Raw genomic sequence first — 72,089 nt, 5'->3', positions numbered from 1 at the left:
GTTCCTGGACGCTGACATTCAGCTTATTCATATTGTAGTTCATAGTGAACGCATTGAAGGAAGAGGGCAAAGAATTTAGGATGGCATCCACTTGCGTGCCAAGATCTAGCCCGGATCCAAGAGCTTCAAGTTCGTTGATGTATCCCATCATCTGAAGACAATGGTCATGAACTTTCTGCCCTTTGGTCATCTGCGCGGTCATGAACAATTTCAGGATCTTCTGTCGAGTAGAATGGTTCTGCTCCTCATACATTGTCCTTAGACTGTCCAATATGTCCTTGGCAAGTTCGATCTGATCGAACTGCCTCTGTATTGAGTTGTCTAATGAGGCAAAGACAAAGCAACGGGCTAGGGAGTTCTTATCCTCCCAATCTTGGTAGTCCCTCCTACGGGCCTCAGAAGCCCTATCACCCGGACGTTCCGGGGCAGGATTTTTCACTACCTTGTCTAACTTTTCAGAAGTTAGGACCAACATAAGATTTCTGTACCAGTCGGCATAGTTTGGGCCCTTAAGCTTGTTATCGTCTAGAAGCTTTGCAAATTGACCGTTTGCCATTTTCTAATAAAACAGCAAAATCATTAGTCCACAACCTTAGTTTGATTCATGTTTACCTACATAGATATGGCTTTTAATCTATGTTCCATTCCCATTTGTTCATCTCTGAGATTTCCCTCCTATCTCAGTGACGGAGACGACGAAATGTCTCTGGAAATGTGGGAAATCACATGGGGTGCGTGAAGCCAACTGTTTCAGCTGCATAACCCCACCACCTTTCTGTGACGGATCATATCCACTCATCAAATGAGTTTCCCTTTGGCCTCTGTCAGACAAGGTTCAGAGCCGTTTTCAGGTAAACCCTTCTGTCCAGTGAGTGCACACCCATCATATTCAGGTTACGCCAAGGTACCGTGAGAGAGTTCCCATTTTCTGGTAAAGCCCCTCCCACATCGGTCTATGACGCCCCTATCATCTTATGAAACACTCCAATAGATCCAACAGCAAATGGATAGCCCAATTTTATGGTGCGTTTCCTCATTACTGATGGACCCATCATTGTGCTAATGACGGAAGGCCTTTAGAGAGTCCATCATATGGATCTCCCTATCACTTGCATTCATATTTGCTGGAGGGAACAAAATTATGGCCTAGTTCTAATTTAGGTCAAACCAAAGTGGCTCCCACTGACTTTCATAAAGTCAGATTTCTGGTGGGCCTTAATCGGCTAGGGGTTCCGTACGCATCCCTTTTCAGGGTTGTGGGGCCCACCAGGCAAAGAGGGGGTCATCCAATGACCTTCAGGAACACCATGGCAATGATGTGCATTCAGCCATGGTGTGCGCAAGAGCCACTAACGAGTCATCATGGGCCAAGTACTTATGGCCCATGGTCGCAGCACATCAAACATCCAAACATCACATGTAAAGGAGGAATTGATCCAATCAATTAATTGCTGTAAAGCCCATTCAACGGCCCATTTAAAAACCAAGTCATTAACGATTAATGTCCACTAGGTGTATGGGCTGAATCGCAGATAGCAGTTCGGCCCATACAGCTTATCTCACAATAATGGGCTTTTGCAGTTTTAACCCTTTAAAACTGGGCTTTACAGGTGGGCCGAATTAATTCCTGTGATTGAACATCAGATTTGGAACAAAAGTGTGAGACAATTGGACTGAGAACAGCCCCTTTCGAAACCCAGATTCGGTCCAAACAGTTTTGGTCCAATCTAGTCCGAAATGGTCCAAAACTGATTTTCAATTCAAGAATTAATTATTGAATGATCTGAAATTAATAGTTTTGATTTCTAGCAAACACAAAACAATTATGGACTGTTCGCACCACCTGCAAAACAGAGGTTAATCACAAGGGTTGCAGTTTCATAAACTGCAAATCGCAGAAAACGATTTCTCCATCTGCAAATCTCCAGCGCCGCCATCTCCTTCCATCTTCTTTAATCAAGAAAAATAACAGAAATCCTATTTCTATTAATTACATTCTTGATCAAATCCTATACATTCAGTCTAAAAATAAAAAAAATTATTTACAGACCGAATTGAATGAAATAAATAAATAGAAAAAAAAAAAAAAGGGTGCGTAGACCATCTGCGCTAAAACTGCACTGCGATCTCCAGGTTTGAACAGTCCATTAAATCAAAATAAATAAAGAACAATTCCAAATAAATTTTGGATTTAATAGAAATTAATTTCAGATCAATCGCCCTTAACAAGAAACAGTTTCTTGAAAAAAAGAAAATAATCTGCGCAAATCTTGAAAGAACACCTTCTATCCATCTGCGCAGGGTCAGATCTGATTTTCTTTTGGTTCAAGATTCGAACCTGTGGCTCTGATACCACTGAAAGAATGGTAGGATCCATCTAATGGACGCCATAAAGGTTGCGGAATGGGTGGGGTGAATTTCAAAAATTTCCTACCTTCTCCCAACTGGGAATCATATTCCCTGAATTTAGAATACAATATTCAAGGATCTACTTGAACCCTAATCAAACCAGATCTGTACCAAAAGATAAATGGGAGGATTATACCTGATCCGGAGAAGCAGTATCTCCCAAAGTTGGTGTTCATGCCCAAAGAATGCTCCAAGATCTGTCCCTGCTGAAGATGACACAGCTGTGGATGGAACAGAACCAGCAGGGTGCGTCCTACACACTGGATCCTTCACAAGAATCCCCTGGATGTACTAAACACTGAATTCTTTCAGTCTTTCTTGCAAGACTGATGTCAAGAACTGGTTTCTTGACTTTCTTTTCTGCAAAGATCAAATCTTGCAATAATGCAGATGGCGGCGGCAGGAGGAGATTTCCAGAAACGAAAAGGCTGAACTGTTTTCTTTTCTGGAGAGAATGAGATCTAATCTCAATTCGCAGGAACCCTTCCTGCTTACCAAAACCTCTTGGATCGAAATCTGATTTCTCTCTCTTGGTTCATTCGAAAATCTCCTCCCTTTCTTCTTGATTAAGAAATCTCCTAATTAGGAGTTATCCCAATCCAAATCAGTATTTGGATAGGGGATAATCTTAATCCCTTTCCCAGATAGAGTTAGCTTACTCCTGATCTTATCAGGAGGTTACCAGATTCAAATCTGATTTGAATTTGGTCTCTAAGAGTGGATAAGGCTAAGAGCCCAATCCTTTTTGCTAACTTCAATCTCAAATTCGCCCCATTGATGGGTGATCATATCAGCCCACCTCGAAATGGGCTTTTTGGCCCATTAAGTATTCAGTGTTTAATTAGTTTCCAATCTGCTGCCCAGTTGGGCTTCTTTGTATGGCGTGGGACCCAAGCATTGATCTACACACCAGCCACATGGGTTCGGCCCAGCCTTTAATACAAGGCCCAGCCGAATTCACTGAAAATCTCAATGAACCCCTTGAGTCCATCGTATGAACCCTATGGGCCCAACACTTACATTAAGTGGTCCCTGGGCCAAGCCATCTTATAAAAACCTAGGGACTGTGGGCAGGTGCAAGATTAGCCCATCAGGTATTATCCTAAATGGTCTTACACTTAACCTCTCAGCCCTTAATGATCAAGCACTGCCCGACAAGAGAGGACCTCTCCCTCGGCTGCAAGGAACAGTGCCGCACTCTCCTCTCACATGGATCCCGGGAATTAAAACCATTTGCAAACATTTTGAAACCGTACATATATATGTAAATATATTAATTTTGCAAAAACAAAATTCCAACGATTGAAATCAACTACCGGCAGTTTGGTTTCCATCAGAGAGAGTGCATTCCCGATCATTACCCTTTGTCCGACAAAGTGGCTGATTCTGTCACTATGACCACCCACTCAGATGAATTCTCAAACTGCCCCAACATACCCAGGTTTTGATCCCCACTAAGGATCTCACTGATTGGCATATCAAAGGCAGCCTGATCCAGCACCTAGTGAAGTGTCATAATCGAGTCTAGGGGTCAGGTGTAACTTTCCAGTTTTGCCCATCTATCTCCAAGGTCCAGGGCAAGACTGGAAATCTGGTCCGGTTCAAGGATTCAAGTAATCCCATGCTGTATGTGCCTCGGGTCTTACCCTGATGGCTGAGACAGGCCATCCCAACACTTGGTGGCACACCAGTATCAGCCTTGGCAGGATAAATCTCCCCAGACTTATCCAACGGCTGTGAACATTTAAAACTAACATGAGTCTCTACAAATGTCCAGTTTTAGGGTTTTACACAGAATTAAACCAAACAACATGAATCAAACATGCACTTTATTTATTTCCACTAAATAACAAAAGTACATCAATATGATTGAAGCTAAGGGCATACAAAACTGTCTAACATTGGGGTCTATACCGGGCATTTCTGCTGCGGACCATGCAAAAATATCTAAATTTTGAAGTAAAAAACTTACCAGTTCGGATCGTAGGGGCTCCTGGATGGAGATGCCGATCTGGAGCGTCCGAGCTGGGTCTGCTGTTGAGGTCAGGACCGCGACTGTTTCTTCCGTGGGCGTGGCTCGTTCTTCGCCTTGCTTCGTGGGTCGTTCTAGTTCAAGGTAATCGGTCACCTTGGTTTTCCCCTTTAGGGCAGCAACGTAGCACTTGCGGGACTCGAGCTGGTCGCCCCGCGCCACTCCCACACCAAAGTCTGTTGGGAACTTCATAGCCAAGTGGTAAGTGGAGACCACCGCCCGTAAGACATGGGTGATCGGCCGACCTACTATGGCATTGTAGGGAGAGGGGGTCGCTACTACTAGAAAGTTGTGTTCGAATCTGACTACACAAGGCCATGTGCCGATCTCTACAGGTACTGTTATTTTCCCAAGGGGCCGGACTTTCTCTCCGCTGAAGCCTACCAAAGGAGTGTCTGCGGGCTTCAGGTCGCTTTTCTGCAACTGGAGCTGGTCAAACGCGGCTTTGAAGAGTATGTCGGCCGAGCTGCCCGAGTCGACGAGTATGCACCTAACCTCGAAGTCGTTGATTCTCAGCTTTATTACGAGCGCGTCGTCGTGGGGGTAATGGACCCCTCGCGCATCGTCTTCTGTGAAGAAAATTGACTCTTCCGTTCTTGGCCGCTTTGGGGGGTTCTGCTCCTCCCGGGCGACATCACGAACCGACGTCCGAGCTGCCGCTGAGGTGCACCCTGCAACGATCGAACCTCCCACTATCATGTGGATGGTTCCGCGAACTGGCCTCTCCTCTGGAGGTTGTCTCTGTGGTTGTTCGGCCGGCCTACTACTGGACTCGGGAACGTCTTTACCGTGCTCCCCTTGCCGACCTGTTCTATTACTATTATTATTGTTATTATTATTTTGTACAAAGTTTCTCAAATATCCGCGACGAATGAGCTCTTCTATCTCGTCGCGGAGGTTTTTACAACTCTCGGTGCTGTGCCCGTGGTCTTTTTGAAAACTGCAATAAAGACTCTTATTTCTTTCACTGGGATTCCCCCTCAGACGGGGCGGCCACTTCATGTACAGGGCATCCTTGATTGCCATCAGGATTTCAGCCCGCTTTGCGTTCAGTGGGGTGTAGTCAACTCGGTCTGGTGCAGGAGCTCGGAACAACTGACCCGGCTTTGCTCCCCGAACTACCTCCTTTTTTCTTCGGATGTCCTCTTGACTGGATGGTTCCCCTTCTCTCTTTCTTTTTTCGGGTGTGCCCTCACCCTTCTGGTTGATCTCCTCTTCAATGGATATGAACTTATCCGCGAGCTTTAGAAACTAGGTTATGGTTGCGGGTTGGTTGACGATCATGTGCCACTTGAACTCTTTGTGCTTTATGCCCTTCTTGGCCGCTGCTAGGCGTACGACGGGGTCCAAGCGCGGTATCTGCATACGACGGGGGATGGTGAATTGTCCGATACAGACAATAGGAGACTAGGGCTGTTCCCTGGAGTTATCCATTTCCGTGCTTCGTCCGACGTTACTAGAAGAAGCCATGAGCGTTGGATTGTTTCAAGGAAGAAGAAGGAACTGATAGAGTTTGGAGGGAAAGGCTTTTTGAAGCGTATCCCACAGACGGCGCCAAATGATACGGCGCGATCCGGGCACTCCTAGCTGGTGGCTGACAGGCTCCTTGCTGGCAACGAGCTGCACCTGAAAAGACGAAAGGAAGGATTCCCGAGGGTTTTCCCGGTGGGAATACTCGGATGCTTAAGTTAGTACTGTGTATGGAAGTAAAGAGGGCAAAATGAAAGCTAAGAGTGGAGGTCGCGCTTATCACTATATTCGAGAGGTTGGAGGTCTCCAGAGAGTTTCTCCTCTGCCCTGGGGGCTTTTATAGGAGCGCTCTTGCGAGGTCGTGCATAATCGCCACTGGGCTCCTGCCGCAGCCGTTACTTGCCAGGTCTGCGCAGGAGATTGTTACAGTGTACTATCCGCTTGGTCGAGTGACACGTCCCAAAGGGGCAGGCACGCCTCCATCTGTCGAGAGACGTGGGCACAAACTGTCGAAAGAATAAGGACTGCGCCGCCAGTCGAGAGACGCAGCGCAGTCTGTTCGGTACGGTCTTGTCAGATGGAAGCTTCCTGAGAGCGTCGCATCACTCAGTCGAAAGTTACCTCGTAGCGAGCTATCCTTGGCGCGAGCTACTTTGCAGCAAGCTCTTTGGGGTACTTCGAGGTGACCCTCATCAAGGTTGGTCTTTGGGGCAGTCTTCTACCCAGGTGCTAGAGCGAGTTGGTTTCCCTAGCTCGCGAGCTGAAATATTCTTGGAGTATTCCCTTATTGGTAGCTCGGGGAACCTGGAGCTCGCGTTGTAGTGAGCCTCTCCTTTACCTTGCCACCGCGTAGCGGGCTGCTTTATGAGCCTATCACTTAGACGTACCGGAATACGATGTTGAGCTGTCGCTTACGCTGAGTCAGCATCCACGTGTCGCCGTTTCATAGGTCGAGTCAAATCATCCTTCATCAGAAGCCCTGTTCGGTTATGTTGCCACCAACCAGAAATCCCCTGAAAGAACCAGGACGTAAACGGATCCAAGTAGCTCCAACTCCATCCAGCCTATGCGCACCTTCATCCTCGACCCACAGAAACCCCAAAACACAGCGATAGTGCTTAGATCTCTTGCCATTTCTCGCCAAGAGATCCTTGATTCCATCCTTGGGGGTTGTGCCCTTAGTGTTGATACCCTTGAAAAGCTTACCAAAATTGCCCAATTAAAGAAGAAGAAGCCTGTCGTTCTCGACGGCTGGTACCAAAACCACTTCTGGTGTTTTTTCTGTGTGGAAATGGAAGAGTTCGGGCACTGATAAAAGTTCTGGATTCCTTGCCATTGTCTATAGATATCGCATGCCTCGTCATTTTGGAAGAATGTTACTGCCTTTTTAGGGAAATTCCATCAACAAACTCCAAGAAGCAAACCAATTATCTACTAATAGACTTTTTCCCATCCCTAATCGTCAGATTGCCGCCCTACAAAGTGCAAGTTAATAAACAAAAGAATAGGGGGGTAATGCTGGTGGAACCCCATTTGCAGAGGTAGAGAATAGTAGCAGCGGTAATCCCCGATCTCTCTTTCTCTCTCTTATTTGCCACTACTGTTTAGGAAGATGAATAGTGCTTTTCTCCCAATTGTTTATAAGGGGGGTTTTTGTCTCACGGTCATAGTATAGGGGAGTCTTTGTTGCAAAACAAAGTACTGGGGGGTCTTTGTAATTTACCCATTAGTTAAATATGCCATGTCTTTTAAATAAATTATTTAAATGTGTATATATATATATATATATATATATAAATAGAGAGAGAGAGAGAGAGAAATAAATCTTCACTTTACTTTTCCTCACAAAATTTTACTTGTTTTCTAATTTTAGTTTTCAATGAAGGGATGGGAGATCCATCATATGGATGGCCGAACCCTGCAAGAAGGTTGGGCAAATTTTCAAAAATTTCTTTCTCTCCAATCCGGGAATCGTATTCCCTAGTTTAGAAAAATGCATTTTCAAAGTTCGTTCTTGAAACAAAAGTAGACCAGATCCGAAACCAAAAGAAGGGAAAGGGAAATACTTGATACGGAATTAAAAGGAACTCCCAACATAGGTGTTCACGCTCAAAGAGTATACCAAATCCGCCTCCACTGAAGATGACATAGCGAATGTTGAGGCAAGATCAACAAGAACTTGGGATTCTTCACCAAGAATCGAGTAGGGTGGTGTGAGCACGACTTATGATTGTTTCTTCACCAAGAAACTATATCAATAACACTTCTTGATCACTTCCAGTTGGTGGAGATCGAACTGGGATGGCGCCAAGAACTTAGGGAGCGAAAATAATGCAAAGAGAATTGTGTTCCTTTTGTGGAATTCGCCCCCTATTTATAATCCCTTTATGATCAGCTTCCTAATCTGATTATGAATGAGATTTCCTAATCTAAATCTTGTATTTAGATTTGGACTCTCAAGTTGATAAGACTTATCTTATCCAACTACTAATCCCAATCAGATTATAAACCCAGAACGACCTAATTTAATTAAACCTTTTAAGCCTAGTTCAAAATGGGCTTAGGTCCATTAAGTCATATTGCTTACTTTACCCATTAAGTGATGGCTAGTTTGGTTCTCTTTGTATGGCGTGGAATCCTAACATTGATCTACACAACAGCCACATGGGTTTAGCCTAGCCTGTTACAAGGCCTGGCCGAATTCACTGTAAGTCACAGTAAACCCCTAAGTCAAACACCATGAGCTCTTAATGGGCCCAACAGTTATACTAAATGGTCCTTGGGTTGAGCCATCTTGTGAAAACCCAAGGACTGTGGGCAGATGCAAGATTTGTTGCTTTTCCAGCAAACAGCACACGATCCTATCGTGAAAACATACCCAGATGTAGACTTTCTATCATCTGGATCCGACTGGAAATCGGCATCAATATACCCCTGGATCTGTAGTGAGCTACCATTGAATACCAGACAAAACTCTTTTGTCCTTCGAAAGTAATTAAGTATGTTTTTCACAGCAGTCCAATGCTCCTACCCTTGGTTGGCCTAAAATCTGCTTACCACACTCACTGCCTGAGTAATGTCAAGACGAGTGCACAGCATGGCATACATGATGCTCCCTACGGCTGAGGCATAGGCAACAAGGAGCAGCGGCAGATTTCCTTCCTCTTGTAATCAGCAGAAACAAGGAGCAACAAGGAGCAATGGCAGTCAACTATTTTGCAGCAGTGGCCGACGATTTTGTAACGGCAGGTTTCCTTCCTCTTGTAATCAGCAGCAACAAGGAGCAGCGGCGACCGACAGTGAGCTTTGAATTTTTTGCTTAATTTTTATTAGAAAAATCAATATGATAAAAATTTTCATATGCAAATTATCATATTGGTTTTCATATGATAAACCAACACCATATTGATTTCCGTATGCAGATTATCATGATTCATGAAAATTGCTTAATTTTTTGATTAATTTTTATTGGAAAACTCAATATGATAAAGCAACACCATCTTGATTGATTTTCATATGCAGACATCATGATTCATGAAAATTGCTTAATTTTTATTGGAAAACTCAATACAATAAAAATTTTTATATGTAGATTATCATATTGGTTTTCATATGATAAACCAACACCATATTGGTTTTCATATGCCGCACTTGGTTTGTAATTTTTTTATTACTTGTGATTGTGATATTTTTATTTTTGAGTATGTAAGTATTATGTTTGATGAATTAAGAATACATGATGTTATGGTAATATCTATGGAATCATTTGTAAATTTTCTTTTCTTGTCATTTTAGTGTTTATAAACAAAAAGTCCAGAAGAAACTTTGAGAGACTTGACCATTTAAAGGGGTTCCTTTCCATTTGTATAGATAAGGAAGTTTATAAAGCAAGTCGTTTTTTTTTTCTTGATAAATATTTGGAAAAGTCTTTGTTTTCAAAATCTGGTCATACAATGAAGGGAAGAAGAAGAAAAGAGAAAGGGAAGAGAGGAGAAGAGAAAGAATAGAGAGTGAGAGAGAGAGAGAGTATTTCCACCAGCAATACTAGTCCAATGACCACTATACAAAGCTGGTGTGGTGTATTAGTGTATCCAGATCTGTAATTGTCCCATTATTAATTGATGACGCAAAGATTCACGCATAGACCAATACTAATCTACTTGTAGTTTGTGTTGCTACAATTCGTTTTTCTCTATTTATACTACAAATACAAATGTAAATTAAGAACAATTAGGAGTGTAATCAAGTCAAGTCAAGCCGAGTATTAGGCTGTTCGCTTGAGTTCAAGTTTGAGCCCAACACAAAAGTACACTTCAAAACTCAACTCAAATTTTATGTGTTTAGATTGAATTTGATTTGAGTTGATACTCACGGACTACTTGAGATTAACTCGGCTTGAGATGATTATAAATAAATTAATATTAAAAATTATAAATAAATCAATATTAATGATATTAAAAATATTAAAAATAAAAATATGTTAAACAATTATAGATAAATTAATATTAAATAAAATATAAATAAAAATATATTATAAAAATCATTTATAAATGCATTTATTTATATTATTTTAATGTGTATTTGTATTTATAAAACAGTATTTTCAGGAAAAGTTTTATAATTAGGAATTAATTAGGACTTGTTAGAAGTTAATATAATATTATATTAACGTATTGCTGGGATAGATGGGTCTCTAAGCGAACTTGGTCCAAGTTAAATTAAAATATTATATTTTGAGTTATGTCTAATTGGCCCAACTGCAATCCAAGTTCCTACTCCAGTGAGAATGATCCATTTAATTTTGTGCTCTATTCTTTGTAATAAAAGCTCAGAAAGTTGTTTTAGTAGGCTTCCCGTTCCAAGGTGACCATAACTTGTAGCATAAATTGGTTTTAAATTTACTTTCGTAATTTTAAAAACAAAATTATTAATAAAATTATTTTTTAATAGTATTTTATTATTTATAAATATAATTAATTTTTATATTTTTAATGATTTTATTAGTTAAATAAAATTTTATTCATTTTACTAATTTTAACCGATCGAACTACAAGACAGGATAGCTCAGAGAACCTAGGGTGGCTCACCAGGCGTGGTCACTTTGTTGCTTAAGTTAGTATCTAGTTGTGTGAGCTAGTAATCTTGAATGCAATAGTGTTAGTTAGCAGTAAATTACGCTTACCTTATGTTAATGGGTTAGATGCCTTTATATAGGCGAGCCGTTGTAGGTCTTACAAAACACCTCCAAGATCTTTGGCCCACTCCGTTAAGAGTCTGTTTCACACTAGGAGGTGGACATCATTCTAGCCAATAAGGCTAATCGAGTCTGTCTGATCCGAGAGGTATGTGGATAAGGCCCAAAGATACGCAACATGATCCCGTGAAGTTCGGTGATAGTTAGGTAGCTTCTGGAAGTAGGTTACGTGTCACCTCGGCAAGTCGGGTTACCACAAGCTGCTCGGTCCTCAGTCTAGGCCGAGGTGCCCGAGGTGACCTGGCCTACTGAGGTGGCACAAAGTGCCAAGTAGATATCCAATTAGAAGATAGCATCCACATGTCCGCTTATGGGCAGGTCGAGCCAAATCACCCCTCATTAGTTTAGACGAGTGAGAAAGAGAGGATGAGAGGAAGAGGAAAATAGAGAAAAGAAAGAAAGAAAGGAGAAGAGAAATGGATGGAGGAGAGAGTAGATCGCCACTTTAAGAGTTGCACCAGTGATCAGGAAAAATAGAGGAGGTACAGGGAAGGAGAAGAAAGGGAAGAAGGGGAAGAAGAGAAAGAGAGAGTGAGAGAGAGAAAGAAAGAAAGAATGGGAGAAGAGATTGTACCAAGGAGAAACCAAATTTCCACCACTAATTCGCCGTGTGAAGAGGTTGAACGAGATTAATAGTGCTGATTCTAAGGGATTCAATTACTTGGAAAAATACCTTTATCTTAAGAAATACATTCATCAGATGAGTTCCAAGGTATCACTTCTCTAAGTAAAAGAAAGAAACAAAAACAAATAGTGAAATAAATCATATACCTTAAGGTTAGGGGTTAGAAGTAGTTAGATCAAATTACAAGAATATCGTTTATATGTGTAGGGGTATTATGACCGGAAGGGCTGGTTTACCCAAAATTTAATGTGGTTTGGGTTAAATAATCAAAACCTAACCCACCCTACACCCGGTTTGGGTTAAAAACAAACATTAAGGTTAGGCATAGAAGTTAAACCAAATTACAAGAATACCCTTTATATGGATAAGGACATTATGATTGATGGGCCAAGTTAACTAAGCATGCACCGAATTTGGATTAAATAATCAAAACTCTAATATGAACCTACGCCCTAATAGGCCTAACCCTAACCTGACAATGCAGGGGTGAATCAAGTCCAATTTACCAATATGGTGTTGGTTTATCGTATGAAAACCAATATGATAATCTACATATGAAAATTTTTATTGTATTGAGTTTTCCAATAAAAATTAAGCAATTTTCATGAATCATGATAGTCTACATATGAAAATCAATCATGATGGTGTTGTTTTATCATATTGAGTTTTCCAATAAAAATTAAGCAATTTTCATGAATCATGATAATCTGCATATGGAAATCAATAAGGTGTTGGTTTATCATATGAAAACCAATATGATAATTTTCATATGAAAATTTTTATCATATTGAGTTTTCTAATAAAAATTAAGCAAAAAAATCAAAGCTCACTATCGGTCGCCGCTACTCCTTGTTGCTGCTGATTACAAAAGGAAACCCACCGCTGCAAAATCGTCGGCCAGTGCTGCAAAATCATTGGCTGTCGTTGCTCCTTGTTGCTCCTTGTTGCTGCTGATTACAAGACGAAGGAAATTCGCCGCTGCTCCTTGTTGCTCACTATCGTAGATGAAGCTCTTTGGAGGAAGGAAATCCATCGTAGTCGTCGGTCATGGCTGCCGCAAGTCATCGGTCGCGCTGTCGGAGTATGAGGTTTGAGAGGAAGGAAGGCTGGAACATGGAATGGTTAGAACAAAAATGAACTTTCATTCTAACCCTAACTCGTATGGCCGAGGGACATGAATGACATTTTTTTGTTTCTTTTTTTTTTTTTTAAATCGAACGAAAATGAATTACGCTACCCAAACTGCTGCCTGCTCAAATGGTTTAGTGGTTCGATCGCCCGGATCAATGATTTTTTGACCTTTTCAATGGTTATTTAATAAATAATGATTTACAGTATAATTGGACCCAAGGGTTGACCAATAACCAATTTTCCAATCCAACCATATGGTCCGGTCCAGTTTTGGAAACCATGCTTGAACTGAAGATGAATGAAGGAGGGAGTGGGTCTCTATTAATGATGTTCTCGTGAACACAGACTGGATCCTGGTTGTTATGGGAGATAGAGGGGCAACCTTCCAAAGACTTGTGAATAAGTTGTTTGTGCCATTAATCGGCAGAAAAGTAGAATGCTATGTAGACGACATGGTTGTCAAAACTCAATTTTCACACGAATTAATACAAGATTTGCATTCTGTTTTTGAAATTTTGCGTAAGTTTAATATGAGGCTGAACCCAAACAAGTGTGCCTTTGGTGTGACCTCGGGCAAGTTCCTAGGATACATCGTTAACCGGCGCAGCATCGAGGCCAACCCGATTAAGATTAAGGCCATCTTAGATATGAGACCACCTCGGAAGTTGAAGGAGGTTCAGAAGTTGAATGGCTGCATAGCCGCTCTGAGCCGCTTCATGTCCAAATCGGCGGACCAATGTCTGCCATTCTTTAAGGCAATTAAGAGCAAAGGGTTTGAGTGGACCCAAGACTACCAGCTCGCGTTTGACGAGCTCAAAAAATACCTCGCTAGTGTACCAATCTTAACCCGGCCCGAGAAGGGCGATGTTTTGGAACTGTACCTCTCGGCGAGCGACGAAGTGGTCAGTTCGGTACTAATAAAGGAAGTAGATCGGGTTCAACAACCCATCTATTATGTTAGTAAAATATTGCAGGGAGCAGAGACGAGATATGCCCTAGTAATTGTAGCTCGGAAGCTCTGCCCGTACTTCTAGGCTCACACTGTTATTGTCCTCACCGACAAACCTCTGAGGCAAGTCTTACTTAAGCCCGAGGTCTCTGGCCGGTCGACGAAGTGGGTCGTTGAACTCAGCAAGTACGACCTCTAGTACAAGCTGCGAATTGCCATTAAGGCCCAAGCCTTAGTAGATTTCATCGCCAAGTGCACATTCAGCTCCGAAGTCCCCAGGCCAGTTGAGCACAAGGCTCCCAGCTCGGCTGAGCCCGAAGCTCCCAGGCCAGTCGAGTCCGAGCCCCATGAGGTAGCAGCCAGTGTGGCATCTCTCCTAGTTCGGCCAAGCATGAGCTGGGATGAGGAACCCTGGATCCTTCACGTAGATGGCTCCTCGAACCAACAGGGCAGCGGAGCCAGAATAGTTCTGCACGACCCAAGTGGCACGAAACTGGAGTATGCGCTACGTTTCGAGTTCGCGGCATCCAACAATGAAGCGGAGTACGAAGCATTGATAGCTGGACTAGCTCTAGCCAGAGAAGTGAAAGCTAAGCACATCGTTATCTGCAACGACTCCCAGCTCGTGGTCAACCAGGTCACCGGAGAGTACGAAGCTCGCGAGCCAACCATGATCGCCTACTTAGCCAAAGTCAGAGAGGCCCTGCTCAACTTCCAGTCACACTTTATCAGGCAAATCCCAAGGTCAGAGAACGCTGAGGCCGACGCTCTGTCCAGATTAGCCAGCGCCAGCAACATCACCATGAGAACCGTGTACATAGAGGACTTGTCTCGGCCTAGTATTCTCCGGGGGGCAGAGGAGGTCACTCCCGTCGTTCAAGTAGAGCCAAGCTGGATTGACCCGCTCGCGAGCTTCTTGCTACACGAGACCCTCCCTGTAGATCGCAATGCAGCCAGAAGGGTGCAGCGCCAGGCAGCAAAATACATCATGATAGACGAACGGCTATACTGGAGATCCTACATGCTCCCCTACTTGCGTTGCTTGTGACCTACTGAAGCCGAGCTCGTACTCTGCGACACTCATGAAGGGTTGTGCGGCGGGCACTTGGGGGGCAGGGCCCTCGCCCAGAAGGCACTCCGACAGGGATATTATTGGCCAACAATGAAGATAGACGCTATTGAGCTCGTTAGAAAATGTGACAAATGCCAGAGACATGCCAATATTCACCACCAACCCGCTGCTGACCTCAAGTATCTCACCAGCCCGTGGCCCTTTGCACAATGGGGCATCGATCTACTCGGGCCATTCCCGCCGAAAGTTCTTAGTAGTAGCAGTCGACTACTTTACCAAGTGGGTAGAAGCCGAACCCCTTGTAACGATCACAGCCCGAAATGTTCAAAACTTCTTTTGGAAGAACATCGTGTGCCGCTTCGGGTTACCTCGGGTATTGACAACGACAAGCAGTTCGAGGACATCAAATTTCAAGACTGGTGCCAAGACATGGGAATCTGATAGAATTTTACTTCAGTCGCACACCCTCAAGCAAACGGCCAGGCAGAAGTCACGAACAGAGCCATCCTCTGAGGACTAAAGGTACGACTGGACCGAGCTAAAGGATTATGGGCAGATGAACTACCCAGTGTTCTATAGGCCTTCCGGACCACGAAAAAGACCACCACGGGAGAAACACCCTTCAATCTCACCTACGGCACCGAAGCAGTGATCCCTGCAGAGATCGAAGTACCTACGTTGTGACTAGAAGTATATAGTGATCAGACAAATGAAGATGAGCTACATACCAACCTCGATCCACTCGACGAAGTAAGGGACCTCGCGTATGTTAGGACTGCAACCTACCAGCAGAGAGTAGCTCGGTACTATAATGCCAGGGTCAAGAAGCGGAACTTCCACGTGGGCGACCTGGTCCTTGGTAAAGTTATGGTACCGGAGCCCGGCGCTAGCAAGCTCGGGTCCAACTAGGAAGGTCCTTACCAAGTGAAACGAGTGCTCCGGGAAGGAACGTATGAGCTAGAGACCCTCGAAGGGAAACAAGTACCTCGGGCATGGAATATTGTCAACTTAAGACAATACTAACTGTAAGAATCGGGTAGGCCACGAGCCACCCTCAAAGCCTAAGGACCAGAATACCGAGCTAACATGACCTCGGCACAACAGGACCCAGTCGCCTTTATGACATGGGCAGACTCCAAGAGTGGGCCACGAGACACTCCTCCAGCCTAAGGGCTGAAACGCCGAGCTAATAAAGAAACCTCGGCAGCATACAAGACTTAGTCGCTCCATCAGCATGAACTAAGTACTTGCAACACCCAAGGTGCGGGTGGCTCGGGCACGAACCTTGTTGTGAATAGCCCGCCCTAGCACGCAATGAGTTCAACCCGTTAAGGACAACTGATGGCAACCTACCCCGGGTGCAGACAGGTCAGGCATATACCCTACTATGTCACTCACCTCGGTGTACACAAGGCTACCCCTACTAAGTAATGGAGTACAGTTCGGGAACACAGCGGTTGAGAAACTCCCGCTTCGCGTAATTAGCCTAATAGCCTAAACGGTTCAGAACAAAGCGATCACTTTGGCAAATAAATGAAAGACTTGCTCAGATACTCAACAAAGTAAAGTTGTTATTACGTAAATGTTGTTACAAAAGTCTGTTACAAGAAAGTAAAGTTGTTATTACGTAAGTACAGAGCCCGAGCTATTTTGGAGGCTTGCTGTCTTTGCCAGAGACCTCATTGGGGGAACTAACTGGGCTAGCATCCCTTGTTTCATCTTCAGCGCCTTCATTCTCAGAATCTAGATCATCCTTTGACCGACGCATGATGTCATCAGTGATCCGCAAAGTGGTGATGGCGCTTGTATCCAGGTCGGGGTAGAGGTGCCTGATTAGCCACCAACTGAGCTTGAAGCCCTTGCGATAGGCCTCGGTCATCACATCGTCAAACCTTGAAGAGCTGACATAGTCGACGACGGCCTGAGCTTTGGCCTCCTTGAGAGCATCCTCGAAGATCGTGGTCTTATCTTTAATATCTTCTTGGAGGTACTCCATCTCGCGCTCCAGCTTCCCCTTTGCCTCCTTGAGGCCCTGCATCTCGAGCTTCAGGGTGTCCCACTCAGCCTTGAGGCTGTCCACCTTGAGCCCCAAGGCCTCTTGGCCAACCTTGAGCCCATTCACCTCGGCCCTAAACCTATCCTTGTCTCAGGCCAGCTCGCCCTTCTCCGCCATTAGCACCTCGATGAAGCTCTTCTGAGCCAAGGCATCACTCTCCAGGCGGTGGACTTGGCTGCGAACTGCCCTCAGTTTGGTATGGGCTGCACGAGATGACTTCTCAGCCTCTAGAGCCCACCTCAGATGCCGATCTGATTGAAGGGTCAAGGAGCGAACGACGGAGTTCACCTGCCAAAGGGAAACCAGTTAAAAAAAAAAACTCACCACCATAGTATGAGTGGCAGCTCGAGCACCGAGCTGACCAGGAGTGAGATCAGCCCACTCGGTGACCTCCCCGGGGTATGCAGCCAGCTTGCTCTTCTCCAGGCTGTACTGGGGATTCAAGACGGTTTGGCTTCCTTGACCCTCCGAGCTAGACGTCGTCATCTCTACATCACGAGTGGACTCCTCAGAAGCCTCAGCGGTAGCTTCGGCAGGATGAGCCCCGGTAGCAGCCTCTGTAGCACAAGCCTCGACAGCGCTCTCAACAGCAGGTTCGATGGACTTAGTAGAAGGCTCCGCTACCACCTCGGGCCCCTGAGGCACCGTGTCTCCTTCCAGGTCGATGACAGGTGGAATGCCTAGGAGCTCGGGTTCCGGAGCTGAAGCCTGCGGAGGTTGAATCTTGGCTGAGGCTTGTGGAGACTCAACGCGTGCCCTTCTTGGCCACGCGCTTCTTCCTCTTCATCTGGCAGAAGAGTCTTTGGTTGTCAATCTTCTCTATCTCCATGGAACCTACAGCGGAGCTCAACGTTAGCAATACCGGAGTAAACATACAAACAAAGGACCGAAGTAAGGCAAAACCTACCTGAGCTCAAGCCGGCTTGGATGAGCTTCTCCTCGGATGTGAACTCCTTATAATTTAACCTGAGCTGGGCTAGCGACTGGAGCTCCTTCTTGGTCTTCTAATCTAGCATGATGCCGAGGTCTTGAACGGCCACCCTCCAGTCAGTAGGGAAGGGCCACCCCGTGCTGCTCCGAACTATGAAGTAGTCCCGCTTCCAGGCCGGGACTTTACTCGGGAGTCTGTGCATAAGCTTGAAACCCGGGCGGGGAGACAGGTAATAAGACCGTCTGTGCCCGGGGAGAGTGCCCGAAGCACTCTTCTTTATTGGAAAAATGGTGCTAAGAACATCCAGGTTGATAGGGAGAGATCGGTCAAAACAAAGAGAAATAGTCCCAACTATATTCCATATGGAATTTGGGTGAAGTTGGTCCAAAGTAATGTTGAAGTGCACCAGCACCTCGGTAATCAAGCGGTGAAGAGGGAGGCAGAGCCCGGCTACTAACTGCTCACTGAAGATCACGATCTCATCAGGACTGTGCTCCCATGGGATGTTTCCGGTAGGGAGACCGTATGAGTATTCCCCGGGAAGGTGGAACCTTTGTATGAGGTCCTGGAGCCTCTCCGAGGTCATGGTGGAAGGGCCGAACTGGTCCGGTACCCGACCTCGGTTGGAGGTAGATGCCAGATTACCTGAAGCCACCTGTGCATCGGGTGGCGGAGCGGCCGAAGCCCCACCCTGGGCCGAGGTAGCCACCCCGGGCTCATCGGCTAAGCTACCTATGCTAGACGACATGATAGGCAGAAAGGAAAGAAACAAACTGGAAGGGAAAAGGAAGCTCGGGAGGACTCACCAAAGAAATGCAAGCGGACTGAGAGAACGGGACGAACTGGAAGACCCGAGCTAAGAGACCTCTGGCGCGAGCTCAAATGCTAACGACAAAAGCTTTGTGGCGAAGAAATGGCCAAGGGTCCCCCCTATTTATAGCCATGGCTGCGGGCTCCTCGAGGCGAAAACGGTTTAGCGCGTTTTTGACGTCCGCGAAGTCCAAATCGCGTGAGGTCCGCGCTTAAACTGGATTCGACTCGAGTCTCTCTTGATCGAACCGGGCACTAGACCAGTCCAGCTGGATGGAGGGCGCAATGAAGCGGCATAAGTACCAGTGCCAAATCCACCTGGTGCATCATGACCTCCCTTCACTGGGTCATCGCCGCCAGCGCAGGGAGTGGGGGGCAATTGATGGAGGGTGATTTGGCCCGACCTCGCATCACGGGTACACGTGGGCGTGACCTTGCCCAAACTGTGACTCAACGTGACAGCGCAACGGATGCAACCACAATTCGGAGGGAAGGCCCCACTGAGTTCAGCTCGTTAACTGGGCAGATAAACTACTCGTTGGAAGCCACCTTACCTACCCCTCCTCCCCAGGGATAAGGCACTTCGGAGCGCCCCGAGTTCGGGGCGCCCTGACCTCTCTTGAGGCCCGAGCTCCTCCCAATGGACGTCGGGCCACTCCCAGACAGGAATGCACCGATCCATCTCTAGACACCCCGAGGCATAGAGACCTCGGGTCAGCCATCTCGACATAACTTGCTACAAGCAACTCGTCGCTCAAGAGACAGCTCGGCGGGAGGTAATTCGTGGAAGGGTAGCTCAGCATACCATAGGAAGGCTTCTTGCTCGACCACCGTACCCGACAGATCTGGGACAACCGCCATGTCCCTTGTCAGATAGTGTCGTGCCTGCCACCTCTAGAAGGTGTCTTGTACCTGACAGGTACGTACCCTGCAGTGATGATCCCGCGTGTGCCACCTCAGCCCTGTCTGTAACGGCTGTGGCAGGCTGACAGTGGCGGTTATACCTGCCCTGTCAGAGGCCAGTAGGCCTAGGGCAACAGAACGTTGTTATAAGGAGCCTATTCTCAGAAAACGGGTATCTTAAAAGAATCTCTTGTGCTATCTCACTCTTAGCCTTTATCCTCTCTTTGCTTCTTGCACAGAATACTGACTTAATCGTCGGAGCGTCCCCGCTGGGAAAACCCCCCGGGAATTCTTCTTCTTCCTCATTTCAGGTACCTCTTGGGAAGCCATGCGAGTGCCAGTTAGGAGTGACCGGATTACACACCATCAGATATTAAAGGAGATCAAGTGCCACCACCACCAACAACCGCAGTGCAGAAGAAGAGGAGGAGGAGAAGAAGAAGAAGAGGAAGAGGAGGCCAGAAAATGTACCACCAGAGCTCTCACCACCGATGGCCATTGGTATGGGTCACCGTTTGCTGTAGTATGATCGCCGGTGTATGGGTAGGGTTTGATGGAGGAAAAGCAGCAAAACTCTGCAAAATGGAGGGAAAATGAGAAAGAACAAGGGCTGAGTGTTTTGAGTCTTGTTTTCTCTTTTTGTGGCCAGTTGAACCGGCTAGCCCATGCTAACAATAGATTCACAGTTAATGTTATGAAGCAGCAGGCTAAGTGATGTGGTTGATTAAGATTGGTGTGTTTACAGATGAATGAACCCACCGGTGCACAAAATGTGGACTCCTTTTGCAGTTAAAAATGCTCGTAAGAACACTAACTTTTTAAACGCAAATAACATTTGCACTAATACTTAAATAACATTTGCTTGCACAAATACCATCATTTCTTTCCCATCTTTATCATCAATATTCTGTTTTTACAAATGCAATGTACCCCACCAGCATGTGAATTGCATCATCTCAAACGAGTCTTTTAATTACCCAAATAAAGAAGTGAGTTGTTTAGCTGACTATAGAGTAAAAAGTAGGGGGTGCTTATAAAAACCATAAGACTAAAAATAGAAGGCAACTGAACTGACCAAAACATGCAATTAGGTGTTATTTATCAAAATTCATAGATGGATTTTGATTGGTCAAAACTCTTTGGATCATGTCTTTTCCATATCATAGATTTTTTCATAAATATAAATATATATATATATGCATCACATATTTATATTTATTATTTATGATATTTATTTATAACACATACATATATATAAAAAGATAAAAAACTGAAAATTGGAAAATCAGAACCAATCAACCAGTTAACCCGTGGTACTGGGTTCAACGGAGAAAAAATTTGATCTCAAATCTCCTGTGCAGCCAACTAGACCTTACCAACCAGTGGTTGGTAACCTTATGATACAAATTGCATTTGTAAGGCAGGGCACTCCATCCCTTTCTCTGCCCCATAGTCAAGACATTCTACCCCATCCCCACCCCATCCCCAAGTAACCACTCTTCAATGTCGGGCGAGTTCAAGGGCAATGCACCCCACTCCTCATCAAGGATGGAGAATCCTTGAACTTCTCGGCCTCGTTCCTAGTATTGGGCAGGTTTATGTAGAGGTGTAAATTGGGTCATGCTGGGTTGGCACAACACAACCCGTATGTTGCTTGCACAAAGTGTGAGTCATACTGTGCTGACCCACGAGGCGTCTAGGGCCATGCCTCACTCCTCTAGGATAATTTGGGGGGTCAGTTTGGCATGGCCCATGACTCAAGCCAGCATGGGCCATGCCGTGCCAAGGGTCAGGCTACTCCATGGGCCAGACCTTGGGCCAGGCCATGCCGCACACCAAGCCAAGCTTAAGGAAAGGCACCCACTCCCTATCCAAGGTTTTTAAAATTGGACCGGATAGGGAACCGTTCTGGAGTCGAACGGTCTATCTGTTCAGTTTAAATGGATGACCCGCTTTGACAAAAAAATAAAAAAATTAGAAAAACAAAAAAAGGCTAAAAATTGTTGCCCGGGTTGACGATTCGACCGCCCAGGTTAGCGGTTCGCTATACAAATAAACGGTTTTGAAGAAAAAGCGGTTTTGAGGTGAAATGGTGTCCAATTCCCAATTTTTCAAGTCTAACCATCTAGTTTGATCCAGTTTTGAAAACATTGTCCCCATTAACCCAATATTCAATTTGATGATAGAAATGATCAAAAGGATATATTGAGTATTAACCACATGGTAAATTTCTAAGTGTACACTAAATTGTCTATAATATTAAAAAATCTAACTTTATGAAAATTTTGGAAAATTTATTGTACTTGTGTAATTTTGAAATTTATTTAATTTTTTATTAAATAATGCATTTTCTTTTTATATGGTTTACTTATAGAATTATACTATTTTATCTTATAATTTCTAATATAATCTAACCAATAATTTCCTTTTTCCAATATTATACTAATTTATCATAATAATTTGTGTAATTATTTGTTCATATTATAGTTTTCTACGTCACATAGTCATTTATCTTTAATAATTTTCAATAATTTGTAATGAAAATTACATAATTTTTTAATGGTTTTCCAAAACCTGTCATATGTAATAAATTTTCCTAAAATGTCCAAAATACTCTAATAAATTTCAATAATTATTTAATGCATTTTAATTAAACTTTCAAATACTTTATATCTTTTAATTTCAAATATGTTACTTTACGAAAATGTAGTTTTATGAAAATTTTTGAAAATTTTATTACATTTGTGTAACTATGGGGATTTATCAAATTTTTTAAATTGTTATTAAATATATTTTTTATTTGGCAATTTACTAACAAAATTAAACTAATTTATCTTTTATTTTTCAATATAAATTAATGAATAATTTTATTTTCTAACATTATAATATTTTGTTCCCCCATTTGCATTTGGTTATTAATTATACCCACCGGGCTAAGTGATGTGATTGATTAAGATTTGTGTGTTCACAGACGAATGAACCCACCGGTGCACAAAATGTGGACTCCTTTTGCAGTTAAAAATGCTCGTAAGAACACTAGGTTTTTAAACGCAAATAACATTTGCACTAATACTTAAATAACATTTGCTTGCACAAATACCATCATTTCTTTCCCATCTTTATCTTCAATATTCTGTTTTTACAAATGCAATGTACCCCACCAGCATGTGAATTGCATCATCTCAAACGAGTCTTTTAATTACCCAAATAAAGAAGTGAGTTGTTTAGCTGACTATAGAGTAAAAAGTAGGGGGTGCTTATAAAAACCATAAGACTAAAAATTGAAGGTAACTGAACTGACCAAAACATGCAATTAGGTGTTATTTATCAAAATTCATATATGGGTTTCGATTGGTCAAAACTCTTTGGAGCATGTCTTTCCTACATCATAGATTTTCCTATAAATATAAATATATATATGCATTACGTATTTTTGTTCTTTTTATTATTTTTGAACAAAATTTTGATTAATTTTAAATAAATAAAAATAATTACAAAAACTAACATTTTTATTAATTCCACTAATAATTAACAATTATATAGGAATGACAATGGGGAGGGTTCAAGGCAGGGCACTCCATCCCTTTCCCTGCCCCATAGTCAAGACATTCTACCCCATCCCCACCCCATCCCCAGGTAACCACTCTTCAATGTCGGGCGAGTTCAAGGGCAATGCACCCGATTCTTCATCAAGGATGGAGAATCCTTGAACTTCCCGACCTCGTTCCTAATATTGGGCAGGTTCAAGTAGTGGTGTAAATTGGGTCATGCTGGGTCGGCACAACACGACCCTTATGTGGCTTGCACAAAGTGCGAGTCATATTGTGATGATCCACGAGGCGTCCTAGGCCATGCTTCACTCCTCTAGGATAGTTTGGGGGGTCAGTTCGGCATGGCCCATGACACAAGCCAGCACGGGCCATGCCGTGCCAAGGGTCGGGCTACTCCATGGGTCGGACCTTGGGCCAGGCCATGCCACACACCAAGGCAAGCTTAAGGAAAGGCACCCACTCCCTATCCAAGGTTTTTAATATTGGACCGGAAAGGGAACCGTTCTGGGGTCAAACGGTCTATCTGTTCAGTTTAAATGGATGACCCACTTTGACAAAAAAATAAAAAATTAGAAAAACAAAAAAAGGCTAAAAATTGTTGTCTGGGTTGACGGTTCGACCGCCCAAGTTAGCGGTTCGCTTAACAAATAAACGGTTTTTGAAGAAAAAGCGGTTTTGAGGTGAAACGGTGTCCAATTCTCAATTTTTCAAGTCTAACCATCTGGTTTGATCCAGTTTTGAAAATATTGTCCCCGTCAACCCAATATTCAATTTGATGATAGAAATGATCAAAATGATATATTGAGTATTAACCACATGGTAAATTTCTAAATTTACACTAAATTGTCTTTAATATTAAAAAATCTAACTTTATGAAAGTTTTGGAAAATTTATTGTACTTGTGTAATTTTGAAATTTATTTAATTTTTTATTAAATAATGTATTTTCTTTTTATATGGTTTACTTATAGAATTATACTAATTTATCTTATAATTTCTAATATAAACTAACCAATAATTTCCTTTTTCCAATATTAAACTAATTTATCATAATAATTTGTGTAATTATTTGTTCATATTATAGTTTTCCATGTCACATAGTCATTTATCTTTAATAATTTTCAATAATTTGTAATGAAAATTACATAATTTTTTAAAGGCTTTCCAAAATCTGCCATATGTAATAAATTTTCCTAAAATTTCCAAAATACTCTAATAAATTTCAATAGTTATTTAATGCATTTTAATTAAACTTTCAAATACTTTATATCTTTTAATTTCAAATATGTTAGTTTACGAAAATGTAGTTTTATGAAAATTTTTGAAAAATTTATTACATTTGTGTAACTATTGGGATTTATCAAATTTTTTAAATTGTTATTAAATATATTTTTTATTTGGCAGTTTACTAACAAAAATACACTAATTTATCTTTTAGTTTTCAATATAAATTAATGAATAATTTCATTTTCTAACATTATAATATTTTGTTCCCCCATTTGTATTTGGTTATTAATTATAATAATAACAATAATTAAATTTTGTCATGTTAAATATCTAAATTAGTTAATTTTGTCAAGTTAAATATTTTGTTATTTAAATAATTAAATAATATTTAAAATATTTAAAAATTTTTGTTATTTGAATTTTATTTATTTTAATGTTATTATGTAATATTAAATATTTTGTTATATTATTTAGCTATTTTTAATATTTTTTATTTGAGATTTTTAGGTATTGAAATATTTAAATAATGTTTTATTTTTTAATGTTAAATTGTTATTATTTGAATAATATTTAAATTGAATAGTTCATAAAATTATAATTTATATTGTTACTACATAATTTCATGGTGAATTTTGTAAAAATATAGAATTATCAATAATATGAATATTATTTAAATAGTTCTAAATTTTTTTAAGTGAAACTTTCTTTAGATAGATATAGATAAACAGTGGGGGAGAGGATAAATTGAAATTAGAGATAGTTTAGGAGATAATCTCTCTACTAAATTAGAGATAATTTATGAGATAAATAGGAGTTAGAGATAATTTATGAGATAAATAGGAGTTAGAGATAATTTATGAGATAAATAGGAATTAGAAACAATTTAGGGGGAAGTGGTGCCAGTTAGCTAAACATTAGAAAAACAAATCCCTCTTTCTTTATGGTTATTAGAAATAGTTAAGCATATTTGATTTCCTTATTGGTTTAATGGATAATTATGTGGAACTAAAAAAATAAAAAATTCAGAAAAACATAAAACTAGAAAGGGGGGTTTGAAGCAATGAGAGGGCTCTTGATATGGCAGCACCAATTTATATATATATGAACACGGAATCAGGGGTTTACATGTGGTCTGCGTGGCCATACCACAAATAGGTTGCAGTTCCATGGTTTGGATCCAAAGTCTCTGTATTTGGAGTGGTGTAAAATGATCAGAGAGAGATCTACTTCCTCCGTTTTCTTTTCACATATAACCTCCTAATTCATCTTATTCCTTCTATGCCCCCCTAAAGTTTATTTGCAAATTACACATACCAAGTGAATAATATATTAGGAAAAGAATGCTAATAGTCAACATTAACCAACTAGAAATCCATTAGCTTGGATGTGCGAATTAATTGCTAAAAGATTATTCTTTTAAGAAACTATTCATATCTCAAATATATCAAGAGTAAAATATGGATCATACAACTAAGTGGTATAAAACACATCTATGGTGAAACAATAAGGACATATGGGTATAGATAAGTAGAGAGAGGACATACAACACAAATGCAATACTCTTTAAAATACAACAACTGAAGTTGAATATCTTTAATATCTATATCTTAGTAAAGATGACTACAAGGATGGATTATGCAGTAATGGTTGCTCATCAACTTGTGTTTTGAAATTGTTCTCCATACTTTTGCATCCTGTTGAAGTTGAACCTGTATCCCAAAGGCCTATTGGTTTATCTATGATGCATTCCACCTCATGAATTTTTCGTTCAACATGAGAATATCCTTCGGACCTCCTCAATCCCTCGAGCTCCAATGCAACTTCTTTCATTGTTGGCCTTTCCTTTCCATTTAAGCTCAAGCATCTTTTTGCAATGTTGGCAACCTTTTGGAGTTCATACTCTCTACCATCTTTTAAGACTTGAGCATCGAGAATTTCAAAAAGATGGTTCTCCATTATTGCAGAAATAAAATAAGTCACAATGTTTCTCCCTTCTAATGGTCTAGTAAAAGAAATTGGCTTCTCCCCTGTTAGGAGCTCCACAGGAACAACCCCAAAGCTATAAACATCACTTTTGTCCGTGAGTTGACTTGACTGAAAAATATTCAGGATCCAAATATCCAAAGGTCCCTTGTACCATAGTGGTTAAGTGAGTCTTATCAATTGCAATTGATCTTGAAGTCCCAAAATCAGACACCTTAGCCCTACCTTTGTCATCTAAGAGGATGTTTGAAGATTTTATGTCTCTGTGGTAAATTGGTATTGAAACTGCTGAATGTAAGTAAGCAATTGCTCCCGAAACTTCTGTGGCAATTCTTAAGCGATTGTCCCATGTTAATAAGAAATCCTCATTTTGATAATGAATATTGTAGAAAAGAGTTCCACCAATGATGAATTCATAAACTAATAGAGGAATTTCTGTCTCTAAACAACAGCCCAACAATTTAACCACATTCCTATGGTTGATTTGAGAAAGTATGACAACCTCATTGATGAATTGTTCAAGTTGACTTTCATCCTCCATCTTGGATTTCTTGATTGCCACAATTCCTCCATCTGATAGCATACCTTTATAAACTGTACCTTGTCCCCCTTGACCAAGAATTCGATTTTCATTATATTGATCAGTTGCCTTTGCTAATTCATCCGCTGTAAAAACTTTTATTTTCTCGACATTGCCTTCTTTTGATGAAATTTGTTGTTTCAATAGCAAACCACCATTTCTTTTATAAAAATTTTCTTTTTGTTTCTTTATTTGTTTTTTCTTCAAAACATGGTACAATCAATAACTGGATAGAAGTAACACCATACCTAAACATACACCTGCATGATCCATGGAAGATAATTGGTTAAGAATAACATAATAACTAAGAGGAAACCAACAAATAGAAGATTTTAATGCAGCAAATCCCATGTGTTAATTTTGTTTAAAAGTCTTTGATCAGGCACGCGTCATGTATGTGTGCAGATATAGAGTGGTGAGCTAAGAATCTTGTTTATTAATGCTTAGTGGTTCTATAATTTATAAAGGCAATATCAAGAGGCAACTTTTTCTTGAAGACCCTTGCTACATAAAGCCTAAAAAGCAAATTTCATTCATAAATGCTTGTATTACAATTAGATCATTAAAAAGAAATAGTAAGAAAAGTGCTGATACAACATCATAGATTAGAGTAGTTCTGCTAAGAAAAAGAGGTAATCAAGAGAATTGGGAGAAAACAACTTAAGAATCCTTTGTAAATGGTGCAAAAGTCATAAGATTCCAAAAGGAAGGCATCTACCTCCAACAAAAAGCATTTTAACAAGTGCAACACCCTCATTACACATTAACTATTTAAATAGGGATATTATTCACTAGATCAATCATAGAATATTTGTTGTTTATATTTCTATTGCATGTGGGTAGTTTATACTTTCTTCTTGTTTCATAAGAAAGGCATGTGAAAACAATTAATTATATTCTCTACATCCTAACACTCCTCACATTTAAAATAATAACAAAAAAGTATAGTGTTATCTACCTAGGGCATTTTTGGTTTTACTGACTAAATTTGTTTCCTACCTTTTTGTTGAATGAGATGAAATAAACTCAAAATGACTTTATTTAGCAGAGTGTTTGGAAGGAGGAAGGATTAACTGAATGTGATGGTTGTTCAATGAGCTATTGGTGATAATTTTCCATGCCAATAATTAAATGCATGAGTCCTGCACCTCTCACAGTGGGGCCTATGAATTTATTTATTAGCATGGAATATTATCATTGGTTCCACAGCCAACAAAACAGCCATCACGATTCAACTAACCTAAGTTACTTTGGAAGGGTGTCTATGTCATTCGCATTCACTTATTGAGATGGTCATTTACTTCACACCCTATAGTTACAATGTGATAGAGAGAATTAGGTCCTCATAAATGAGGTTTATATCAACTGTAAGCCATTGAACCTTGCTTCCACTAAGGTTAGAAAATGTGTTGGCATTACTATTTGGCAGAAATGGTTAGGCCATCCTAGCCATCATATGACATCTTTTGTGCTTTCTAAGAAATAGCTACTAGTTTCAAATAATTTCTCTATTTGTAGTTCAAGCCCTTTTGGCATGAGTCATAGCTTTCCATTCTCTTTTACTTGTCCACTTGGGATATTGTACTTCAATGTTTAGGGACCCTCTTCTTTATGTCAACATTGAAGGTTAGAGATATTACATTCTTTTTGTGGATTTTTTTACTAAGGTTCAGTTTGGAAGGAGTACAAATACAAATATGTACAGTACAAATATATACAAAATAATTCAAAATACAAGGTTTTGCACTGCACATATTTGTATTTGTACTCCTTCCAAACTGAGCCTAGGAGTACAAATGCAAATGTATAGAGTGCAAAACCTTATATTTTTATTATTTTTTATGTATTTGCATTGTACAAATATATACAAAATAATACAAAATATAAGATTTTGCGCTCCACATATTTGCATTTGTACTCTTTCCAAATCGAGCCCAAGTTCATTTGGATTTTTCCCAATGAAAAGCAAATCTTAAATGCTTAATCTATTTATTCAATTTAAAAAATCAAGTTGAAAATTTGTTAAACTAATGGTAGTACAAAGCGTCAACCTTTACTTGGGCCCTTTCATTCAACTAGTATATTACTCATTGTAAATCCTATCTTCATACTAACCAACAAAATGGCTTTGCTGAATGAATTGAAACATTGTTGAGATAGGTTTGGCAATGATGGCTAGAGCTTCTATTCTACAAAACTGCTTGTATGATGCCTTTGAGTCTGTTGTTTTTACCCTCAATTGCTTGCCTAGCTAAACCTATTCTCAACATGAAACCTTCATGGCAACAACTTTTGAGTCACCAGTAGACTATTCTTTTCTTTGTGGGTTTGGTTGTGCATGTTATTTGCACTTATGAACCTGAATCACTCTCATCTTGAGTATTTTTTGTTCTACAAAATGTGTTCATATAGTTTTATTACTTGAAAAGCCATTTCCAAGGAATCAAGCAAACCGCAACGCTAAATAAAATATAAAATGGACCATCTTTTGTAGTGTTAAAGTTACTGCGCCTAGATGCATTTAAAAAGAAAGAAAAAATATATGAGCAATACAGAGGGGTAAAGAAGTCCCAATAACCCACAAGGCCACAAACATAAACCAACATCAATAGAATGATTCAATCATTCAAGTGAAGAACGAAACCTCAAGATAAAATTTCTTTTCCTTCCCGACTACTTCCTGTACAATAGAATAGATGCCCAAACAATGCAAAAAATGGCGGGTTTTCATTTTTATAGGTAAAATGCAGCAACAAATTAAAAAATGGTGGCTTCCTGTAATCTCCACCATTAAAAAATGGTGGCTTCCTGTACTTTGTGTAAAATATTTTTTGTAAAAGTGCTTTCATAAAAATACTTTTATGCTTTCATAAAAGTTTTTCAAAAAAGTACTTTTATAAAAGTGCTTTCGTGTAAAACTATTTTCGTAAAAGTACTTTTATAAAAATGCTTTCATAAGTCTTTTTCATAAAATTGCTTTTGTGAAACTGCTTTTGTATAAAATTGCATGTGAACTCGAAAGTTAATAAAATCTATTTTATTTTATCTTTAATCTCAAAATGAAATGTGGCATAATGGTTTGGAAGTTTAATGAGATGTTGCTACTATAGGAGGCATGGGTTTGAATCACTACAACTTCTTGTTTTTGAGATTTGGCGAGTATAGTTGACTTTGACCCAACCCATCTTGACCCTAATGGGTACTCTCGACCCAACCCACCCTAACCTTTTTCTTGGCCCTAATGGGTCACTCGACCCATATTGACCACCAATAGATTGGGTGGGTTCCAAGGTGGGTGGGTCAAATGGGTTAGGGCCAAGATTGTCAGCCCTAGTCTCACCATCCACTCCCGACCCATTACAGCACAATGTTTTCCTCTCTCTTTCTTACCTCCCTTACTAGTATAAGTTCCTCTCTTGCTCAAGTAAACCCAACCAAATCCAATCTTTTTGAAACACCACCACCTAATCTTATATTATTCTTGTTTTCTCTATTTTTCTTAGGATATTAGTGGTATTAATGTGGTGTTTGATCCTTCTCCCTTTTTCTGTGAATGGGCTCCATCTAAAAATGGTTTTTATTTTATTTTTCAATTTATCTATAACGACAGATACATTTCTTTTCTGATGCAGATAATTTGAATATACTTGTAGAAATTGGACACATTTTTTTTTTATGTTTTGTCTACTATTCTCTTTTCCAAATTAGGTTTCACTTTAAAAATCACATCAGCTAAATAGGTTCAGCGAGGTATATTTGTTTTAGGGGTTCGTGTTTGATTTTACTAAACTATCAACTAATTAAATCCAAGCAATGCCTGGGATTTTGTAAAAATTTGGTTAGGTTCTGATTTTAGGACAGGGGTGATCACTTTTTACTCCAATCGGGATTAGGCTCTGATTTCAAGAATGTGGTATTCAGGGACCATTGAAAATTTATCAAATTCCCAACCCAAGTTGCACCCCTATTTGGGTTTTGTACTTTGACATCACGTTGAATCTTGGCTAAGGTCTATTTTAGGTTTGGTTTTGTTTTGACCTTTAACTTAATTCAATCAATCAATTTCAAATCCCTACTTTATTAGAGAAAGCCTAAGGCTCAGTTTGGAAGGAGTATAAATGTAAATTTTTAGAGTGTAAATACATACAAAAAAAAAAAATATATAAGGTTTTACACTCCACAAATTTGTATTTGTACTCCTTCCAAACTGAAAATAAAGGAAAGAGGGTCAAAGAAATTTAATAGAAAATTAGGATAATAGTGAAGGGAAAATGTTACAAGCATTGACTATTGGGGGGGACGAATATATATGTAAATATATATAGAGAGAGAGTAATAATGGATTTTATTAGAAACAACTATGACATGAAAAGTAATAATGAATTTTATTAGAAACAATTAATGCTTGAGAGGGCTTTATTTGAGTAATGATGGATTTTATTAAGGGATAATTAAAACCTGAGATGGTTTTAATTTGGGTAAAAGATTTAAACATACCCTATGTTTTCCTAAATTAACTTAAACTTAACCCTGTGTTTTTTAAATAGACTTAAACAAATATACTTGTGGCTATAAAGAGGGCATTTTTACTCTTCATCATACCTTAAATTTTCAACAAAAAAAAAAACCAAAACAAACCCACATATTATTTATCGCATTGTCTCTCATTTCTCGTACATAGAGTTTATAAGACTGGCTAGGTGAAGGAAACAAGTAGAGTTTATGAATTGTACCACTGCACAATTAATAATAGGAGATTAACAAATGAAACTAAAGGTATTCTAGTGTTGCACTGTGGCGAGGTATTGGATTCTTGATGATTTCTTCTTTTCTCTCTCTATCTCTCTTTCTCCCGCTATTTCTCTCCCCTTCTCTTCTTCTCCTTTTTCCTTTTCCCTCCTTTTGCTTCTCTTTTGTTTACAATCTACAATCCACAACCATCACTTAACTTCATTTTTATTGATACCCGCAAACACCGGTTTCCTATTTTAATCCACCTCTCCCTCTCTACTAGCTTATCCATCCGCTAGCTTATTTTAATCTAAATTTATCCGCCTTTTATTCCCCTGTTACACCATGGATCAATCATTGACAACCAGCCACTTAGATTCAGCTTGAGCATGTTAGGTCCTGTTTGGTTTGTAGGAATAGGAATTTGAATGGACTATTCCGATTACAACTACTTGATTGGACAGAATTGGAATCTTATTCCCATTCCTACTAGAGGAATGCTGATGAAAAATTATTTTATAGTGAATAAGGGATGGAACCAGGAAACCATCGAATGACAAATGTTAGTACAAAGTGGGGCACGCTTTGGATTCCTCGGCCTTCCACGCTACTGTTAGTAGAGAAGGCCAATCAATAAACCAACCCATGATCGACCCATCCCTCAGACATAGTGGGATCTTACTGTAAAATTATTCAAAATTGTTATTGGTTATGGAAGCTGAAAGTGAAAGCTTGAAATTGGTGATGAATATGCTCCCTCTCAACTACTAATAAATGGTAGGAGCTTCATAAGCTGAAGCTTCTTCACATTATACAATACTGCTATCAAAGCTTTAGATCTGAGAGTAGAGACTATGGTGGAGGCTCTTGTTAGATTTTGTCTCAATAAGGTCGATTCTCTCCTCAGAGAACAAGTGAAACAACCCAAAGGAGTGAAAGAAGATATTAGAGAACTCAGGAATGAATTAGACAGTATACGTGCCTTTCTAAAGGAAGCTGATTCAAGGCAAGAGAGTGACAAAGGAGTGAAGGCCTGGATGGAACAAGTGCGTGACGTAGCTTTTGACATTGAAGACATTCTTGATGAATTTGTGCTTGAAGTAAAATAATCTACAAAAATTCAGGATATATTTAAATAATTTATGAAAACTCAGGGCATGTTTAAGTCTTTACCCTTTTAAATTTTGAAAAATTAAAGGTCTTGTAAGCTCTGTGGTGAGAGGATCCCTCAGCTCTCCTCTTTCCTCTTTGTATCATAGATATATAAAGGTTAGCGTTTGGTTAATTCATATAAAGCACATAAGCATATCACTTGTTCACTGATTATAGATGTGTGTTTGGTTTTTTTCTCATTGTTTGGAAAGGTTTTTTAGGTTTTCTATGTACAATCTGTGTTCAAAGAACAAAAGCCCTATTTGTGAAAGAAAAAGAAGAAGATAGCTGGTTGTCGATCTAAGGGAATCAACATTAAGAGGCAATCTCAGCTAATTTGAGGCCCATTTGGCGCGTTATTTTGGGAAGATCTTCTATTAGCTCTCACATGCAAAAGATGCATTGAGTTTTTGCATGAAGATCTAAGCAGCCCGAAGCACATTTGGCAGACCTGCATCTTTCTATGCGTGTTTTCGTGCAAAATTAAAATGCGAAAGATGCGAGAAGCTTCATTTGGAGCTTCCCGAAATCAGTTCAAAATGGGCTTCTCGCTTCTTTTCGGCATCTCATCTTTTGGCGGTTAGATCTTCCGCATGCCAAATGGAAATAGACCGAAAATCAGTCTTCCTGACTTATAAACAACCGAAAGAGGAAAGACATGCCAAACAGACCCTTGGTCTTCAAGCTTCTTAAACTGACATGGCTAGATGGGATTGGAGGGTCCACACTTGTTGTGGACCAAGCGGTTCATAGGACTTGTGGCAACGGGATTGGGGTTGCAGAGTAGTTGAAAACCTTCTCTATAACAGCTTGGATCCTTCCCCAATCCGAATGGGTAGGGAACGGTGATGTTGCCACATTTGTCTGGGCAGTCGGGCTTTGTCATGATTGGTGACGAGGTCGCTGTTGCCATGAAGAGACTCAAGAATAACAGCAAGAACAGGAGTAGGAGCTGATGAAACAGCAGCATAACCCCAGCTACAGCCATTATGGTTAAGTTTCTATACTTCACCGAGGGATGTACCTTTGCCCCTCCTTTACTCGTTTATTCGTATTTGTAGCCTCTCTTTTTTTCCTTGTTTGGAGTGACGTTAAAAAAAAGGAAAAGTTTGCATGACTTTGTTGTCTATTATTTATAAAAGTACCAGCGGGGACCATGGGACCTATGGGATTTATTAAAGCTTAAATACATACAAAATAATGTAAAATATAAAGTTTTCACTCTGCATATTTGCATTTGTATTCCTTTCAAACTCAGCCTAAGTGAAAGTTAAATAATAGAAGCATGTAAGAATAGATAAATGTTTTATATTTTTTATTTTTTAAATAATTAATAATTATTTATATACTACTTTTAATAATTTTTTTTGAAAAATTTTTAAAAAATTTGACATAATCCTCCCTTCCATCACCTTCCTAGATGGAAATGCACAAATTTTTTCAAATACCCATTCTACCCTTTTATAAACTATTTTACATACAAAATTACTTAAATAACCCTATTTTCACTCAACAAAAACTTTAGAAGATAATCATTAAAGAAGGTTTTGTCAAATTAAAACAGGGTAATTTCAATAACTTTATATATAAAATAATTTTAAATGGTATAATGGGTATTTGGAAAAAATGGTGCATTAGTCTAATGTTTTGTGTTTGGGAAGCTGATGAAAGGGGGCTATTACCAAATTACTCAAAAGTCAAAGGGAGGCATTTATTAAAAAGAAACTATAGGGGAGCTTTTATGATTGTTAGAAACTTTAGGGGAGGTTTTTGTATTTTACCCTTGTTTGTTATACAAATTGTGTTCATATGGGCTATATATAGCATATAATGTTATATTTTATGAGAATTAATGATTTTCCCTCTGCAACTTTTTAGACATCACTCCAACTTTTGAGAACCCCCAGGTCAAATTTTTGAAAACACCTTTATAAAGGCACCTTTACAAAAACACTTTTATAAGATTCAACTGGATAATTTTATAAGTGGTATTTTAAAATTCAACTAGGAACAATTTTGGAAGAAAAAAATTGAATAAATGGTTATTGTATAAACACCTAAAAAAACTAGAAATTTGGGCTCAAAACATAGACCCTTATTTTTAAATTAAGCACTTATTTTGAACTTATTTCTCAAACACCAATAAATGCTTGATGAAAAGATTCCAACCCAAATAAACACAAGTACTCCCAAACATCTCTTTAATTCATTCAAAAAATGTGACGCTTTTGAATTCCAAAAATGCGGCCGACACTTGTATTCTAAAAATACCCCTCACAAATTCTCTTGTCAAGCCATATCGCTTGGGTTTTGACAAATAATGGAACTGACTACGGAGTTTGCGGAGAAATCCTGATGCTGATGAATGAATAAATAGCAATTATATGTTGTCGTGGATTTAAATTATATTACCTACGAAGAGTAGAATCACCCAATATTTTGTCTTTGAAGGTGGAAGAGGGATGCAACCACGCTTATTCCTTCTTCCGTCACCCTCTGTGCCAAGTGGGCAAGAGCAGTTATAACCTCCAGGCATGTTTGTGCAAATCGCCGATGATAAACAGTCATTCATGGTTGAATTCAAGCACTCATTTATATCTGCGAACCATTTATTAGAAATTATTGGACTAGAATCAAAATTTTGTAAAGACTCAGTCTTTTAGGTAGAATTTGGATAGAGGAAAATTTGGTGAAGAATGAAATTAAATTATCGATATAATTATGTACCTTGGCATCCATGTTGGAGATAAGGGTTGCCTCGGTAGCCTTTCAAACATTCGCAGAGATACCCGAGACCGTTGGGGGACTTGTAACAGTCCGTGTTGTTGCCACATGCATAAGTAGTGGAGTTTCTCATGGTAATGTTCTCGCAGGAGTCATTCTCTATTGCCCAGTTGAGTATGGTTGGAACCATTCCTCCGTTTCTTCTATAGAAATCAAAGCCCGAGAGATCAGCTACGGAGAAGTTGTACCACTCCTTGTCAGCGATGAAAGAGTATGCGCATGGATTGAAATCCAATGATGAGTTTTCTAGAATCTCCAAATTCCTTGGAACACTCTTAACACTCTTTAGTTCCCTGGGGATGGTGGTTTGGCAGAAACCCATGCCACTGTAATTCCCACTCAGCGTTTTCTCTTTCCCTAAGCAAATCACTTGACAGCCGTATTGGAGGATTGCATACCATCGAATACTTTCAGTTTTGTTGAGATACAAAATGTAGGCTTGAGAGTCGCAACCGATAACCGTGAACATGTTGCGAGTGTCGGAATAAGTAAAGGGCGTATCCCATAAACCCACAAGGATCGAGGACTTATTAGGGCTAACAAATAAGGAATGATTGTTGCAATTGTAGTCGATGAATGAACAGACGTGCAGTTGGCCTTCTAATAATGATATTTCTTTAACTTCCACCACTCTATCAGTCTCATTGTCCAAGTCTTGGTTTGTTGCTTCCCAAACGTTTATATCAGCTGGGGCAATTAATAATTTGGGAGGGGTGTAAGTGTGGTTGCAGGATAGTCGGAAGCCTTCTCTGTAACAGTTTGGGCTGTCTCCAAAGCCAAATGGGTAGGGAACGGTGATGTTCCCACATTTATCTGGGCAGTTAGGGTTTGCCTCCACCGATTTGGCTGATGATGAAGATGAAGATGTCGCAGTTGCTGTGCAAAAAGAAGACAACAGGAAGAGGAGGAGTAGCACAACCAGCAGAGCCAATGTTAAGTATGAGTTACTAAGACTGCACTTTTGGTTAAGCAATAGAGGGATGTCCCGCTATGCCGCTAATATTAAAAACAGTATTTATTTATATTATTTTAATGTGTATTTGTATTTATAAAACAGTATTTTATTATGAGCTCCATTATTCTCGCGAGCCACTTGAATCTGGTATTTTGAATTGACCAACTACTCAACTCAAACTGAATTACTGTGAGCTGACTTTGAGAAATTAACAAGCCAAACACAAATAGCTCCCTTTCACCAGTCCTTTCAATTTAAACTGCCATTAATTCAATTTCCTCCGGAAAACCATGTGACGACTGAAATTTTTCACCTTCCGCAGCAATAAAATTTGTGCATAATTTGCCTACGGAAAGATTGAGCCGAACCAGTCATCATTCTTGATAAAACTGTGGGTAGCAAATCAGGCAATCATGGCCCAAGATGGAATTGGTATCTTCTGTGTCAACCCTCTGTCAACATCATCTTACACCGCACACCTTAATTTGACATTGGAACCACGATTGCCACAATGTATTAAAAACGTCTCCTATGACTAATCTGGGTTCAGTTCAATGAGCATTTAATAAAATATTATGATAATTACATCAAAAGTTGTTTTTAATTTTTTTCAATGCTGGTTGGATGGGAGTGTAAAAAAAATTTGGAAGTGCTTACTCGGCGTCTAGTGACACCTACTTGTCATAAGCAATTGCAGTTATTGCATTTCTCGGTTTTACAAAAAAATAAATTACAAATAATTATTCAATAAACATAAACGAAATCAAACACATACTTCCTAAGTTTTTTCAAAATAACCCAGTGCAAATTTTTTTAGGAATAAAAATTTTCTCATAAACCTTTTTCACATACAAGTTTTATATTAAAAATAGGGATGATTTCATTCAGGGTTATTTTGGTGAATATAAAACATACCTTCAAATGTAACGGCAATCTTTACATTTAAAAATGTTCAATCATCAATTGATGATGTATGCAATTTTTGTCAACTAATTAACAGCGACCAAATATTATAAGGGGTGTACTCAGTACTTGTAATAGTATCAAAACCTTCAGCGGAACTAACTTCTGAGTCAAAGGTTTCAGAAACTTTTTGTTTAGTTAAATTTTTGTCAACTTGACTTAAGTAACCAAAAGAAAGTTGCTGTCAGACTTTGGTCCCTGAAACCATGCGATAACTTCTGAGATCGATCACGAAGGTAATTTTTTCTAAGATGTGTTTCGTTTGAAGGAAAAAGTAGTGATAGGAAAACCTTTATAAATTTTTTATACGTTTTCTTACCTCTTGCTAAGGGTGTCAATGGATCGATTTTGGATTTGACCCCATCCAATCCAAGATCAATTTGGACAGATTGAACAGACCAACAAGATATATTGGATTGGACTAATCCCATCCAAAATATTTATTAAAGATTGGATTGGACCTTGTCCATTCATAACAAATTTATATTGGATTGGGTTGGATTAAGCCAATATTTGATCTATTGATAATTTACTATAAGATAAGAATATATGTGTCAATGAACCATGTTTGAATTGAAACCAATCTAAATCAAAATGAATTTGAACAGATTGAATGATCTAAATATTGAATTGGACCAATCTAAATTGATCCAAAACAATCATTGGATTGGATTAGATCTAATCCATTTATAATGGACTCACATTGGACTGGATCAGATTGGACCAAATCCAGTCCAATTGACACCCCTACCTCTTGCCCTTCCTTTCCCTACCTTAATTTTTCTTAAAACCAAACAGGTGCCATGCTAACTTGTCAGCTACCTTGAAAACTTAGAAGTCTCCTTTACAATAACGTGGTGAGTGGTGACAGAGTATGATGGCACAGATTTTTTCTACAGCGAAGAAAATATCAATCCGACATTTTTATTTTTTTAATGTTCGTGAACTGTAATCCCATGGGCAGAGTGCCTTTGATACCCACCGTTTATAGAGCATTCTCTCCATGTTTAAGGGGGGCAAAGTGGAGTAATATTGGGCCCCACCGGAAGTCTAAGCCCAACTCAGACCCCATGCCAAAATATAAGCCTGGGTCCAGGCTTACATGGGCCAGGGTTGGACTGGGCCTGGTTTCAAGCCTACATCAAAGCATTAGATCGGATCATGATTCTGGTCCAATTTTAATTCAAAACCCAGTTTTTGTTTGAAAATCATTGACTTATTCAACAATTCATTAATTCAGGTAGTTGAACCATTGACTTGCTTTTGGTAGTTGTACTTTATGAGTTTATGAGTTTTGTTTGAAAATCATTGACTTATTCAACAATTCATTAATTCAGGTAGTTGAACCATTGACTTGCTTTTGGTAGTTGTACTTTATGAGTTTATGAGTTTTGTTTGAAAATCATGATTGAACCTTAGCTTCAATCAGAATGATGTACATTATGAGTTTATTGTAAATGAATAAAAGTACATATTTGATTCATATTCCCTTGGTATTTTCTGTATAATACCCTTAAACTGGACACTTAATGAGACTAGTGTTAATTTAGAATGTTCACAGCTAGTGGATCGGTCTGGGGAGACCTATCCTGACAAGGCTGACACTGTGGTGCCACCAAGTCGGTTGGGGTGGCCTGTCTCAGCTGCCAGAGTGAGACCCTAGGCACATACAGTGTAGGATTAATTGAATCTATGAACTGGACCAGATTTCCAGTATTGCCCTGGACCTTGGAGATTGATGGGCAAAACTGGAAACTTACACCCGACTCCTAGACTCGATTATGATACTGCACTAGGTGTCGGATTGGGCTGTCTTTGATGTACCAATCAGTGAGATCCATAGCGGGGGTCAAAACCTGGGTATGTTGGGACAGTTCGAAAATTCATCTAAGTGGTTGATCATAGTGACAGGATCAGCCCCTTTGTCGGACAAAGGTAATGATCGGGGATGCACTCTCACTGATGGAAACCAAGACTGCCGACAGCCGATTTCAACCGTTGAGATTTGTTTTGAAAAGTATATTTTATATGAGATATAAAAGTATATATATTATGGTTTCTAAAATGTTTGCAAGAAGGTTTTAATTCCCGGGATCCATATAAGTAAAGAGTGCAACACTGTTCCTTGCAGCCAAGGGAGAGGTCCTCTCTTGTCGGGCAGTGTATGATCATTATGGGCTGAGAGGTTAAGTGTAAGACCATTGAGGATAATACCTGATGCACTAATCTTGCAACTGCCCACAGTCCCTAGGTGTTACAAAGTGGCTTGGCCCAGGGACCACTTAGGGTAAGTGTTGGGCCCATAGAGCCCATTTGATGGGTTTCAGGGGGTGCACTGTCCTTAACAGTGTACTCCGCCAGACCTTGTAACAAAGGCTAGGCCGAACCTATGTGGCTGATGTGTAGATCAATGCTTGGGTCCCACGCCATACAAGGAAGCCCAACTGGGCAGCAGTTAGGAAGGTTAAGTGAGTACATAAGCTTAATGGGCCTAAAGCCCATTTCTAACTGGGCTATTTATTTAGTTAATAATGGGGCGAATTCTGAGATGGATTAGTAGATAAGATAGAGTCTTGACCCTATCCACTCAGAGAGTCCAGATCTGAATGTGATTCAGATCTAGAAACCTTCTAATGAGATTAGGAGAAAGCTAATCTAAATCTGGAGATAGGATAAGGGTTTATCCTTATCACCTAAAGAGAGGGCTAATCCAAATATGATTTGGATAAACAGTTCCTAATGTGATTAGGAGCTGATCCTTTAGGTTAACAAAAGAAGGAGGGGGCGGCAGCCTTTAGATGAATGAGATATTCATATCCTCCTCAGTGCTGAAATCAAGAAGGAAGAATTAAGCATCCCTACAAAATTCTTTCTTGCCGCCTCCCAGTTCTTGCCGCCCTGTTTTGCCAGTTCGATCTCCACTTGTGGGAGAAGTCAAGATTTGATCTTGATATCAGTTCTTGGAGGAAGAATTGATAGGAAGCTGTGCTCACATGCCATCCTGTTGTTTCTTGCGAAGGATAGATTTCTTAGAGAAGAACACTGTTAATTCTGCTCCATCCTGCACTACGCCATCTTCTGTGGGAGCAGTCTTTGGATCCTTCCTTGGGCGTGAACACCTTCGTTGGGGGATACCGTTTCTCCGTATCAAGTATAATCATCTCCTACTCCTTTTGGTTCAGATCTGGTTTACTTTATGGTTCAAGAATGATCCGTGAAAATATGATTTTCTAAATAGGGAATGCGATTCCCAGTTGAAGGGAGAGAAAAATTTTTGAAATTCGCCCCCTTATTCCGCAATCTTTGGGCATCCATACGATGGATCTCTTATCCCTTCAGTGGTATCAGAGCCATTGTCAAATCTTGAACCAATTTGTTTCAGATCTGAACCTACGCAAATGGGCAGAAGGTGTTCTACCCGATTTGCGCAGATATGGGTTTTGGGAAATTTGTTCCCAAAATTAATGGGCGAATAATCTGAAATTGATTTTACATAAATCTGATTATTATTTAGAATTGCTCTGTATGATTTTCTTGATTTATGGGCTGTTCGTACAAGAGGAGATCGAATTCTTGGTTTGCGCAGGGAACCTGCGATTTTGTAGTTTTTGAATTATTTTGTTACATTTGGTCTGTAAATAATTTTTTTTTATTTTCTAGACTCAATGTATAGGTATTCGATCTGATGTAATTATTAATAGAAATAGGATTTCTATTTATTTTACTTTGGATCGAAGATGGCGGCGCAGAAAAGGAGATTTCGCAGAGAAGGAGATTTCGCAGATGGGAGAACTACAATCTGCGATTTGCAGTTTGTGAAACTCCAAACTGTGATCTAACCTCTGTTTTGCAGGGTGGATTGTGCGAACAGCCCTAATTGACTAATTCTTGATTTTCTTTTTTCAGTATTTAATTTCAGATTATTTTCTTGAATTAAAGATTTAATTAAAGATCAAACCCTAGACCCATTCGAACCAAGATTGGTTCAAACTATTTGGACCGAATCTAGGGTTATTCAAGGCTGAAAGTCAGCCCTAATTTTTCCCACTAATGGGCCTGAGGATTGATGTTTAATTAAATGGTTAATTCGGCCCAACCTGTAAAGGCCCAGTTTTAAAAGGTTAAAACCACTAAAAGCCAACTTAACATTTAAAGCTATATGGACTGAACCATTCGGCCCATATACCTAGATAATATTAATGGTTAATATTATGGATTTAAAATGGGCTTCAAATGGGCCTTATAGATGATTAATTGATTGGATCAATTTATCCCTGCATGTGATGTATGAATGTGTGATGTGTTACGTACATGGGCCATAAGCACTTGGCCCATGCTCAATCGACAGTGGCTCTTGCGCACACCATGGCTGAATTCACATCATTGCCATGGTGTCCTTTTTGGTCATTTGATGACCTCCCTCAGTGGTGGGCCCCACACCTCATCAAGAGGTTACGTGCGGAACCCTAGCCGTTTTAGGCCCACCGAAATCTGGCTTTATGAAAGTTTGTGAGAGCCACTTTGGTTTGACCTAAAATTAGAACTAGGGTGTAATTAACTGTTCCCTCCAGCTAATATGAGTGCATGTGATAGGGAGATTCATATGATGAACTCTCTAAAGGCCTTCCATCATTAGCATGAGGATGGGTCCTTCAGTAATGAGGAAACACACCAGAAAATGGGCTATCCATTTGCTGTTGGGCTTGTCTAAATGTTTCATAAGATGATAGGGGCATCATAGACCGATGTGGGAGGGGCTTCACCAGAAAATGGGAACTCTCTCACGGTACCTTGGCGTTCACGAATATGATGGGTAAGCACTCACTGGACAGAAAGGTTTACCTGAAAACGACTCTGAACCTTGTCTGACAGAGGCCAAAGGGAAAACTCATATGATGAGTGGATATGATCCTTCACATAAAGGTGGTGGGGTTTTGCAGCAGAAACAATTGGCTCCACGCACTCTATGTGATTTCCCACATTTCCAGAGACGACCTGTAGTCTTCGTCACTGAGAAAGGAGGGAAATCTCAGAGATGAGTAAATGGAAATGGAACGTAGATTAAAATCCATATCTATGAAATGAACATTGATGAACCTACAATTTATCTATAATTTTTGAGGACTTTAGCATGGATTTTTATGCCAGTTTTATTAATTTTTGCCTTAATTTAGCTTAATACTAAGAATAAGTTTCAGGCGTAATTAATCCAAGAAAATGAAGGAAAAAGGCAAGAAAAGAAGGTTCAAAAGACCAAATTCAGCCCAGCCCGGTTGTGGAAGCAAGAGAGAGCACTTCGGCCCAAGAAGAGCAAGTGGATTCCTTGAGAAAACCCAAGAAAAGAAAGCCTAGCTAAGAGTAGAATTCAGCCCAGCAAGGAAGGCCCATTCTTAGCCCAAAAGAACAGCTCAATGTATAGCTATCATGTGCTAAGAGAGAGCCTAAATGCAGCCCAAATAGCAGCCCTTAGGAGGCTTTCAAGAGAGCTCTAGAAAGTTCAAGAAAGGGGTGTAATACACCCCATTCTAGAGGCTTCAAGAAGGGGCAAGAGCCCCCTTGAAAAACTATATAAGGAGGCCTCTAGGAGGGGGGAGGGGTGTTCAATTGCTTGAGAGGAAGGCTCTCCCACTCTTAGAGGTTCAGCCATCTTGAGAGAAGAGAAGAGAAGAAGGCTAGGCGCAAGGAAGAAGAAGAAGAAGGGCTAAAGGAAGTTCAAGACAAGCAAGCTAGAAGAGAAGGTGAGTTCGAAATTGGGGGTTTGTGATTCAAAGATCCTTTGTAATAACTCAATTGTAGTTTCATTATCCTTTAATTTGAATTCTGTTTCTTTGTTATATTTTCTTTCTTCTTTCTCCTTCTTTCATTCTTCCTTGATGTACTTCAGCTTGTAAAATTTCAGCTCAGCAATCTAATTCTTTTTGATTCATTCGAATGGTCATGAATTGTACTTGAAGTTTCTTGAATAAGGGTGTTATTGTAGATTAATTCGGCCAAGTAACCTTCAAAACACAGATCTGAGATTGCAAGATCTGAATTGCTTGAAAGAGAATTCAGATCTGCAATTTTCAGATTGGCCGAATGGATCTAAAGCTTGGAATTCCTAGAGTGCTTGAGAGAGACTCTAGGAATTCAGATCTACTATTCAAGAACTGAATTGGATGCAAGATTAGAGATAACTTGCACAATTCAGTTGGTGATCAATTCAGTTTTGAATTGATACCTTGTATGTATTTGTAGAAATGCATGGATGAGGATTAGATCCTTGATAGAGATATGGGGATCATCACTCATGCATAGATTGAACATGCACTCGAAAGAAGCTGTTCATGAGCTTGGGGTCTGACCAAACCAAGGCTCAATCATGATTTATTTGAATGATCCAAATTGATAGATTGCTGAATTCTGAGATTGACATTTACTGCTTACTCTTCTAACCTGATTTGAAGGCAATTGGACCAATGATTTAGATAGATTTTAGCTTAGGATTTTTTGCTTTCATTAAAGTTTTGATTTATTTGTTAATCAGATAAGAAGTACTCAATTTAGTATTGATACTTGTTTCCTAAATCCTCGTGGGAACGATACTTCACTCACTACTTTATTACTTGAACGGCTAGTGCCACAATGAGCCACGTCAAACATGAATCAAATTAGGTTGTGGACTGATGTTTGCTCTTTTATCAGAAAATGGCAAATGGATCATTTGCAAAATTGCTTGATGACAACAAGTTGAAGGGCCCAAACTATGCCAACTGGTACAGGAACCTTATACTGGTCCTAGCTTCTGAAAAGCTAGACAAAGTGGCAAAGAATCCTGCCCTGGAGCGTCTAGGTGATAGGGCTTCTGAGGCCCGAAGGAGAGACTATCAGGAATGGGAGGAGAAAAACTCCCTTGCCCGGTGTTACATTATTGCCTCCTTGGACAACCCAATATAGAGGCAGTTCGATCAGATCGAACTTGCCAAGGACATATTGGACAGTCTTAGGACAATGTATGAAGAGCATAATCGTTCTACTCGACAAATGGATCCGGGCTGGACCTTGCAACCCAGATAGATGCTATCCTTAATTCTTTGCCTCCTTCCTTTAATCCGTTCATTATGAACTATAACATGAACAAGCAGAATGTTAGCTTGCAAGAGCTCAACAATATGTTGCAAAGAGCTGAGGAACTGATTAGAAAGGATGAGCCTGTAGCTATGCTTGTTGAATCTAGCAAGACAAGCAAGAGAAAGAGGAAGGCAAAGAAGCCTCGAAAGAAAGCCACTAAGGGCAAGAAGCAGAAGAAAGACAAAGCATCGGATGCTTGTCGCTTCTACAACAAGACCGCCCACTAGAAAAGGAACTGTCCTGCCTACTTGGAATCCAAGAAAGGTAATTTCGAAACTTGTGTTATAGAAACCAATTTATTGGTAGCTTCTGCGTCCTGGTGTATTGACTCCGGGGCTTCAACTCATGCGTGTAACTCACTGCAGGGGTTCAAGGTAAGCAGAAGGCTGAGTGAAGGAGAAGTCACACTCTACTTGGGAACTAATGCAACTGTTGCAGCCGCGGCCATAGGAACCGTGGAGTTATTTTTTAGAGAATGAACAATTGTACTGAAAGATTGTCTTTATGTGCAAAATTTAAGGAGAAATTTGATTTCTGCTTCAAAACTGTGTGCAGATGGTTATTCTATATTCTTTAGTAATACGATTACTATTAAAAGAAATAACATATTCATCGCATACGGGGAATTGGAGAATGGTCTCTATGTTCTACATCCTTATCTAGAAACTAACATAACCGAAACTACGTCAGCTGAAATCCCCAAGAAGAGAGCTCGTGATACAGTCAATCCCACATGTCTGTGGCATTACCGACTTGGCCACATCGGTGTTGACCGAATCACAAGGTCGGTAAATGATGGTCCTTTGGATTTTCTAACTGTAAAAGATCTTCCCACCTGTGAGCCTTGCCTACAAGGCAAGATGACGAAACGTCCATTTAACGGTAAGCCTGAAAGAGGTACAGGCACACTTGACCTAATACATACTGATGTATGTGGTCCCCTGAGTGTTAGGACATGGAACCAACACGTGTATTTCATCACCTTCACAGATGATTTTTTACGATATGGTTACATGTACCTAATGAGACACAAGTCTGAATCCTTTGAAAAGTTCAAAGAGTTTAGACAAGAGGTCAAGAAACAGTTAGGGAGAGAAATTAAAGCCCTTCGATCAGATCGAGGTGGCGAGTATCTCTCTGACGAATTAAGGGACTACTTAAAGGACAATGGGAGAATATCACAATTAGCTCCTCCTGCTACACCACACTTAACGGTGTTTCAGAGAGGAGGTATAGGACCTTGTTGGATATGGTCCGGCCGCTTCTCATACACTCAGAGTTACCCACATCCTTTTGGGGTTACGCATTAGAGACTACGATCTACGTGCTAAATCGGGTTCCAACCAAATCGGTTTCAAGTACTCCATATGAACTTTGGACTGGAAAGAAACCAAGTGTCAGACACTTAAAGATTTGGTGTTGTCCAGCACACGTCAAAAGAACGAGTGCAGACAAGTTGGAATCCAAAACCAGTCGTTGCCTATTTGTAGGCTACCTAAAAGGCTTTGTAGGTTACCTATTCTATGATCCAAGTGAGCAGAAAGTGTTCTGCAGTCGAAATGCACAATTCTTGGAAACCGATTATATCCTGGACACCCATCGTCAGGAAGTTGTTCTTGATGAGGAGAGCTCAGGAGCAGTGGGAGATGTCCCACAAGTTCCAGGTAATGACCAACCTAGAAGATCCACTCGGGTATCTAGGCCACCAGTTCATTATGGTTATGACCAAGATAATTACCTGATGGAAACCTTGACTAGTGAGGAGGATCCCGTGACTTACGCGGAAGCTATGTTGGACATAGAATCCCAGAAGTGGGTGGAGGCCATGAGAGCAGAGATGGACTCAACGGAGACCAATGGAGTCTGGACTCTAGTAGATCCACCCTCCGGGGTAAAAACAATCGGTTGCAAATGGATTTACAAGAGGAAGAAGGGTCCCGATGGTAAGGTTGAGACCTACAAAGCTCGTCTGGTGGCGAAAGGGTACACTCAGAAAGAGGGCATCGATTATGAGGAAACCTTTTCACTTGTGGCCATGCTTAAATCCATTAAGATCCTGCTAGCTGTAGCAGCATACCATGATTATGAGATTTGGAAAATGGATGTCAAAACCGCATTCCTGAATGGAGATCTTACTGAAGATATCTATATCCACCAGCCGCAAGGCTTCATTGCTGCAGGTCAGGAAAACATGGTATGTAAACTTAACAGATCAATTTATGGACTTAAGCAAGCTTGTAGAAGTTGGAACATCTGTTTTGACTCTGCTGTCAAATCGTTTGACTTCGAGTAAAATCCGGATGAACCATGTGTCTACAGGAAGTACAGTGGAGATAAGGTTACCTTCTTGGTTCTGTATGTAGATGACATTCTACTCATTGGGAATGATGTAGGAATGTTAACTACGGTGAAAGTATGGCTATCACAGTAATTCTCCATGAAAGATCTTGGAGAAGCCTCCTATATACTGGGCCTTTGACTCTATAGAGATAGATCGAAGCGGATAATAAGATTATCCCAATCTGCTTACATTGACAAAATAGTCAAAAGATACAGCATGGAAAACTCCAAGAAAGGAAATGTTCCTTTCAGGCACGGAGTCACTCTCCCCAAGAAGATGTCTCCCAAGACTTCTAAGGAGATTGATGGCATGAAAGACGTTCCCTATGCCTCTGCCGTAGGGAGTATCATGTATGCCATGCTGTGCACTCGTCCTGACATAGCTCAGGCAGTGAGTGTAGTAAGCAGATTTCAGGCCAACCTAGGGCAGGAGCATTGGACTACTGTGAAAAACATACTTAAGTACTTTCGAAGGACAAAAGAGTTTTGTCTAGTATTCGGTGGTAGCTCACTACAGATCCAAGGGTATACAGATGCCGATTTCCAGTCGGACCCAGATGATAGAAAATCTACATCTGGATATTTTTTCACGGTAGGATCGTGTGCTGTTTGCTGGAAAAGCAGCAAACAGGGGTCCACTACAGACTCCACGACCGAGGCCGAGTACATTGCCACAAGTGAGGCTGCCAAAGAAGCCATGTGGATAAAGAAGTTCGTTCACGAGTTGGGAGTAGTTCCGTCCAGCACATCACCCATCCCGTTGTTGTGTGACAACAATGGAGCCATTGCTCAGGCTAAGGAGCCACGAGCCCACTCGAAGTCGAAGCACATCGAGAGGATGTACCACGTACTGCGGGAGATTGTTGGTAGAGGGGACATTCTGATTCAGAAGGTAGTGTCAGTAGAAAATGTAGCAGACCCATTGACAAAGCTACTATCACAGAAAGTGTTTGAGAAACACGTGGTAAGCATGGGACTCCGGCTAGTACCTGATTGGACCTAAGTGCAAGTGGGAGCTGTTAGACAGTTTTGTATGCCCTTAGTTTCAATCAGAATGATGTACTTTATGAGTTTATTGCAAATGAATAAAAGTGCATATTTGATTCATGTTCCCTTGGTATGTTTCTGTGCAATACCCTTAAATTGGACACTTAATGAGACTCGTATTAGTTTAGAATGTTCACAGCCAGTGGATTGGTCTGGGGAGACCTATCCTGACAAGGCTGACACTGTGGTGCCACCAAGTCGGTTGGGGTGGCCTGTCTCAGCTGCCAGGGTGAGACCCTAGGCATATACAGTGTAGGATTAATTGAATCTATGAACTGGACCAGATTTCCAGTATTGCCCTGGACCTTGGAGATTGATGGGCAAAACTGGAAACTTACACCCGACCCCTTGACTCGATTATGATACTACACTAGGTGTCGGATTGGGCAGTCTTTGATGTACCAATCAGTGAGATCCTTAGCGGGGGTCAAAACCTGGGTATGTTGGGACAGTCCGAAAATTCATCTGAGTGGGTGATCATAGTGACAGGATCAGCCCCTTTGTCGGACAAAGGTAATGATCGGGGATGCACTCTCACTGATGGAAACTAAGACTGTCGGCAGCCGATTTCAACCGTTGAGATTTGTTTTGCAAAGTATATTTTATATGAGATATAAAAGTATATATATTATGGTTTCTAAAATGTTTGCAAGAAGGTTTTAATTCCTGGGATCCATATAAGTAGAGAGTGCAACACTGTTCCTTGCAACCAAGGGAGAGGTCCTCTCTTGTCGGGCAATGTATGATCGTTATGGGCTGAGAAGTTAAGTGTAAGACCATTGAGGATATTACCTGATGGGCTAATCTTGCATCTGTTCATAGTCCCTGGGTGTTACAAGGTGGCTTGGCCCAGAGACCACTTAGGGTAAGTGTTGGGCCCATAGAGCCCATTTGATTGGTTTCAGGGGGTGCACTGTCCTTAATAGTGTATTCGGCCAGGCCTTGTAACAAAGGCTGGGCCGAACCTATGTGGCTGATGTGTAGATCAATGCTTGGGTCTCACGCCATACAAGGAAGCCCAACTGGGCAGCAGTTAGGAAGGTTAAGTGAGTACAGAAGCTTAATGGGCCTAAAGCCCATTTCGAACTGGGCTATTTATTTAGTTAATAATGGGGCGAATTCTGAGATGGATTAACAGATAGGATAGGGTCTTGACCCTATCCACTCAGAGAGTCCAGATCTGAATGTGATTCAGATCTAGAAACCTCCTAATGAGATTAGGAGAAAGCTAATCTAAATCTGGAGATAGGATAAGGGTTTATCCTTATCACCTAAAGAGAGGGCTGATCCAAATATGATTTGGATAATCAGTTCCTAATGTGATTAGGAGTTGATCCTTTAGGTTAACAAAAGAAGGAGGGGGCGGCAGCCTTTAGATGAATGAGATATTCATATCCTCTTTAGTGCTGAAATCAAGAAGGAAGAATTAAGCATCCCTACAAAATTCTTTCTTGCCGCCTCCCAGTTCTTGCCGCCCTGTTTTGCCAGTTCGATCTCCACTTGTGGGAGAAGTCAAGATTTGATCTTGACATTAGTTCTTGGAGGAAGAATTGATAGGAAGCTGTGCTCACGTGCTATCTTGTTGTTTTTTGCGAAGGACAGAGTTTTTGGATAAGAACACACCTGATTCTGCTCCATCCTGCACTGCGCCATCTTCAGTGGGAGCAATCTTTGGATCCTTCCTTGGGCGTGAACACCTTCGTTGGGGGATACTGTTTCTCCGTATCAAGTATAATCCTCACCTACTCCTTTTGGTTCAGATCTAGTTTAGTTTATGGTTCAAGAATGATCCTTGAAAATATGATTTTCTAGTATTACTTGTGAGCTCGGGAACCAAGCATCTACCAATTTTCTGAAGTACAAATGACCACCTGTTCAAGCAAAGTGATCAGGCCGCACGTTGGCTAAATTATGTAGTGGAGAGTGGACCATGAGTCACTCTAAAAGCCTAAGGGCCATAGTGCCAAGCTGATAATGACCTTGGTGCTAAAGTTGAATAAGACCTAGTTGCTTTCTAAGGATATGAGCAACACGGACAAACCATACCTATGACTCACTAGTGTATAGGTAGTTCGGGTCATATATCCTACCATGCCTATCCACCTCAGCTCACAGCTACTTTGGGTTACCCCTTACCATGCCTAGTTGTTTTAGAAGCTAGGCACCTCGGAGAACCTACACTTTGAAAATATTTTAACAAAAGTTGATTGTAAGCGATGTGGAGAAGAAAAGAATTCTAATTTGTACATCAGGTAGGAAAAAGAGAGAAAAATCTACTAGACCTAGCTTGGAGGCTCGGCAGATGTTTGTTTGTATAAGGGGTCCAAGAAAAGAGGCAGAAAATTAGTCTTCATGGGGTGCCCCCACCTTCAACATTCTCAAAAGCATCTTTGTCCTGCTTAGTCTCCATGGCTTCTTCAACCATAGCATCCTCATTAGGGGCAGCTTCCTCAGTCTCCATGACTTGCTCAGTAGTGGCATTTGGGCTGTCCTTTATGGTCCCCTTGTCAACATTGTCATTACTTTCTTCCTCTGAGTCAGGATCCTTGTCTGCTTCGAGCACATGCTTCGTAGTGACCAACGATGGTGATGGCTCCGAGGTTGAGCTCGGGGAATCTACACCTAGCCAACCAGCGATCGAGCTTAAAGTCCCTCCAGAAAGCTTCTGAAGCAAGGTCCTATTTAGGATGATAAAATTTTGGTGAGTCCTTGTAATCTTTAATAGCAATGACCTTGGCATCCTTAATCCCCTAAGTAAGCACCGTCTCCTCTTGAGCAAAAGCATTCATTACCTCTTTGGTCTCCTTTGTCAATTCTTTAACACGTTCGCACTCCATAACTACCTCTCCTTCCAATTTTCAGATTGCATCGACGGCCTTCACCAGCTTAGATCGGCACCCCGTAGCCACTGCCTCGATAGCTTGAACCTTGGCATCGGCAGCCTACAACTTCACGGCTTGCTGCTTAGATTGTTTTGCCGATGAATCATAGAATTTGTATACAAGATAGGCAAACACTCACTAAGTACAAAGGAAAACTCAATTTAAAGCATAGTATCAAGATCGGAGGCATACCACTATCATATGACCCAAGGCTTTTGCGACCAGCTTGGGAGGCTGCAGCTTGGCATACTTGGAGACCTCCTTGGCGAAGACCACCTCCTTGCTCTTGTTAAGAGTGTCTAGAAGATCCAAGACACTTCGGAACTCCTTACAGCTAGAACTTGAAGAACCAGCCGTAGGAAGATTGGAACTGAAGCTCGGAAGTATGGGTCACCTCAGGCTGGTGAGGTGGAGACTTCCTCTCTTGGTCCTCCTTGACCAAGTTGATGATGAGGACCTCCTCATCCCTAGAGGGTGCAACAGGCTCCTTGGTAGGCGCAACAGGCCCGGTCTCCAAATTCAGGGAAGAGTCACCTCATGATGCCTTCCTATTCTTCCTCTTCTTCATATCACTGAACAACTCAATCATCGGGAACTCAAACATGATACCTATGGAAGACGAGCTGAAAGTCAACCGAAGTAATGTAAAAGTACAAAAAGGCAATGCACTTGTGCCCGAAGAGACAATCTACCCGAGGGACTCAGCCTAACCTTAACAAGCTTCTCGGCCAAATAATCCTTTAATAGTAGACTAAGCTCCACCATGAAGCACATCTTCTTCTTCATTTTCCTATCCAATGGTCCCTAGGATCATTAATGCCCTTCCTCCAGTGCGTCGGGAAAGGCCACCCCCCATCAATTACAACTATGAAGTATCTTTTCTTCCAGGTCAGGACTTTGGAAGGATACTCATTGATAAGCTTGTACCCAGGTCGGTAAGATATGTAATAGCTATATTTGTCTACTCCCTTTGGGCCAACAGGATTTTTCTTGATGAAGCAGAGCAAGCAAAAGGTGGCTAAGTCTAAAGGTAAGTCGAAATCGTGGAAAAGAGAGATGGTACCCACTATGGTATGAACCAAGTTCGGATGAAGCTGATCAATGGTGATGTCAAAAAAACTTAAGGACTTCAATAATGAAGGGATAAAGAGGGAAATGGAGCTCGGCGATCAATTGCTCCTCGAAGACCATAATCTCGTCGTGGTTATGCTCCTAGGGGAACCCCTTCAAAGGGCTAAAGACAAAATAGAAGGTCTGAAGTTGTTTGGACCTTTGGGCTTACGGGCGTGAGGTGAAGACAACACTTTTTTGCTAGAAGCTTTCTGCTCCTGAACCAAGGGGTCCACCTGGCAAGACTAGAATCTGAGCTTTGAGCCGAAGGGACCATCTTCGCCGAGTTAGACTCTATGTCTTGAGTCAAGGTGCCCTCCTTGGTTCGATCGGACTCACCACTCTCATTGAAAGGACTATCACTACTAGACATGCTGGAAGAAAGGAATGAACTGAAGCAAGGAAAGACAACTTACCTAATAAAGGATAACATCCTCGAAGATGGGAGAAAGACGACCGACCTGGAAGATAGAATGCAACCTCTAGAATGCAAAAATTCAAAATGGAACAAAAGAAATGGGACACCAAGGTCCCTATTTATAGCCGCTGTAGTCGATCATGGATGGCTTAAATCAACTTGATCCGATAGCTCCCGAGAGAGCGGTCGCATTACTCTCAAGCTTGAAATTGGTTAAGCACACATTTTGATGTCCACAGTGTTTATAAATCTGAGTGATGTCCACACGTCCCTAACACGTAGCCGAACCCTATGGGAAGGTTGGGCAATTTTTCAAAAATTTCTTTTCTCCCATTCGGGAATTGCATTCCCTAATTTAGAAAATTGCATTTTCATGGTTCGTTCTTGAATACAAAACCAGACCAGATCTTAAACCAAAAGGGAGGAGAGGGATATACCTAATACAAAGTAATAATAACTCCCAATGAAGGTATTCATGCCCAAGGAGAAGACCAAAACCCGCCTCCACTGAAGATGACACAGTGTGTGGTGAAGCAGGATCATCAGGATGACTCTTCAATAAGAACCGAAATTATTCATCAAGAATGAAACAAGGGCTAGTGATCATGACCTCAAATTGTTTATTCAGCCAAGAAATAATATCAAGAACCTTTCTTGATATGATCCACAAGTGGAGATTGAATTGGGTAGGGATGGCAAGAACATGAGAGATCTCTGCAGATTGCTGTGTATAAAACTAAGGAATTCTTCCCCTATTTGTAGTCTATCAGCCTCCTAATCTAACTAGGAGAGAGTTTCTTGATCCAAATTTGATATTTGGATTTGGACACTTAAATGGATAAGACTTATCTTATCCTTTCAGCTAATACTAATCGGATTATAAATCAGATCTTGCCTCCTTTTAATTAACTATCTTAAGCCCAATTCAAATTGGGCCTCAGGCCCATCAAGCTTTTGTTCTTACAAACTCCTTAACTCCTTAACCTACTACCCAGTTGGCGTGGGACACTTACATCGATCTACACATCAGGTACATGGGTTCGGTCTAGCCTTTGTTACAAGGTTTGGCCAAATTCATTGTAGGAGATAGTGAACCACTGAGTCCATCATCATGGGCTCTTAATGGGCCCAACATTTACACTAAATGGTTCTTGGATCCACCCACCTTATGAAAACCCAAGAACTGTGGGCAGATTTAAGATTAGCCCATCAGGTATTATCCTCAATTGTTTTACACTTAACCTCTCATCCCATATTGATCAAACACTGCCCGACAAGAGAGGACTTCTCCCTCGGCTGCAAAGTACAGTGCTGCACTCTCTACTCACATGGATCCCGCAAATTAAAACCTTTTGCAAACACTTTGAAATCAATTGTCGATAGTTTAGGTTTCCAGTAGAGAGAGTGCATTCCCCGATCATTCACTTTGTTCGACAAAGGGGTTGATCTTGTCACTATGATCACCCACTCAGGTGAATTTTTAGATTGTCGCAACATACTCAAGTTTTGACCCCCTCTAAGGATCTCACTGATTGGCGTATCAAAGACAGCTCAATCTGACACCTAGTGCAGTACCATAACTGAGTTTAGGGGTTAGGTGTAAGATTCTAGTTTTCTCCATCTATCTCCAAGGTCCAGGGCAATACTGGAATTTGGACCGATTCAAGGTTTCAAGAAAACGCACACTACATGTACCTCATGTCTCACCCTGGCAATTGAGACAAGCCACCCCAACCAACATGGCGGCACATTAGTATCAGCCTTGGCAGGATAAATCTCCCCATATCTATCCATATGCTGTAAAGATTATAAACTACCACGAGTTTCATAAGTGTCTAGTTTAAGGGTATTACACAGAAACACACCACAATGACATGAATCAATTATGTACTTTATTCATTTACAATAAATGTCAAAAGATACATCAATCTGATTGGAGCTAAGGGCATATGTCTAACAAATCCCACTTGCACTTAGGTTCAATTGGGTACAAGTCGAAATCTCATACTTTCCACGGGTTTCTCAAACACTTTCTGTGTAAGTGGTTTAGTCAATGGATCTGCTACATTCTCCACTGGTGCTACTTTCTGAATCAAGACGTCCCCTCTACCAATTATCTCCCGCAGTATATGGTACATCCTCTCGATGTGCTTCGACTTCGAGTGGGCTCGTAGCTCCTTAGCCTGAATCAAGATGTAGACTTTCTATCATCTGGATCTGACTGGAAATCAGCATCAGTATACCCTTGGATCTGTCGTAAACTACCATCGAATACCAGACAAAACTCTTTTGTCCTTTGAAGGTATTTCAGTATGTTCTTCACAGTTGTCTAGTGTTTCTATCCTGGGTTAGACTGATGTCTTCTTACCACACTCACTACCTGAGCAATGTCAGGACGAGTGCAAAGTGTGGCATACATAATGCTCCCTACGGTTGAGACATAGGGAATCTCCTTCATGCCCTCAATCTCCTTGGGAGTCTTGGAAGACATACCCTTGGAGATAGTGACTCCTTGCCTGAAAGGAACATTTCCTTTCTTGTTGTTCTCCATACTGTATCTCTTGACAATCTTGTCAATGTTAGTAGACTGGGACAATCTTGTAATATATGGATCGGTTAAGTTTGCATACCATATGTTCTTGACTTGCAGCAACGAATCCTTGTGGTAGCTACATATAGATATCTTTATTAAGATCTCCATTCAGGAACGTGGTTTTGACATCCATTTTCCAAATCTTATAGTTATGGTATGCTGCTACAGCTAGCAAAATCCTAATAGACTTTAGCATAGCCACTGGTGAAAAGGTCTCCTCATAATCGATTTAGTCTTTCTGAGTGTACCATTTTGCCACAAGACAAGCTTTATAGGTCTCAATGTTACCATCTGGGCCCTTCTTCCTCTTGTAAATCCACTTGCAACCAATTGCTTTCACCCCAGAGGGTGGGTCTACAAGAGTCCAAACCTTCTTGGTCTCCATTGAGTCCATGCCAGCTTTTATTGCATCTACCCACTTTAGGGAATATATGTCCAGCATAACTTCTGCATAAGACATGGGATCCTCCTCACTTGTCATAGCTTCCACCAAATAACTTTCTTGGTTATAGCCATAATGAAATGAAGGCCTGGATACCCGAGTAGACCTTCTAGGTTGAGCATCTGGAGCTTGTGGGACATCTCCCACTACTCCTAAGCTTTTCTCATCAAGAACAACTTCTTGTTGAAGATTCTCTAGGATGTAATATTCTTTTAAGAAACAAGAATTTCGACTGCAAAACACCTTTTGTTCTTTCGGATCATAGAATAGGTATCCTATAGTGCCTTTTGGGTAACCTACAAACAAGCAAATGCTGGTCTTAGATTCCAATTTGTCTGCACTTGTTCTTTTAACGTGTGTAGGACAATCCCAAATCATTAAGTGTCTCACACTTGGTTTCTTACCAGTCCAAGGCTCATAGAGAGTTTTCGGAACGGATTTGGTTGGAACCCGGTCCAACACGTAAGTTGTAGTCTCCAATGCGTATCCCCAAAAGGATGTAGGTAATTCTGAGTGGATGAGAAGTGATTAGACCATATCCAATAGGGTCCAATTCCTCCTCTCCGACACATCATTTAATCGTGGTGTAGCGGGAGGGGCTAATTATGATACTATCCCATTGTCCTTTAAGTTGTCCCTGAATTCGTTAGAGAGATACTCACCACCTCGATCTGATCGAAGGGCTTTAATTTCTTTCCCTAACTATTTCTCGACTTCTGATCTAAACTCCTTGAACTTTTCAGAGGATTCAGACTTATGTCTCATTAGGTACACGTGTGATATGATCTATATTAATGTGGTCAAATCAGAAGGATTCACAAATTGGAAGATCTTCTATAGTTAGACAATCAAAAGGATCATCCTTTACCAACCTTGTGATATGATCTATATTAATGTGGTCAAATCAGCAATGCCACAAGCATGTAGGATTAATTATATCACAAATCCTCTTTTTGGGGATTATTTTTTATGTAGTTTTGGTAATGTTGGATTTTAGAGAATGATGGAGAACATAAAGACCGTTCTCAAGTTCTCCGTATGTGAGGAATTTGTTATTCCGTTTGATAGTAATCACATTACTAGATAAGATAGAATAACCATCCAAACATAACTTTAAGACAAAAATCAAATTTCTTCTTAAATTAGGTACGAAAAGACAATCTTTAAGTACAATTGTTCCTTCTCTGAAAACTAGTTCTACATTTTCTATGGTTGTAGTTGCAACTATTGCAGAAGTCCCCAAGTAAAGCGTTACTTCTTTGTCACTCAGTCTTATGTGGCCAGTTTGTTTGTAAAAGTAGAAGTAACTAGCAAATTGGTCTCTATGATAAAAGATTCAAAATTACCTTGCTTCTTAGTCTTCAGATATTGAGGACAATTCCACTTCTAGTGGCCGGTTTGTTTGTAAAAGTGATAAGCATCTGATGTTTTGTCCTTCTTCTGTTTTTTCGGCTTGCTAGTATTTTTCTAAGGCTTTTTCTTTGACCTCCTCTTCTTCTTACCCAAATTGCTACCTTGAACGAGCATGGCTATTGGTTTATCCTTCTTAATCAGCTCTTCAGCCCTTTGCAACATATTGCTGAGTTCCTGAAGGCTAACATTTATCTTAGTCATGTTATAATTCATGATAAACTGATTGAAGGAGGGAGGCAAGGAATTTAGGATGGCATCAACTTGGGTGATATGATCTAGCCTTGAACCGAGTGCCTCTAGTTCATTAATGTAATCCATCATCTTGAGACAATGATCATGAACCATCTGGCTCTCGATCATTTTTGCGGTCATGAACAGCTGCAAGACCTTCTAACGAGTAGAACGATTCTACTCTTCATGCATGGTCCTCAGACTATCTAGGATATCATTGGACACTTCGATCTGATCGAATTGTCTCTGTATCGAATTGTTGAAGGATGCTATGATGTAGCACTGGGCAAGAGAGTTCTTCTCTTCCCATTCTTGATACTCTCTCCTATATGCCTGAGAAGACTTATCACCTAGACGATCCGGAGCAGGGTTCTTAGCAACCTTCTCCAATTTCTCGAACGTTAACACTCGCATAAGGTTACAAAACCAGTTAGTGTAATTTGGGCCCTTAAGCTTATTATCATCCAAGAACTTGGTGAATTTCCGTTTGCCATTTCTGGTAAAGCCAAAGCAGATTTATAAGTCCACAATCTATTTGATTCATGTCATCACATAGAAATGACTATTAATATATGTTCCATTTCCATTTTGGGCATCTCTAGGATTCACTCCAATATCAGTGACGGAGATAGTTGTGTCTCTGGAAATGTGGAAAATCACATGGGGTGCATGGAGCCAACTATTTTAGCTGCAAAACCCCACCACTTTCTGTGAAGGATCTCATCTACACATCTTTTGAACTTTTCCTTTGACCTCTATCAGAAAAGGTTCATAGCCATTTTAGGTTAAACCTTTCTGTCCAGTAAGTGCTCACCCATCATGTTCATGAACGCCAAAGTACCATGAGAGAGTCTTCCATTTTAGGATAAGCCCCTCCCACATCGGTCAATGATGCCCCTATCATCTTATGAAGCAATCTAGCTAACTGCAATAGCAAATGGATAGTTCAATTTTATGTTGCATCTCCACCCACCAATACAGCCAACCTTCATACTAATGATGGAAGGCCTTTAGAGAATTCATTATATGAAATTCCCTATCACCTGCACTTATATTTACTGGAGGGAATGGAAAAGATAACCCCCTAGATCTGATTTAGGTCAAACCAAAGTGGCTTCCACTAACTTTCTCAAAGTCAGATTCAAAGTGGGCTCAAAACAGCTAGGGTTATGGGGTGTTCCTCTTGGGGAAAAACTAAAATGGACCCCACTGAGAAGGGAGATCAGCCTCCTAATCTAATTAGGAGAGAATTTTTTGATCCAAATCTGATATTTGGATCTAGACTCTTAAATGGATAGGAATTATCTTATTCTTTCAACTAATCCTAATCAGATTATAAATCAGATCTTGCCTCTTTTTAATTAACTAACCTAAACCCAGTTCGAATTGGGCCTCAAGCTCATTAAGCAAATGTGCTCACTTACTCCTTAACTTGCTGCCTAGTTGGCTCTCTTTGTTTGGCATGGGACCCTTACATCAATCTACACATCAGCCACATGGGTTCAGCCTAGCCTTTGTTATAAGGCCTGGCCGAATTCACTGTAGGAGACAGTGAATCCCTGAGTCCATCATCATGGGCTCTTAAAGGGCCCAACATTTACACTAAATGGTTCTTGAATCCAGTCACCTTATGAAAACACAAGAACTATGGGCAGATGCAAGATTATCCCATCTGGTATTACCCTCAATTGTTTTACACTTAACCTCTCAGCTAATAATGATCAAACACTACCCGACAAGAGATGATCTCTCCATCGACTGTAAGATAAAGTGGTGCACTCTCTACTCACATGGATCCGGAGAATTAAAACCTTTTGCAAACATTTTGAAACCATAATATATATATATATATAAATATATTTTGCAAAAACAAATTTCAACGTTTGAAATCAACTACCGGTAGTTTAGGTTTCCATCAGAGAGAGTGCATTCCCCGATCATTCACTTTGTCCAATAAAGGGGTTGATCTTGTCACTATGACCACCCACTCAGGTGAATTCTCACTCTGTTCCAACATACCCAGGTTTTGACCCCTTCTAAAGATTTCACGGATTGACATATCAAAGACAATCCAATCTGACACCTATTGCAGTAACATAATCGAGTCTAGGGGTCAGGTGTAGCATTCCAGTTTTGCCCATCTATCTCCCAGGTCTAGGGTAATATTTGAATTTGGTCCGATTTAGGGTTTTAAGAAAAACCACACTGCATGTATCTCTGGTTTCACCCTAGCAGTTGAGACAAGCCACCCCAACCAACTTGGTGGCACATTAGTGTCAGCCTTGGTAGGATTAATCCCCTAGATCTATCCAATGGCTGTGAAGATTCTAAACTAACACGAATCTCATAAGTGTCCAGTTTAAGGGTATTACACAGAAATACACCACAATGACATGAATCAATTATATACTTTATTCATTTACAATAAATGTCAAAAGATACATGAATCTGATTGAAGCTAAGGGAATAACTATCTAACAGTAGCCAACTTCTAGAAGCAAGCCAATTGTCTTCAACCTCTTTGGGATCACGTCGCACATCTGCCAGCCTTATCCTCATCCTGTCCAGATCGGATGGACTCGATAAGCCTTATTAGGTAGCATGAAGTTCACCTCTTGGAGCAGAATGGATTCCTGGTAGTGTGGGCCAAAGATCTTAGAGATGTTTTGTTAGACCTACGTTATCTCATTTATATATGGATACCAACCCCAACGTTTTAAGGTACATGCGATTTATCGCTCACTAGCCTAGTAGCATACAAGCTTTTAGATCGCACACTAGAGAACTAATTTAAGCATCGGAGCATCCACACTGGATAAGCCACTCTGGGTCCTCTGAGCCTTCCTCTTTTGCAGTTCGGCCGGCCAACAAAGCAGACTAACGTCCGAATTGCCCTCTAGATAAGAGCATCCAGATCGCACACCATAAGGGGCCATCCATATAAATTTTTCTCTTTTTCTTTTTTTATCCTTTCTTTTAGACTTGGGTTAGTGGTACCACTATAAGTGAATTTTATATTTGAGAAAATTCATAACCACCTTGGTTTTGTAGTGCAAACAGTAAACTTGAAGCCTTGCATCATATATTTTTACTCACCATTCTCTTGTAGGTATATGAGGTTATAAATAGGCATTATAACATGGTTATTGGAGGATGTATAAACATATTTCATAGTTAATTATATGAATAAAAAACATTTTTGTTAATTTTATTAATGTTTTTAAAATAGGAAATCTCACGTCTTTTATGGCATGGTTTGGTGTTGGTTTTTTGACTTCCATATGAACACATATGTTTACCTTATAATTCTAGAGATTTTTTCTTGAATTCTATTAATAAGTGGATTTTCAAGTTTGATCCCACCCTAGTTACCGCCTTAAACAAGGAAAAAAATAGTTTTGAGCAATCGATGTGAACAGTATGGTTGGATTGATGCAAGTTCAAGTGGTTTTTGTACTTACAAAGAAGGTTGCTAAGGTGATGTAGAATGAAGTTACAATATTTCACTTTAATTTAAACTTTTATTATTTGTTCTTGTTTCTTTGATTTTAGTTTCATAGGGGTTTTGGTTTTGTAGTTAGAACAGTAATGTTAGATTTAAGAGTAGTTAAGAGTCCAACTTATAACAAGTGTATGGATTTTGTTCTCAACCTGAAGGTGAGGTCTAAGTTGTTTCTTTTTCTACTTCTAATTTGTATATTTTAGGTTTCTCAATTGGCATCCTTTCCATTGAGAAAGCACTAGATAAAACCTGTAAAACAATAACAGGTCTTAAACCTCCCTGGTGAGATGGCATGTACTTTCAATAGCTTAATGAAAAAGCATTGGTAAATGCAGAAATTTAATTCTATTTACAAATTGTTTTTATTTATAAATCAGGTTGTTTTTTAGAGAACAAGTATTATCTTGAAATGGTTTTCACATTAAGGCTCGTTCTTGGTTTGGCAAGGTTTCACCTTTTTCCTCTTTAAAATAATTGTGGATATTTGTATTATGTTTTGGTTATTTTTCCTTATAGGGACTAGTGCATAAAATACTGTTCATAAAATGGGTTGAGACCTTAGTAAATATCAAATTTAATAAACGCTAATAAAAATAAGAAATTTAAATATAAAAATATTAATTGATAGTTTTAATAATATTATTACATAACCTTATATTAATGCATTTCTAATTAATTAATAATTTTTATGAGTTGTGACTATTATTATGCATAATGAACTCATTAAAAATGATAAAAATAAATGAAAATTTAAAATGCAGAACCTGTTTTATTAACAATATTGTAATTTCAAAAGGTACTCATATGCAAAAATTATTGAATAATAGTGAAAAATACCAACAATTAATTAAAAATTCAAAAAATTCTGAAAACCTTAAACATAATTAAAATACTAAAAATAATTAAAAATATTGAAAATTAACGATATTTCATATTAAAAAGGGTAGGTTGTATTAACAAATTTTGATTATTAATTTAATATTAATTAATAGTAAATAAAATTATTAAATCTTTCAGGTTTTCCCGTGCATCGCACGGGTCCCCGCTAGTAGTTGTGCTTAAGATTCATCAACAAACCCAATTCTGGCCCAATCCTTAGCCCAAACCCAATATCGACCTTGGACTTGGTCCAAATGGGCCAGCCTGAGTTGGTATTAAACCAAACCCAACCCATTAGACAGCCCTACCGAGCTCAAACAAACCGATTGGGCTAGGTCAATAGTAACTGCCTAGAAACTTAAAGCATATTATGGGCTCATGAGTTGTGGCTTGCAATTAGAAGCAAGAAACTAGTTTGAATATGAAACAAGTGAGATCTGGATTGGCTCCGTCTGGTACATTACATTAGCTAAAATTTTCACATCAAGGCGATCATGGATAATTTAGATATTGCAATGCTACATGGCTATAGAGAAGTCAATAGGCCAACTGAAGCTTTGGCTAATATTGGCATTGATAGAGGTAATATGACTCATTTCAGAGATCTTTCTCTGACTAGCATAATGTTAAAACTCTTATTCTTGATTTTTTTTTTGTTTCTTTTATTTTATTTTTGTATATGTGGTGGCGGGGGTTTGTGAGAGATTTAATTGTATTGTGGTTGGGCAAGGTGGTTTATGACTTCTCTTGTAATTGGTTTGTTTCTCTTTGGTAATGGTTAATAAAATTTTAACATGAGTGAAGTTTGGGATTATATATTTGATATGAGTTTCTCTGAATATGTTGTTGAAATTCATCTTGACTTAGCTTTAAGAATGCACATATAAAAATGCATTAATTACAAAATGTTTATTATTTAATATTGATATAGCATAAAAGTTACTTGCGCCTTCAAAGTGCAAAATGATTTTAGGCTGAGTTTTATCAGAGTCGCATAGACTTCTACATTAGAAGTTAATATACACAAAATTAAGATGCCATGCAACAATGTTCTTGTAACAGTATTCTAACTAAAACTTTGCACCTATGCTCTTACTTTCTAACTTATGAATTTAGATGTTTCTAATGACACAAAAATCTATATAGAATAGAGTAAATCTCTTAAGAAAAAGAAAATTCATGTAGTATCAAATGACAAAGTAAGAATTTCACATCTAAATTATTACAAATCATATATATAATTAACAAGAAAAAACCACACAATAATCCAAAGACTTCTTTTTATATAGTCATCGCCCACAGTCTAATGATATTACAACTTGATTTCCCAAACTATCATAATTAGTAGTGTTGAAGTTTTGAGAATTTGGTGGATCCCCAAGCAAGCATTCTACTTCTTCATGAGGTTCATCCCATAGATGTTTGCTAGACCTACGCAATCCCTCCAGTTCCATCGCTACTTCCTTCATTGTGGGTCTTTCTTCTCCCTTCACGCTTAGAGACCTCTCTACAAGTTTAGCGACTTCACGGAGTTGATCCTCATTAGCTTCATAGAGCACTCTATCCTCCAAAATATCCAAAATATTTTCTTCTTTCATGGAACTAATAAAGTGGAGAGCTAAGCTTTTCTCTTTTTCAGGTCTATCAAATTCAAGTGCTTTTCTACCAGTTAATAGTTCTGCAAGAACTATGCCAAAACTATAAACATCACTCTTTTCTGTCAATCGACTTGTGTGAAAATATTCTGGGTCCAAATACCCCATTGTGCCCTGTACTAATGTAGTAAATTGAGTTTGGTCTAATGGAACTAATCTTGAAGCTCCAAAATCTGACACCTTTGCTGTATAATTATCATCCAAAAGAATATTGGTAGATTTAATATCTCTATGAAAGATTGGGGGGAGAGGCTGCAAAGTGCATATATGCAAGTGCTGATGCAGTTTCTGCAGCTATCCTTAGACGGTTGTCCCATGAAAGTGAAGATCTGTGTCCTTCATCATGAATATGATGGAACAAAGTCCCACTAGTAATGAATTCATATACTAACAATGGAACTTCAGACTCTAAGCAACAACCTAAAAACTTCACTACATTTATATGGTTAATTTGGGAAAGAATAACCACCTCATTGATGAATTGTTCAACTTGGCTTTCATCAATTATTTTGGACTTCTTAATGGCAACTATCTTATTATTAGGAAAAATTCCTTTATATACTGTACCATAGCCACCGCAACCTAGGATTAGATTCTCATCAAAATTATTAGTTGCCCTTTTGAGCTCTTCTTCTGTAAATATCTTTGCAATGTCCACACTTACATCATATGAAGAAAGTTGTTGTCTGAGTAGGAGCCCTCCATTTTGTTGAAAGCATTTTTCCTTGCGTATGTTCATCCTTCTATTTTTTATTCTCCAATATAGCAAAGAGCTAACAGATAGTACAAATAAGATGCCAATGGCAATACCTGCATGGAGATCAGGGTTTGGGTGGACATAAAAAAGAGGGTGTAAGATCAATTTGACCGTGTTAGCCAAAAAAATAAATAAATAAAAAAGACAAATTTGACTGCAATTGTTGATTTCCATTGATCTTATTATCCTTCTCATATCTTTCATTAGAGGTGCATGGTGGTATCCATTAATCTAGGTTCTATAGGTGAGATCCAAAATCAATTTGTTTTTAATTGGATTCAACATAGATCTATGCTATTTATCACATATAATATGAGTCCATTTGATTTAAATCCATCAGCTTTTTTATACTTAAAATTTCTATTATTCTATCTATTAGTAAAATTGGTTTGACAGTACTTATGTCTTTACAGGAGAGTCAACATTGGTTCATGTTTTATAAACTTTATTTTTCAATACATCGTTTAGGTAAAAATAAAGTTTGTAAAACATAAAATAGAGTTTAAGATCAAAGAAGCCACAAAAAGACACTGAAAAAATAGACCAACTCGATCGATATTCATTCTTAATGATATAGCAAAGCAGGAACCAGCCCCAACCCAACCAAAAGGATAGACCACCAAACACCAAAAAGGACGCCATTACCTCTCTACCCATATATCAACTACTTCTATAGATCTTCATCTAAGGATATATGGTTGAATTGTTTACTTGTCACATAGACAGAAAAAGGTTTTGCTTTTGGGTCATTTTTTTAAATATGAGTTTTATATTATTAAAAATATTGGATATAGATCTAATTAGAAGAGTTTATTTATTAGAAAAAATACCTTAATTCAATAGAGAAAGAACGAGATTTAATATCTCATATGACAAGTTTGAAATGACACTGCTTTTAAAAATATTAATAGAAATGCCCATTGGGTTCTAAGAAAAATTAATGGAATGATGAATATATAGAATCCTAATATTAATTCCAACAGTGATATAGTTATGTATAACATGTTAAATCTTCCATCTTTGTCTTATCATAGTGTTTTTATATTACTCGAGAATGACCCCATACTAAGTAAGGGGTAACTAAATGTGTGTATAATTTAGTTTGAAGTTTACTACTTAGTTAACAAAAATTAAATTAAAAAAACTAATATGGACCTTGTATCTTTGCAATTGACAATCTATTTTTACCTATTTTATTTGAAAACCATTATTAATTTATGTTTTTTTAATTTGATTTAAGATATTAAATGTGATCTTATTCGTAAACAATAACCCACTTTATTTGGTATTTAATATTTATCTAATAAATCTATTTTGAGTTATTTATTTTTAAAAGTTAAATTAGGTTGCTTCCTAAAAGTTAATCCAAGTTTGTAACTAATAAAGTATTTTCTTTTTGAAAAAAATCATTTAAAAAAATGTGGGTTTATGATAATCATTTAATGTGTCCCACCATTTGTACTTAATAGACTATGAATAAACATGTGTTAAGCTAATAAATAATTGTCTATTGGGAATGCTTAGGATTGAAACTATCCACTTTTTAAATCCTATTTTTCAACTAATAGGATGCTATGTGTCTGAATGAAGATAGTAGGGTGTGGGCTTTAGCAGCAACTTCTAAGAAAATGTCATTTGTCTAGTTTTCTAGAAAAATGAGAAGGCTACATGTCTAAATGGTGGGGAGTTGTAGCTTCATAGTGGGCGGTGGGCTTTAGCAAGAATTTCTTAGAAATTGCCACATGTTTAGCTTTCCAAAAAATGAGAATGCCACTTGATTGAATGGTGGGTGGCTGTAGCCTGAAGAACTTGCTTTAATATATATATATATATATATATATATATATATATATATATATTAAAATTGGTCCTGCCATGTTAGCAGCCTTCTCCTATACTGCAATGTTAGAAATTTACCATGTGGTTGATACTCAATATATCTTTTTGATCATTTCTATCATCAAATTGAATATTGGGTTGACGGGAAAGTGTTTTCAAAATTGGATCAAACCAGATGGTTAGACCGGAAAAATTGGGAATCAGACACCATTTCACCTAAAAACCGCTTTTTGTCCAAAAAACCATTTATTTGGTTAGCAAACCATTGACTTGGGCGGTCAAACCGTCAACCTGGATAATAGTTTTCTGCCTTTTTTATTTTTTTATCTTTTTACTTTTTATTTCTTTGTTAAAGTAGGTCATCTGTTCAGACTGAACAGTCAAATTGTTCAACCCCAGAACGGTTCCCTATCCGATCCAATTTTAAAAACCTTGGATGGGGAGTGGGTGCCTTACCTTGAGCTTGGCTTGGTGTGCAACATGGCCTCGCCCAAGGCTCGCCCATGGACCAGCCCGACCCATGGCATGACATGGGCCCGTGTTGGCTCGAGCTGTAGGCCGTGCTGAACCGACACCTAAATTATCCTAGAGGGAGGCATGGCCCGGAATGCCTCGTGAGCCAACACAGGACGACTCGCACTTTGTGCGGGCCACATGCAGGTCATGTCGTGTCAACCCAGGATGACCCAATTTACACCTCTACTTGAACCCGCCCAATTTAAGGGATGGAGTAGGGAAATTCGAGGATTCCCCATCCTTGATGAGGAGTGGGGTGCCTTGCCCCTAAACTTGCCCAACATTGAGGAGTGGTTACCTTGCCCTGAACCTGCGTGACACTAGGGATGGGGTAGGGATAGGGTGGAGTGTCTTGACAATAGGGCAGGGAAAGGGATGGGATGCCCTGCCCTGAACCCACCCTACTGTCATTCCTATATAATTTTAAATTATTAGTGGAATTAATAAAAATGTTAGCTTTTATAATTATTGTTATTTAGTTAAAATTAATCAAAATTTCATTTAAAAATAATAAAAAGAATAAAAATTATTAAAATTACTATAATTTATTAATAAAAATAAATTTATTAAAAAATATTTGTTCATATTCAATTAACAATAATTAATTTTGTAAATGAAAATTAAATGAAAAATAAAATCATTAAATCTTTCAGATATGCATGGGTCCCTACTAGTATAGGTATTTATACCAATATTAAAAAGAGGAAAGAGGGGAGGAGAAGGGCCCTCTTCCACAAAGCTCAGATAGACTTCCTCCTCTCATTGCTCACATGTGGTTAATTAGTTTTAAATCAAGTTATCAAAATATAAGAAGTCAAAATAAAAACCTTTCTAAGTCTTAATTGATTGATTATTTCTAATTAGATTGATATATGGAGTCCATCAAAATTTTCAGTTTTGTAATACTTTATTATTATTATTGTTGTTGTTTTATTATCTTAATATTACTTTATAATTATATAATTATGAATATATTATTATATTTTTATATTTTTTTAATATTGTGTTGTTATTGTTTTATTATTTCTTTAATAAAATTTTATTAATAGGTTAGTAATAGCTTTCTATTTTATTATTACTTTATTTATATTTTGTTACTATTATCATCATATTATTATTATCATGTTATTACTATTTTAATAACATTTCATTAATGTTAAGGTTTCAGGTTTTATTTGTCAAGAGTTTATTTTTTGATAAACTTTAGAATGGGATCCCATTCCCCACTAGGATTGGCCATTCACCCTTTTGGCGGAATACCATTTCATCAAGAATGGGAATTAGAATCTCATTCTAACTAAATAAACAGTTGTTATCAAAATAGACCATTTCAATTCTGCTTCCAAGCACTTATTCTACATAACCAAATGGACCCTAATTTTGAATTCAAAAGAACCACCCATGAATTCCCACAAGATGGCTAGACAACCAGTGGAAATCAGTGCTACCTATCCATCCATGCCTTCTTGTAAATAGCATTGAGGTGGGGCAGAGTCAAGTTTTATATACGCTATTTATTTATTTATAAATATGTTATTTTTATTGCATTTTGTAATTTTTTATTTTTATAAAAAAACATGTATATATATGATGAAAATAGTTGAAAAATACTTATACTTTTTGTTTTTATTTATTTAAACTATTATAATTAATTTTATTTTAATAATTTATTGTTTTTTAAAATTAAATTGGATCGGATCAGATTCGAATATCTGACATCCTTAATGGATTTGAATTTGAATCAATATCTCTGAGATCCGGTTGGATCTTCGAATTGGATTGGATTCGGATATACCCTAATTTGAATCAGATCCAATACATTTGCATTCTTACATTTTGGGATGGACTTGAACTTGTCCTTGACCAAGTTGATTTACTTTTCTTAATTTGTCAATTCTTCTAAAATTTTTAATATCTTTATGCTTTAATTTTTAAAGGGTATATCAACCATTAGGATGAGCTAATTGGATTATGACGTCCCTACCTAGTCCTTGGTCAAAATAGTTGCAAATTTCCCCAACTCACGTGGCCCCATGGGGGTTCGAATGTCCTACATTGGGAATATCTTTCGTGTATTCTCTACATGGGAGATGTTCCAATGTAAAGTTGTGTCTCAAGGGTAGGATTCTCCTTTTTTTTTAATTTATTTATTTATTTTTTAATTCAATGTCTTTTTTGAAACAACCAAAGGAATGTTCTCCTTCCCATAAAAAATTTAGCTAAAATCTCTCTCTATCTCCACACACACACACATTCCCAAAGTCTGGATTTCCTGCCCACATCTACCCCCATGGAGAACATTTTCATCCTCCTACGTAGTATTATGCAAGGGGTGATGTTCCAGGTAGTGACCAACTTAGAAGATCCACTCGGGCATCCAGGCCACCAGTCCGTTATGGTTATGACCAGGATAGTTACCTGGTGGAAACCTTGACTAGTGAGGAGGATCCCGTGACTTACGTGGAAGCTATGTTGGACATAGATTCCCAGAAGTGGGTGGAGGCCATGAGAGCTGAGATGGACTCAATGGAAGCCAATGGAGTCTGGACTCTAGTAGATCCATCCTCCGGGGTAAAAGCAATCGGTTGCAAATGGATTTACAAGAGGAAGAAGGGCCCCGATGGTAGGATTGAGACCTTCAAGGGTCGTCTAGTGACGAAAGGGTACACTCAAAAAGAAGGCATCGATTATGAGGAAACCTTTTCGCCTGTGGCCATGCTTAAATCCATTAGGATCCTGCTAGCTGTAGCAGCATACCATGATTATGAGATTTGGCAGATGGATGTCAAAACTGCATTCCTAAATGGAGATCTTACTGAAGATATCTATATGCAGCAGCCGCAAGGCTTCATTGCTGCAGGTCAGGAAAACATGGTATGTAAACTTAATAGATCCATTTATGGACTTAAGCAAGCTTCTAGAAATTGGAACATCCGTTTTGACTCTGCTGTCAAATCGTTTGACTTCGAGCAGAATCCGGATGAACCCTGTGTCTGCAAGAAGTTCAGTGGAGATAAGGTTACCTTCTTGGTTCTATATGTAGATGACATTCCACTCATTGGGAATGAGGTAGGAATGTTAACTACAGTGAAAGTATGGCTTTTGCAGCAATTCTCCATGAAAGATCTTGGAGAAGCCTCCTATATACTAGGTCTTCGACTCTATAGAGATAGATCGAAGCGGATAATTGAATTATCCCAATCTGCTTATATTGACAAAATAGTCAAAAGATACAACATGGAAAACTCCAAGAAAGGAAATGTTCCTTTCAGGCACGGAGTCACTCTCTCCAAGAAGATGTCTCCCAAGACTTCTAAGGAGATTGATGGCATGAAAGACGTTCCCTATGCCTCTGCCGTAGGGAGCATCATGTATGCCATGCTGTGCACTCGTCCTGACATTGCTCAGGCAGTGAGTGTAGTAAGCAGATTTCAGGCCAACCCAGGGCAGGAGCATTGGACTGCTGTGAAAAACATACTTAAGTACCTTCGAAGGACAAAAGAGTTTTGTCTGGTGTTCGACGGTAGCTCACTACAGATCCAAGGGTTTACAGATGCCGATTTCCAGTCAGACTCAGATGATAGAAAGTCTACATCTGGATATGTTTTCACGATAGGATCGTGTGTTGTTTCCTGAATGTCAGCAAACAGGGGTCCTAAGTAGCAAATTAAAATAGTCCACAACTCAAGCCGAACACATTGCCGTAAGTGAGGCTGCCTTATGAATGAAAGTGTTCATTCCTGAATTTGGAATTCAGCACATCACCCATTCCACTGTTGTGTGACAACAGGAGGTTGATGTTGAGAGGTAGCAGCAGCGGAGAATGTGGCAGACCCATTGACTAAGCCACTATCACAGAAAGTGTTTGAGAAACACGTGGAAAGCATGGGACTCCGGCTAGTACCTGATTGGACCTAAGTGCAAGTGGGAGCTGTTAGACAGTTTTGTATGCCCTTGGCTTCAATCAGAATGATGTACTTTATGAGTTTATTGTAAATGAATAAAGATACATATTTGATTCATGTTCCTTTGGTATGTTTCTGTGTAATACCCTTAAACTGGACACTTAATGAGACTCGTGTTAGTTTAGAATGTTCACAGCCAGTGGGTCGGTCTGGGGAGACCTATCCTGACAAGGCTGACTCAGCTGCCAGGGTGAGACCCTAGGCACATACAGTGTAGGATTAATTGAATCTTTGAACTGGACCAAAATTCCAGTATTGCCCTGGACCTTGGAGATTGATGGGCAAAACTGGAAAGTTACACCCGACCCCTAGACTTGATTATGATACTACACTAGGTGTCGGATTGGGCTATCTTTGATGTACCAATCAGTGAGATCCTTAGCGGGGGTCAAAACCTGGGTATGTTGGGACAGTCCGAGAATTCATCTGAGTGAGTGATCATAGTGACAGGATCAGCCCCTTTGTCGGACAAAGGTAATGATCGGGGATGCACTCTCACTGATGGAAACCAAGACTGCCGGCAGCCGATTTCAACCATTGAGATTTGTTTTGCAAAATATATTTTATATAAGATATAAAAGTATATATATGGTTTCTAAAATGTTTGCAAGAAGGTTTTAATTCCCGGGATCCATATGAGTGGAGAGTGCAACACTGTTCCTTGCAGCCGAGGGAGAGGTCCTCTCTTGTCGGGCAATGTATGATCATTATGGGCTGAGAGGTTAAGTGTAAGACCATTGAGGATAATACCTGATGGGCTAATCTTGCATCTGCCCACAGTCCCTGGGTGTTACAAGGTGGCTTGGCCCAGGGACATCTTAGGGTAAGTATTGGGCCCGTAGAGCCCATTTGATGGGTTTCAGGGGGTGCACTGTCTTTAACAGTGTATTCGGCCAGGCCTTGTAACAAAGGCTGGGCCGAACCCATGTGGCTGATGTGTAGATCAATGCTTGGGTCCCACGCCATACAAGGAAGCCCAACTGGGCAGCAGTTAAGAGGGTTAAGTGAGCACATAAGCTTAATGGGCCTAAAGCCCATTTCGAACTGGGCTGCTTATTTAGTTAATAAAGGGGCGAAATCTGAAGTGGATCAGCTAATAGGATTGGGCTTAGACCCTATTCACTTAGAAAGTCCAAGATCTAAATAAGATTTAGATCTGGAAACCTCCTAATCAGATTAGGAGATGGCTGATCTCATCTCCAGATAAGATAAGGATTATCCCTTATCACTTAAAGAGACTTCTAACCCAAATATGATTTGGATTAGCAACTCCTAATCTGATTAGGAGCTGATCCCTTTAAGACTATAAAAGAAGAAGGGGGCGGCAGCCTTTAGAGACACAATACACACAGATCATCAGGTTTTCTTTGGTGCTGAAATCTAGAAGAGAGAATTCTGCTCCCTGCAAATACTCTCTTGCCGCCTCCCTATTCTTGCCGCCCTGCTTTCCAGTTCGATCTCCACTTGTGGGAGAAATCAAGATTGGATCTTGACATCAGTCCTTTGAGAAAGGATTGAAAGGAAGCTGTGCTCACGTGCCGTCTTGCTGATTCTTACGAAGGACAGAGTTCTTGGAGAAGAACACTACTGATTCTGCTCCACCTGCACTGCGCCATCTTCAGTGGGAGCAGTCTTTGGATCCTTCCTTGGGCGTGAACACCTTCATTGGGAGATATTACTTCTCCGTATCAGGTATAATCCTTCCCACTTCTTTTTTGGTTCAGATCTGGTTCAGTTTAAAGATTCAATTAATCCTACACTGTATGTGCCTAGGGTCTCACCCTAGCAGCTGAGACAGGCCACCCCAACCGACTTGGTGGCAC

General features: G+C 39.7%; 3 pseudogenes; all 3 read right to left on the bottom strand.

Annotated features, from left to right (window-relative positions):
• Window positions 1–26,039: 26,039 nt before the first annotated feature.
• Window positions 26,040–50,804, bottom strand: LOC148802549 (wall-associated receptor kinase 5-like; annotated as a pseudogene).
• A 12,019-nt stretch (window positions 50,805–62,823) lies between these two features.
• On the bottom strand, window positions 62,824–63,297 carry LOC148802548 (wall-associated receptor kinase 5 pseudogene; annotated as a pseudogene).
• A 121-nt stretch (window positions 63,298–63,418) lies between these two features.
• Window positions 63,419–63,928, bottom strand: LOC148802547 (putative wall-associated receptor kinase-like 16 pseudogene; annotated as a pseudogene).
• Window positions 63,929–72,089: the final 8,161 nt, after the last annotated feature.

Source organism: Nelumbo nucifera, chromosome 2, assembly GCF_055504915.1.
Source record: "Nelumbo nucifera cultivar China Antique chromosome 2, China Antique-T2T, whole genome shotgun sequence".
Classification (NCBI taxonomy): Eukaryota; Viridiplantae; Streptophyta; class Magnoliopsida; order Proteales; family Nelumbonaceae; genus Nelumbo; species Nelumbo nucifera.
The sequence above is the reverse complement of the archived record's forward strand: the minus strand, read 5'-3'. Positions and strand labels throughout refer to the sequence as shown.